The 72089-nt window shown below is 43.9% G+C and overlaps 1 protein-coding gene across 2 annotated transcripts; it reads right to left on the bottom strand.

Moving 5' to 3' along the window:
* Nucleotides 1-19585: 19585 nt before the first annotated feature.
* Nucleotides 19586-62683, bottom strand: LOC122944262 (ubiquitin-conjugating enzyme E2 D2). Of its 2 annotated transcripts, XM_044302502.1 has the most exons (8): nt 62331-62683; nt 38758-38821; nt 36965-36996; nt 32882-32959; nt 24551-24656; nt 24141-24234; nt 23054-23103; nt 19586-20497 (listed from the first exon to the last, which is right to left on the bottom strand). In XM_044302502.1, the coding sequence occupies exons 1-7, from the start codon at nt 62352-62354 to the stop codon at nt 23055-23057; spliced, it is 447 nt and encodes a 148-aa protein (XP_044158437.1). In that variant the 5' UTR covers nt 62355-62683; the 3' UTR covers nt 19586-20497; nt 23054. The 2 variants fall into 2 exon arrangements, with proteins under 2 accessions (XP_044158437.1, XP_044158438.1); XM_044302503.1 differs by lacking the exon at nt 23054-23103 and having other exon boundaries at nt 62331-62673.
* Nucleotides 62684-72089: the final 9406 nt, after the last annotated feature.

The following is a 72089-nucleotide window of genomic DNA, read 5'->3' as shown; positions in this document are numbered from 1 at the left end:
GTTATTTTCTCTTAAACATTTTGGATAATGGTTGTCTTTTTTCAGGGTCCTTCCACTCATTATGTATAGGAGTCTTAATGTTGTTGTGGACCGGAAAAAAAAAACATTTCTTTCTGTCCGCCAGTCCCAAAAACATTTGGTCTTGAACGGAAAGGGGTTCTTCCAAATTTATTGTGGCTCTGATTGTTTGAGGGAGATTTTAGAGCAGATTTTTATCTTTAAAATTAGAACCATAACCAAAAAAGAATAGCCCCTTGTGCACAGAAAATTTTTGTGACTGGGACAATATTGTCATCAGGGAGGAGGCCTACCGGAATGGAGGAATCAGTGGTCTTGCGGGTGGAATCGCTATCCGCCTGTAGAGACATGCTGACCGCAGGAGGCGAGCTAATCCACCATAGAGGGATAACCCCGTGAGCTTCAGCGTTCTCCCTCTAAAACCGCACGCCGACATCAACGCTGCGACGCACACACGCACGCACCCTGATGTCACGCTCTGGGGAACATAGGAACACCCCCTACCAGTGCCTCAAGTGGTTCCTTTCCTCAGAACACGGAACGACAAGCCAGGGGTTGCCGGCATACGTCGGACTTACAGGAGGGAGGGAGGAGCGATCCACCTTGCTCCACGACCCCCCTCCTCCTGCAGCGGCCCTCCGGCTGAACCGGGATAACCTACCAAAGGCCCTGCGCTCCATGCTGATCCCACGATCTTGCCTTCAGAGGGACAGTTAACAACTGGAGAAGGTAAGAGGGAGGGGGCCTTTTATTGGCTGATCTCAGTTGTTTCCTGTCCCTGACAAGGCGGGATAACTCTCCAGGTGATGCCGTTGTGGAGGCGTGGGGGGGGGGGGGGTAAAGTGATTTTTAGCCCAAAATGACTAAAATTCATTCCTAGGTGTAGCCTTTAAATGTGAGTAAAAGCTGCCTGACCACAAAAATACACAAAAAACATTAAACCAGTTAAGGGCATCATTTCATACAATCCTGGATGTTTACTCTGCAACATAACAAATCTAAGGCATAGGTACACCCGTGTTGCCATGCTCATGTCAGACCGCTAGGCACCCAATAGAGTGGGGACATAAGCCTCTTTTATTGTTATAGTCAGCCAGTACTGTATATAAAAGATCATTTGATATCAGTGACAGGACAAGCAAACATACAGCTCTTTGTAATAGTAGAATATGTATGTTCACTTTGCAGATTTGTTGAAAATATTGGGTGCTTTCCCATTAATCTAAATGTTATCTGCAAAAATAAATATGCAAATACTGCAGAAAAACAACCCTGACACATATGAACAAACATGTAAAATTACTACCACGAGGGGCTTGTACAACAGTAAGTAAACCAAAAGGGCAATAGCCACATCACATGACAGGCCTAGACACAATTTTTGGCAAAAATATTATTTTAACATTTTATACAGAATTCTTTTTCTAAAGTCATAGAGCAAAACTGCCTGAATACCCAGCCCATGCTGCATTTTGTCAAAAACACAAAAAGGTGTCCAAAGTAAATTTCATAATTCAAAAATGTAAAAAACAGGGGTGAAACAGCTTGACTGTGGTTTTTGTAAAATCACCACCTCTAGATGTAAGGTGAAGGTGTAAGTATAAATTTTAAACACAGGAGGTTGTTTTCTTTTCTTTTTGGTACTAGCATTTGCATTAATTAGCTTTTTTTTTTTTTTTGTCTGCCTAAACAAAAAATAAAAAAAAGCTTTTTGACATCTCTAAATGCGAAATAATTTAATGTGGTTCAAAAATTTACGGGGTAAGGGAGGGATTCGCATTAGCGTTAGAAACTCTGTTATAGTGCTCCATTATCACTGAATATAACGGAACCCTTTCAGAGGCGTATCGCTAATCAGCTTTTGTACTTTCATAGTATCTGTAAGTGATCAAAACTGATCACAGTCAGATCTATAATAGTATTAGTGTTACCTTAGTTCGCCCTCCACCCAAAACGCGGTGTTTGCCCGATCAGGCTTGATCGGTCGCCCACACGTGCGTTCACCCACGCCCGCCCCGCCGCAGTGACAAAAAATATTTATTTTTTGATCACTGCACAATCACTTTACAAGCGCTGCGGCGATAAAAAAAAAATCTGTTTTGATATTTTTTTATCAACCGCAGCGGCCTCCAGTACTTCGCTAGTCTCCCATTTGTAAGACAGGCTTGCTTTTTTTCTTGGGTAGTCTCTGGGAATACCCCTAAATTTAGTAGCTTCCCCCCAACGGCTCGTTACCACCCGTCTTGCATGGGGGGAGAGGGCTGCCTTGTGTAACCAAGAACTGCTCGCAGTGAAATGGAGAGACAAGCGTGACGTTTACATGCTCTCCTCCATTCACGCAGACACGACAATCCAAATTGAGAGAGCAACAAGTGTCATTGAAAAGCCCCTCTCAGTCCACGACTATAACCTTCACATGGGAGGGGTGGACTTCAATGACCAGATGTTGGGTCCATATTTAGTTTCCAGACACTGGTATAAGAAGGTGTCTGTACATTTGATTCAATTGGCTGCATATAATAGTTTTGTTCTCTACAGTAAGGCTGGGAGAACAGGATCCTTCCTCAAATTTCAGGAAGAGATCTGTATCCAGGAGGTTCCGTGGCCCCATCCACCAGTGTAATTAGCCGTTTACACGAGCGACATTTCCCCAATGTCATTGCTGGTACCTCAACCCAACCGTCACCCCGAAAAAGATGTTGTGTCTGTAGCAGGAGTGGAATAAGGCGTGACACCCGCTATTTCTGTCCTGACTGCCCTGACCACCCTGCCCTATGCTTAGGGGAGTGTTTCCGGAAGTACCACACACAGGTACACCTAGCATAGGGATCACATCTCACAGGACAGGCACACAGGGCTATTAGGGCCCTTTCACTCACAGCTGCTGCAAACCTCTCCTTTCACCTGGGACAAAGTGCATAATGCACTTCGTCACATCTTTGGGCGATTTACGCTTTCCACATTGTCCCATGGGGAAGGAGAGGTTTGTCCTATAAAAGGTTAAAAAAAAAAAATACGAGTAAGCAAAAAAGTTAACGTTCAGTTCCAAAAGTTAAATAAAGTTTATATGTTCTGTTATTATAAAATTTATTGCGTTGCGGCCTGGTTTTTTCTTTTTTGTTTTGTTTTTTTACCTTCCCGGTGGACTAACCGATCGACTAGCTGCAGCACTGATGTGCATTCTTACAGAAGCATTGCACTGCTGTCAGATTACACAAAAGTCGGTGTATGCGGCGCTGCAAGACGAGATTTCTCCTCTGCAGTAAAAGATACGTTTCCCGAGGCATATGAGCTGAGGAGGCGGCGGTGTTCATATCCTTTGGCAAACACTTTGTAAATAAATAAATAAATAAATAAAAAATCCCGGCAATGATTTATTCATCCACATCGATTGATGTGAATGGAGAAATCGGGTTTGCCAGGGCATACGAACTAAGTGGGTATGGATGTTGGGCAGAGCTCCTATGTCCTGGCAGACGCCTTTCCCCTCCTTTTTTTCTTGGCAGAGATTTTTTCATCCACATTGATCGATGTGAATGAAGAAATCTGTGCCGTTCATTTTTTTCTCTTTCAGCCCAGAGGCTGAACGGAAAAAAAAAATATCTCATTACCTGTATGCTCAATATAAGGAGAATAGCAGAAACTCCTAATGCTGGCCATACATGTAAGGATTGCGGAGACCCTCAAATGCCAGGGCAGTACAAACACCCCACAAATGACCCCATTTTGGAAAGAAGACACCCCAAGGTATTCGCTGAGGGGCATATTGAGTCCATGAAAGATTGAAATTTTTGTCCCAAGTAAGCGGAAAGTGAGACTTTGTGAGAGGGAAGGACTTATGCCCAAAAAAAAAAAAAAAAAAAATTCGATGAACTCGCCAGGGCCCTCATTGAATACCTTGGGGTGTCTTATTTCCAAAATGGGGTCACATGTGGGGTATTTACACTGCCCTGTCTTTTTAGGGGCCCTAAAGGGTGAGAAGAAGAAGTCTGGGATCCAAATGTCTAAAAATGCCCTCCTAAAAGGAATTTGGGCACCTTTGCGCATCTGGGCTGCAAAAAAGTGTCACACATGTGGTATCGCCGTACTCAGGAGAAGTTGGGGGAATGTGTTTTGGGGTGTCATTTTACATATATCCATGCTGGCTGAGAGAAATATCTTGGTCAAATGCCACCTTTGTATAAAAAAAAAAAAAAAAAGGGAAAAGTTGTCTTTTGCTGAGATATTTCTCTCACCCAGCATGGGTATATGTAAATTGACACACCAAAACACATTCCCCAACTTCTCATGAGTATGGCGATACCACATGTGTGACACTTTTTTGCCACCTAGGTGGGCAAAGGGGCCCACATTCCAAAGAGCACCTTTCGGATTTCACAGGCCATTTTCTACACATTTTGATTGCAAACTACTTTGCACTACTTTGCACGCATTTGAACCCCTAAAATGCCAGGGCAGTATAACTACCCCACAAGTGACCCCATTTTGGAAAGACGACACCCCAAGGTATTCCGTGAGGGGCATGGCGAGTTCCTAGAATTTTTTCTTTTTTGTCACAAGTTAGCGGAAAATGATGATTTTTTTTATTTTTTTATTACAAAGTCTCATATTCCACTAACTAGTGACAAAATAAAAACTTCCATGAACTCACTATGCCCATCATGAAATACCTTGGGGTGTCTTCTTTCCAAAATGGGGTCACTTGTGGGGTAGTTATACTGCCCTGGCATTTTAGGGGCCCAAATGCGTGCGAAGTAGTTTGCAATCAAAATGTGTAAAAAAATGGCCTGTGAAATCCGAAAGGTGCTCTTTGGAATGTGGGCCCCTTTGCCCACCTACGCTGCAAAAAAGTGTCACACATGTGGCATCGCCATACTCAGGAGAAGTTGGGGAATGTGTTTTGGGGTGTCTTTTTACATATACCCATGCTGGGTGAGATAAATATCTTGGTCAAATGCCAACTTTGTACTAAAAAAAAAACTGGGAAAAGTTGTCTTTTGCCGAGATATATCTCTCACCCAGCATGGGTATATGTAAAAAGACACCCCAAAACACATTGCCCTACTTCTTCTGAGTACGGCGATACCAGATGTGTGACACTTTTTTGCAGCCTAGGTGGGCAAAGGGGCCCACATTCCAAAGAGCACCTTTTGGATTTCACAGGTCTTTTTTCTTACACATTTTGATTGCAAACTACTTTGCACGCATTTGGGCCCCTAAAATGCCAGGGCAGTATAACTACCCCACAAGTGACCCCATTTTGGAAAGAAGACACCCCAAGGTATTTTATGATGGGCATAGTGAGTGCATGGAAGTTTTTATTTTTTGTCACAAGTTAGTGGATAATGAGACTTTGTAATAAAAAAAAAAAAAGAAAATCATTTTCCGCTAACTTGTGACAAAAAATAAAAAATTCTATGAAGTCACTATGCCCATCAGCAAATACCTTAGGGTGTCTACTTTTAGAAATGGGGCCATTTGTGGGGTTTTTCTACTGTCTGGGCATTGTAGAACCTCAGGAAACATGACAGGTGCTCAGAAAGTCAGAGCTGCTTCAAAAAGCGGAAATTCACATTTTTGTACCACAGATTGTAAATGCACTAACTTTTACCCAAACCATTTTTTTTTACCCAAACATTTATTTTTTTATCAAAGACATGTAGAACAATAAATTTAGCGAAAAGTGTATATATGGATGTCGTTTTGTTAAAAAAAATTTACAACTGAAAGTGAAAAATGTAATTTTTTGGCAAAATTTTCGTTAAATTTCGATTAATAACAAAACAAAGTAAAAATGTCAGCAGCAATGAAATACCACCAAATGAAAGCTCTATTAGTGAGAAGAAAAGGAGGTAAAATTCATTTGGGTGGTAAGTTGCATGACCGAGCAATAAACGGTGAAAGTAGTGTAGTGCAGAAGTGTAAAAAGTGGCCTGGTCATGAAGGGGGTTTCAGCTAGGGGGGGCTAAAGTGGTTAAAGTGTTCCATTTTGCTTTCCATCCTAAAATTCCATTATAACAGAAGACTATAACGGAATTTCTAACACTAATGCGAACTTGCCCTTATTCTGTTGAAAAAAAGTCATGGGTGTAGGGACTCCAATTGCCAGTCCGGATGTAGCTTAGGGCTCATGCACTCAGCCGTTCGGTGCATTGAGGATTGCAATTTGCGGTGCTCAATTCACAGGCAACAGTATGGATTCCGCAGATGGATTCAGATCCATTCAACTTGAATGGGTTCATGATCCGTCCACACCTCAAAAAAATAAAAACATATGACAATGGTTCCGCATCGGTGATGCGGGGTGCACACGGTCGATGCCTGTGTATTGTGGACTCGCTGTTTGTGGGCCGCAATACGGGAACGGCAGTGTGCATGAGGCCTTAGGCTGGTGTCCCACAGCTTTTTGTCACAGTTTTGAGCCATAGCCAGATGGGTAAATGAGAAACAAAGGGCAAACTTCTACCTAATTAACTTCCTGCTTTGGCTTTAAATAAATAAATTAATAAAAACTGCCACAAAAAATGCAGTGTGTGAAATAAGCCTAAAGCTGGATTCATACTGCAATTTAGGCTACTTTCACACTAGCGTTCGGGTGTCCGCTTGTAAGCTCCGTTTGAAGGGGCTCACAAGCGGCCCGAACGCATCCGTCCAGCACTAATGCATTCTGAGTGGACGCGGATCCGCTCAGAATGCATCAGTCTGGCAGCGTTCAGCCTCCGCTCCGCTCAGCAGGCGGACACTTGAACGCTGCTTGCAGCGTTTGGGTGTCCGCCTGGCCAAGCGTATCCGTCCAGACTTACAATGTAAGTCAATGGGGACGGATCTGTTTGAAGATGACACACTATGGCTCAATCTTCAAACTGATCAGTCCCCCATTGACTTTCAAAGTCTGGACGGATCCGTTCAGGCTACTTTCACACTTAGAATTTTTTTTACAATATAATGCAGACGGATCCGTTCTGAACGGAGCCACCGTCTGCATTATATGAGCGGATCCGTCTGAGACGGATCCGCTCTGAACGCTAGCGTGAAAGTAGCCTTAGCCCTCTGCTCGGCTTTCTATCAGGGTATACATTTTAATACGTTGTAACAATTTGTTTAGCCTGTATACCCAAAACATATTCCAACATATACTTTAAAGGGAACCTGTCACGTTATCACCCCATGAACAAACCTAGCCCTTATTATAATTACTAATTTCAATATTATAGGCCACCCACTTTTTTTCACATTAGTAATATAGTACCTTTGCATTCCTCGTCATTTATTTTGCCACCAATTAAAAATGAACGAATGACGTTACAAATCACACCCCATTTATCATCATATTATCTACAGGTCTTTTTTATTGTGGCTCTGATGTCTCGTTTCAGTTATTTTCCTTCCAGAAGCTTCAAGTTGTTTAGTCACACTTCCACTGGTTTACTGGACGTGAGGATAGATCGCACCAGTATATCCCTGACGCATGCACAGTTTACACTAGTCAGACAGCGAAGCATGCACAGGATTTTGAGCGTCTGAACAAATGAATACTAAAAGTGGCTACAGTGCTGAATAGGAAAACCTCTGGACTCAAATCAGCTCCTTAGCACGCGGTTTCTTTACGTGTATATATGAGGCTAACCAGTTGTCACACCACTAAGTGAATAAATCTAAGTTGTTGTTTTTTTTTTTACTGTTAATAATTGTATATAATGAGTTCTATTATAATCAAATACCCACATGACATGTTTCCTTTAAAAAGTTCTTTCACTTTAGTGGGTTCAAACAGAGTCAAAAAGATTCATCTGTTGGCCTCCAGCTTTTTTGTTTTCATCCAGGAGAGTACATAGACTTTTTTCCAGAAAAACATAACATAGGTCAAAAAAAGTCCAAATGTGAATTATTTGGACTCTATTTAACCCAATAAAATGAAAGTACACATTCAGTATATGTATGACTACTGTGTTCAGGAATTCACACGTATACCCTCAACAGAAAGCCCAGTGAAGGTTTAATCTGCACTGTGAACCCAGACTGAGGACTCATGCACACAAACAGGCCCTGTGCCCTTCGCCTGTGGACACAGACCCATCCGTTTGAATGGGGTCCACGATCGGCAACGCAAAAAAATAGCACATGCAGTATTTTTGGTGGTGCAGAGGCACAGACAGAAAACCCACAGAAGCACTCAGTGTTTCTGATCTGTGCCTCTGCTCCGCACAGCAACTTCCAGATTGTGGACCCTTTTAAGTGAATGGGTCCAGATTTGTGATACATGTGCAGACTACCAGTTAGGGATCGACCGATTATCGGATTTACCGATATTATCGGCCGATATTCAGGATTTTGAACGCTATCGGTATCGGCATTTATTTTGCCGATATTCCGATAGCGTATGGGGAACACAGATCGCGCTCCGTGTTCCCTCAGCAGCAGCACAGGGGAGAAGGAGCAGTGTCTCCTCCCCCTGTGCTGCTGCCGCCAATGAAAGGACAGGAAACAAGAGAAGGGGAGGAGCTATGGCCACTGCGCCACCAATGAAGCTTAATCTCTCATTTATTCATATACAGGAGGCGGGAGCTGGCTGCAGAATCACATAGCCGGCTCCCGACCTCTATGAGCTGTAGCTGCGATCTGCGGTAGTTAACTCCTCAGGTGCCGCGGATCGCAGCTACTGCTCATAGAGGTCGGGAGCCGGCTATGTGATCCTGCAGCCAGCTCCCGCCTCCTGTATATGAATAAATTAGAGATTAAGCGTCATTGGTGGCGCCTCCCCCCCAAGCCCCCTCAGTATTAAGCATTGGTGGCGCAGCGCACCTCCCCCCAAGCCCCTCCAGAATTAGGCAATGGAGGCGCAGTGCGCCCCCCCTCCCCCCCAGTATTAAGCAGTGGTGGCGCATACAGGATCCCCTCTCCCCTGCTCCTCCGATTGGAGCCCCAGCAGTGTAATGCTGGGGCTCCGATCGGTTACCATGGCAGCCAGGACACTATTGAAGCCCTGGCCTCCATGGTAAGCTCCATGCTGCTGTGTGCACAAAGCACACAGCAGCAGGGACAGTGTGAGCTCCTATTCACCCTGATAGATCTCTATCAGGGTGAATAGGACAAGGGTTCTAGTCCCTAAGGGGGCTAAGTTAGTTAAAAAAAAATAAAAAAATTACAAAAATAATACCAAAATATAAATGAAAAAGAAAGATTTACAACAAAAAAAAAACACATAAACATTAATTTTCAGCAGATTTGTGGGAATTTTTTATTTTTTTTTAAAAATGAAAATTCCCAGAATATCGGTATAAATTATCGGCCTGAAAGTTCACAAATTATCGGTATTGGTATCGGCCCTAAAAAAGCAATATCGGTCGATCCCTACTACTAGTACCCGTATATTGCGGACTGCAAAATGGGCACAAACCTGCTACAGCCGTGATAAGGCATGGGGCCTTATAGTGACAGAATAAGTCAGCACCATTTTTCCTTTGAAGCTCTGTTGACATGCTTTATACTAAGTTTCCCCATTGACCCAGCTCCTAAAAGAAAACTATAAACTTAAAGGATAACTGTCACACTTAGACCCTAATTTCAATCTTCATATATGTAGTTACTAATAACATGATATTCCAGAATCAGTTACTATTAGACTGACTTACCCCATATTTAATAAGATTCAGCCCTTAGCAACCAGTCTGCATAAAACTGCAATCTCACTATTCAGTTAAGATGGCCACCACTGCCCTCACCCTGAGGCTAATCCCGCCTGCCCTCACTAGCCAGTAACAATAGCCCCCCAAAAGTGTCAGGAACCAGAGCCCTCCACCCTAAAGGGTTAATCTCCTGCAGCACAAAGGGGTCCTCTTACCACATGTTGCTTTCATTTATACACTGAGCAGACGGCAGATCTCCCTTCCCTGGTCTGCGCTGCTTCAACTCTGCATTGTCCCAGTCTGCTGAGTGAGGGCGTGTCTGCCAAGCCCAGGCACTGTTAACAGCTGCTGGGGAGGACCTGGCTTTAATCATTTACACACAGTCCCTGGCTGTCAGTAATGTGACCTTGCAAGCTGCGTGCTTCTGCGTCCTCTGTCCTTCAACACATAGAAGGACCAATTGAAAAAATACTGTATTCTCTGTATACAGTGATTGATCACCAACAGGGATTGGATGCAATTGAAAGACAACTGACTAAAGATGACTCCTTACATAAGACTCAGATTGATTTTATATTGCAGGCTATTAAATATATTTTACAACACAATTATTTTTATTTTGAGGGAGACTACGATCTACAACAACGCGGCACCGCCATGGGTACCAGGTTCGCCCCCAGTTATGCCAATCTGTTTTTAGCAGATTGGGAGATGAACATGATTGATCACAAACTGGGGGGCGACCTGGTCCTATGGCGGCGCTATATTGATGATGTGCTTTTCATCTGGAGGAAAGATAGGACCTCATTGGAAGAATTCCGGAAATGTATAAATAATCATGATAAAGGTTTGATTTTCACCTCAAAAATCGAGGATAGAACAGAATATTTAGATCTATTAATAGAAGCAATAGATAGAAGATATTCATGCAGTACCTTCCAAAAACCTACAGCCACCAACAACTTTATTCCCTTCTCAAGTTGTCACCTTCCAAGGTGGTTAATTAATGTCCCTATGGGACAGTTGAGGCGTATCAGACGTAACTGCACGGAAGATGCGAAATTTGAGGAAGAAGCGAAAAAGATGCAGGGTTATTTTGAGGAGAAACAATATCCCACAGGAATAATCAATGAGGCCCTAAGTACTGTAAGACGATTGGATCGACAAGAATTTTTTAAAGAAAAACCATTGCAACAGATGGAGGATACACTTTTAAACATAAGATTAGTTCTCCCATTTAATAACAACTATAAGAGAATCCAAAAAATGATAAGGTCACATTGGTCATACTTGCTAAGTGACAAAACTATAGGCCATCTTCTGCCACATACACCAAAAATTACTTTCACTAGAGCCCCTAACTTAGGTTTGAAAGTAGCTCCATCAGTGCCAGAAAAAATTCAAAAAAATCCCACCCTAGGTTCCTTCATGAAAATGAAGGGATTTTATAGGAGTGGAAAGTGTATAGGGTGTAAGATTAGTATTACACCGCGGAAGACCTTGGAAGTTTATTCAACTCAGAACCAATATAGATGGACTATTGATGATTGTATTTCCTGCAATACATCAGGGGTAATATATTTGATCCAATGCCCCTGCAATCGTCAATATATAGGCCGGCCAAAACGCCCCCTGAAAATAAATATTAGGGAACACATCTCCAATGTTAAGAAAGGGTATGAGAAACACTCATTGTCAAAACACTATAAAGAGAAACATAATAGTAACCCAGATAATCTAAAGTTTTTTGGCCTTGAGAAAATAGAAAAACATTGGAGAGGAGGCGATTTTATTTATAAAATATCCAGAGCCGAGTCCAGACAGATCTATGAGTTTGGATCTCTTATACCGTATGGATTGAACTCGGATATGGAGCTGTTCGGATTTATCCAATAGGTGACGGCCCCATCCCCGATGTCGAGTCCCAAGCTTGGCCGTTTATCGGCGCTGGGACTCGCCCTCTGGTTTGGGACCCTCACCCAATCCGACCTTCTCCATATCAACACTAATTCTACCATAATTATGTGAAAGTATGATAACTACCGATTATGATGATGATCTAGGACCTCAAACTATCATATGAATTTAACTGTTTTATCCATTTTATTCATATTTTATTCATTTATGATATAAATTTATTGAATTAATAGTTTTTAACCATGAATATAGATGTATCGCAATTGACTGAACATAATTTGACAAAAAACGCAGCAACTGAAAAAAACCGCAAGAAAAACGCAACTGAATCGCAATATGGCGATAATCATATATTGTTATTCCTGGTCTGGATTACACAACCAGGACTTGCCGTTGACCAAGGAATTGCTTAAAAAGGAGGAGGTTTAGTAGTGTCTGCCATTACCACTGAGGAAGGGACCGGAACAGTCCCAAAACGCGTCTGGACGATACTGTCATAACCTCCAAGAGAAAGACTTTTTGCATGGCCATGCGTTAAGAGACATTCTTGAAAAATTACTTCGCTGGGATAATCATACTGCTGTACAAACGTCGGAGCGGATATAGACACTGGATAGAAGTCTCACTCGAAACACCGCGAGACCAGACGTGATTGCCTCACAAGCAGTACTAACGAGAGTGTGGACGTCAGCACATCTCGTATAGCGGACTGCCGGCATTTTCAAACAGTAAGTGCATAGATGTTAGCGCACGTGTACAGCAGAAGGACACCATCATAGGAGGTAAGACTCCTTTTCCAGGAAGATTTGGCTTTCAAAGTACAAACAGTTATTGAACTGCCATCATTGAACGTAATACAGCCATTAGGCTGAGACATCGTAACGGCTGATCTGGCCACCACTTGTTGCGTTTACCCAACACTACAGGAGAAACTTTTGTATCTTTTGTATCAATTGTTCGGTGCACAGGGTCATCATCATCAGGTGTCCCATCACTTTATTCACTTGGTTCACTTATTTTGCAATCATTGGTATATTGTATACTTATAATTTTACTTTAGCACGCTTGAAACATTGATTCTTATTGTCATTTGTATTATACCACACACTGAGGATTTATTTATTGTATTTATATTTAATTCAACCCACTGTATAGTATCACGTTTACTTTATTCAGGTCACCGCTATAATACCATTGACACATGCCCTTCTACCAGGTTGGAATGCGATACTATTCTATGGTGTGAATTTGGTCGACCAATTATTTTATTTTATATATTTTATTGATTGTGTTATTGATACTGTATATTAATCTAATAAATCTGAGTATTTTGCCATAGAGGGAGTGCTCGCTCCTTCACTTTTTCACATAGAAGGACCATGCATAGCAACCTGATTTTAAGCACAGGTAAAAGTAGGCAGTACAGGGAACAAAACTGTAAAATTAAGGGGTAATTGAATACACAGTGAAAAGTTAAAATAGGGCCACCAAGGAGATATTAAATCACCACAATCCAATACAAAAAAAAAAAGACAGTTATACTTTAATTTGGCATTTAAGTGGGTCGTCAACCTTCACCAATTCGTTCTCCAGAAAGCAGCCACATCTTAAAATCCAGAAACAATAAAAAAAAAAAAAAAAAAACTGCAGAAAACCCTCACCAAAACAAACTGCTAAACTACTGTAAGTACAGCACCATTCTCCGCTAGAACAGAGGTCAGCAACCTGCGGCACTTCAGCTGTTGTCAAACTACAATTCCCAGCATATTCCATTCATTTCTATTAGAGCTCTGAAAAGGGCAGAGCAAGCATACATGCTGGGAGTTGTAGTTTCACAAAAGTTCCAGAGGTTGCCTGCTCTACAAGCATTGAGAACAGCTCTGCCCATTGGATAGTGAATGGAGCCACTTTGTTGGATTTAATTTAAAAATAAATAAAAATCTCCTGAAATTGGAGGTACAATAAAAATGCTCCATGCACTTCTGCTGGTGTCCTATTATGGGAACCACTAGTCATATGTTTAAAAGGGGTTGTCCACTTTATTTTACAGTGATGAACTATGCTTAGGATAGGTGATCAATATCATAGCAGCGGGGTGCCGACTACTGACACCACTGCAGATCAGCAGGGCTCATACTAGTGCTGCCGTCCCAAACTGCAGTGGAGAGCAGGTGCAATTACAACTCAGTCATCACATTCAGTTCAAAAGGGACAGCTCCCTCCCACTCATTTGAATAAGAAGCTGCCCAGTGGCAGTGAATGGGGCAGCAAGTTGTAATGGCGAGAAGGTAAACCGCAAAGAGAAGGCAGCGCTCACATGAGCAGTGTGGTCTCTTCTAACAGCTGATTGACCAGAGTGCCGACAGTTGGACCCCCACCAATCTGAAATTATTGGTCATCAATATAGTAAAAGCAGACAAACCCCTTTAAGGCCTGATGACTAAATTGTAGAAACATTTGTGCTTTAATATGCATGTCTGCATAAAGCATATATAAAAGTCAAAAGGGGGAGGGGTCAGAATTTAAAATAGGTATTTCCATTTCATAGTTTTGATGTAGAGTAATAAAATATCATTTCCATGTAATGCAGCAGGTTTTTCTCTGCCAGTAGAAACAAGACAAATTAAAGGCTATGACATCAGAAAGTGACCTATTGTTTAAAGGGAACCTGTCATGGGGATATTTGATTATAATCTAACTAATTATATACAATCATTAACTACTAAAAAGTACCTTAGATGTATACACTTACTGGTGTGACAGATGGTTACCTCATAATATACACACAAAGATGCCGCATGCTAATGAGCTGATTTGAGTCCAGCATATATTTAATTCAGAGCTATAGCCACTCCCCTGCTGGTGGTTCATATGGAAAATAACTGTCAATCAGCAGCAGGTAGGCGGGGAGAGTCAGGAGCTCATGAATATTCACAACTCATCAGCTGGAGCTTTTCAACACAAGATGTTGGCAGATTGACTGGGTCAATTAAAGAAAGTGACCCAGCATTTTGCTAAGAGTATCAGTCCCTTATTTATGTTGCCCATAGTTAGGACACCATAAAACTGGCGACAGGTTCCCTTTAAATCCAGTTATGTTAAAGTGGTGCTGCAGTTTTTTTGTTTTTTTTTTTTCAAACTGATGCTCTATCCTCTGGATAAATCAGCACCTGCTCTGCAGGGGTCCGACACCCGGGACCCCTGCCGATCAGCAGTTTGAGAGGGCAGCGGTGCTGGCAGCAGCATCACAGCATTCTCGCAGTTTACCGCAGGCCAAGGGACATCACGACTAGTTTCAATGGCCTGGGTGGGGCTAAGCTCCATTCAAGAGTGAACAGACCTTAGCCCCGCCCAGGCCATTGATACTAGTCATGACATCAGTGAGCCTGCGGTAAACAGCAAGAAGGCCGCAGCTCTACTGCCTTCTCAAATAGATGATCGGCAGGGGTCCCAGGTGCGAGACCCCCACCGATTAGAAGCTGATGATTTATCCTTTGTATTTAGGTTAAAAAAATAAATAAAAATATGCACAATCCATTTAAATATTCTTTTAAAGAGAATTTGGTGATGTTGCATCTATATCTTTAAAGGGATTCTGTCACCAGGTTTCACCCCCTCCAGATAAAAATATGGTTATGTTCAGGGAGCTTTAACCATTCCTAATGTGGTCTTATAAATGTAATCTGTAGGCTCATTTTGCTAAAAAATACGCTATTACTAACCTGTCAGTCATAAAAATAAGGTGCCCAAGGGGATGTAAATGGCTCCAAGCTGTCGCCCTCACCTGCTGCCGTTCGTGCCCAGCGCCGCCTCATAATCTTCTGTGACGCCTCCAGCTCTCCCTCTGTAACATGCTGTGAAAGCCTCCTGCTCGCTCGCTCTCTCGCCATCTCTGTAACATCCTGTGAAAGCCTCCTGCTCTCCCTCCCTCCTCCTCCTGCTGCAACATTGCAATGTTACAGAGGGAGGAGGGAGAGCGAGCAGGAGGCTTTCACAGCATGTTACAGAGAGAGCAGGAGGGGTCACAGAAGATTATGAGGCGGCGCAGAGCACGAACGGCAGCAGGTGAGGGCGGCAGCTTGGAGCCATTTACATCCCCTTGGGAACCTTATTTTTATGACTGACAGGTTAGTAATAGCGTATTTTTAGCAAAATGAGCCTACAGATTACATTTATAAGACCACATTAGGAATGGTTAAAGCTCCCTGAACATAACCATATTTTTATCTGGAGGGGGTGAAACCTGGTGACAGAATCCCTTTAAAAACAAAAACCTAGTTTTCACTAGTCATGACACCTTAGGGCTCGTTCAAACAAGTGTGTCTTGTGCAGAAAATCAGTGTGACCGACTCCATGTTATGGGCACTGCATGGCCATATATGGCTTTATAATGCTGTGCATCTCTGCGTTACCTGTCTCTACTGCATGAGAATGATTGTGTAGCAGTAAGGTCATGCAGGGATTTTACATTATAATGCCGTGCTCTCCTGAAAAACATGCAGTGTCCATAACGGAATCATGCTCACACACAGCACGATTCCAGCACAAGACATGCTCATCTGAATGAGACCCAATAGGCTCAACTTCCTGGTCTGAACAGATCACTTCATCGCCGTTACCTGCCAATCGTAGGCAGGGTTAGAAAGAGTGATAACACCTCTGGATAGAGAACAATGGATCCACCATATGTGATGGTCAAAGCTCATCACTGTTCTGGTCATGCCTAGAAAACTCTCCCATAGAAGTTTTTGAGATCCTGTCCATTGTGTCTATGGCCCATAGGGCTGATATAAAGCACATCTCTGAACACTTAAGAAATGCTCAGGCAACATACAGTATTGTTCAGGAAACAAAAATCTAAAATCAGTAAATAAAAATAATTTTAAAATGTCACCATTTGGTATTAACCAGCAGAAAAACATCTCCATGACTTTTAAAGGCAACCCGTCACCTCCAACATCCATCAGCATTGTTTGTAACAATCATTTTCTTCCTGCAGGCAGATGAAGCAAAAGCTGTAAAAAACCATTTAATCCCCTTCCCGATGCGCTTCTCTAGTCAGGCTTGAAGCCACGGAGGCAGCGGCCTCCTTGCTTCAAGTCACAGTAACCGCACCCCCTTCCCTGTGATTGACAGCACTTATGCACAACAGATCAGCTGGCTTTGACAAACTGTCGGCTGTCAGGAACAGCGAGAGGGAAGGGGGTGTTGTTACCGTGACTTGAAGGAAGGAGGCCATTACCTCCATGACTTCAAGCCTGACTAGAGATGCGCGCCGGCAGGGGATTAAAGATAGTTTTTGCAGCTTTTGCTTCATCTGCCTGCAGGAAGAAAATGATAGTTACAAACACGCTGCTGGCTACTCTAAGGTACTGCTGCCGGCTTGTGATGTTTGTTGGAGGTGACAGGTTCCCTTTAAGGACAGAACTGCAGCTACAACTTCTATTTAAGGGGAATCTGTCACCATGATCTTTGACTTGGGGCTCATGCAGACGACCATATGTATTTTGTGGTCTGCAAAAAATACGGCCGACATTAGTGTGCATTCTTTACTTTGCAGAACGGAACAGCTGGCACCTAATAGATCAGTACTATCCTTGTCCATAGTGCAGACAATAGGACCTTTTTTTTTGCAGAAAGGAAATACACACGACATATGGAAACAAAATTACAAACATATGGAAAAGGAACGCACAGAGTAACTTCTTTTTTTTTGCAGACCCATTAAAGTGAATGGTTCTGCGTATGGTCCCAAAAACAAAAAGTGACCCTGAAAGAAAATACGTTCGTGTGCATGAGCAGTAATGCATGGATAATACTGCAGGTAAGGAGTCCAGATCACTTAAATTTTTTGACTGTCTCCAGATTCCCCGCTGTCAATACCCACAGTTCCACTTAAAATATATTCTCAGTACTGAAGTGTATGCGCACAGCAGTTTGGACTGCAAATTTCAGCAAAGCTTCAAGCTCCGACAGTGGGGGAATGGTACTAACATCAAATTGGGGTTTTCACAGCATTTCCTATACATTAAAACTGACCTGTTACTTTCACTCATAAAAGACAAGAAACAGGCAATTCTGAAAATGAAGCCACGCTTACAAGTGCTGCTGCGTCTTCAAAGGGCTGACAGGGCATCAGGAGTTGCTCCCCTGCCTACGAGATACGTCACCAGTAGTGTTTAGCGAAGCGAGCTTTGTTCAAACCGTCAGAATACTGTACAGAGATTCGCCTCTGTACAGTATTAGAATGTATGGGCTCCGATGAGCCGGTTATTCAAGAACTTGTGCGTGACTGTTAGTTGATTTTTAAATTGGAAAACCACTTTAAAAAAAAAAAACTTTAAACCAAACTCTGCTTCGGTTTAGTTTCAAGTTTTAAAGTGGTTTTCCCCAAAAAGCACAATTACTTCAGTTTATCAAAGCCCATGCATTCTAATACTGTACGGAGACCAATCTCCGTACAGTATTATTCTAAAGTTTTGAACAAAGCATCCGAAGCTCGCTTCGCTCAACACTAGTCACCAGTATCGAAACACCGCACTATTCAAGACTGTTCACACAGGCAAAAAAAAAAAAAAAAAAAACACACCACTGGCAGATCCTCTTTAAAGCAGGTATCCTCACAACCTGTGGCCCTCCAGCTGTTGTAAAACTACAACTCTCAATGCCATGCTGTAGGCTATTCAGGCATGCTGGGATATGTAGTTTTGAATCAGCTGGAGGGCCGCAGTTTTGAGTATGCCTGCTTTAAAGGGAGTCTGTGAATGTTAGTGTGAAAATAATCAAAGTGCCATATGGGTTAGGTGCCTGAATTAAAAACCATTGTGAGAATCTTATACTGTAACCAGAAATTTTTTAAGTATGTTTTTGATTCAAGGCACCTACCTTACACGGTGTTATATGTGGAGCAGAAGGACTCCATTTAAATTAAATGCTGTGACACAGAAGACTGTCCTTTTACACCCAGTGATGGAGGTTGCAATATAATTGTAGCCTAAAAAGATGACGTAAGCAGAAGTACAGAAGAAACAGCCATAATGGGCAATTTTTTTTTTTTTTTTTACAACCATCAAGGATTCTTAATTTGAAACGGAAGAGAGGAAACAGGTGACAAAGCACTGAATGCACTCAAGTCAGTAGCAGCCATTTAAACAAATACAGACAGACTGTCTGGTAGGATTTTCTCTGTGAAAACCTTAAGGGCACAAAAAAAAATATATAAAATGAAAAGGGGATGGCCAACGATTGTGCAGGCACTAAAATGTACCAGTTTTCTGCTCAAACCGACTGCTTTCTGTCCTGTCAAAATTGCCTGAAAGCCCTGGCAGCATAGACAAAGCTATGGATGACATTTGTAACAAAGAGTGAAATACTAAATGGCACAGACAGCTTTTTTTTTTATTGTGAAATGAAAAAACTACAGTACTGCTTTTATTCATTCATGATAAGTCACCTAGAGATTAAACTTGAAGTTTGCACTAAAATACGCATCTTGTAAACAGCAGAGCAAAAAAAAAAAAAAAAAAAATCTTTTCAATCTAATTAACATCTCACATAAAAGGAGAAAAAATAAAAATCACTTTTAAACAAGCTTCACGACGAGACCCATATTGCCTACAGACAGACAGGCAGGATTTGGTCGTGTAGAATACGCCCACGTGGACCTCACACTACACGGGGACCGATGGCTATCTGAAGCTCAGTGTTCCACAAGTTAGGAAAACTTTATTAGCCCATAATATAGTTCAGTCTGCTAAGCCAGGTTACTTTAAACCGGCACCCCCTCCCCCCACGACCAGTCCGATACAAAACGCCGGAATTTGTGCCAAGGATGGGCAATAATTGACTCATTTGGCATACAAGTGCATAAACAGCTTTAAAAGGAACATAAGTGAGGAGAAGAGAAAAAAAAAAGTTTATGCTCTTTACACTATTTGACGTCAAACAGAACAAAATCCAAACTTTATATACACACACAGATCTTTTGAATTTACATAGAAAATAAGGTTGAACACAATGATTAATTCAGGCAGCTAACACATTGGTTTATGCAACTTTATTGAAGAAAAAAAAATGGAGCTATTAGTTGATCAGTCATCCATCGACTCTTGAATCATTTTATTCAGTGCTATATTAACAGTGTTTTGGAAGAGAGATGAACTAATAGCTCAGCCTCCACAAAATAATAAAATAAAAACATCAATGAAAAAAAAAATTACAAAACTTTTGATCCTTTCTGTTATTTAATGGGGGGGTTCACCTTCGAATTTCAATCTGTCATGTTTATTGACATGCATAAAATACATAACTTCTGTGGCTATATAAATTTCAACACCAATTCTCCACCCAAAACATCAGTTATGAGCATAAAGTAAATGGAAAAAGAAAAAAAAAAAAAAAAGTCTTTAACGTCTGGAGGTTGTGACCAAAATATCCATAGTAACTCCACATTGCTGAACTCTACAATAAGACAAGAGGATTTAAATTTTACCTTTTTTTAATTTAATTTTGCCTGACACTTTCCCCTCCCTACCCCAAAGAAAAGGCTCTAATCTTCACCACTTCAGTAAGAAATGAGGGATGGGTTTATCTCATAACCAAGTTACAGTGAAGACGGCGGCCATGTTTTAACACATGCTCAGTTTGTTAAGATTAAGGATCTTGGGTAATTGAATTCTGGCAACTACTTGACAGTCTAGAGCAGTTTCTGTCCAATGCTGAGCTAAAGTCTTCCCATATGAGCATGTGCATGAAGGGAGGCAGCACAAAATAAAAGAAAAAAAATTAGGAGGGGGTAAGTAGATGAGGTCTGAAAGGGAGGGGAAAACAGTAATTTAAAGTTTATTTTATTCCAGCTATAATGCAGGTGTATTTAGACTTGAAGGTAGCATCACATGGCATACTTCTGAGTCCATTCCCGGGCTATTCTGTTGTACCTAAAACGATACAGAAAAGGGTTATAAAATGCAGTAAAATATCACATTCTGCTCTGATTTTGATGGTGAGCAGTAAACATTTATTAAAGGGAATTCTTAAAATCCATGCTGGTAAATTATACCCAACTGGGCAAGTAGTTTCATTATGCAAAAATACATAATTTTAACCATGGAATATTCAAAACACCAAAGAACCCGTTATATCATGCTCGACACTAGCACCGCTGCGCACACGCATACAGTACATCGCAAGACATGTTGACAAAGTATATTAGGGTGTCCCAACGCCCATAAACTGACATGCATAAAATGCATAGGGCTTCTGCTCACTAAGCCTGTGTAGAAATACAAGCGAGAATTAGGAGGTGGGTAAAGCACGTACAGTCCACTATGGACAACCTCTTAGTTCACAGGAGGTTATCTCGTCTGATTTTAATGCCAGCTACTTTTACCATCCATCTTGCAGTCAGTTTGTATAGGGAGTGAAAGCTCTACCTACATAATCCCCAATATTTGCATGTAAGAGTAGGTTGGCACAGTTCTAAGATTTTTACAGCAGTGAACATGGCATTTATCAGCTCCTCAAACCTTCTGTAATAACTCTTCAAAATGCTGATACTACAGTAAATATTTTAGATTCAAATTTTGTAATTTATAATCACTGCTACAAAGTTGAATGAAGGTGCTCCTGTGTACCAAGTTGTATTTTGTACATGGCAAGATGTATGTTCCGAAAAAGTTTTGTTTTGGTAGCATAGCAGCTGTCTGTACTGCACAGTATAATATACATATTGCAACCAGACAGTTTTTCAACTTTATGACCAAGCAATTTTTTTTTCCCCAAGCGCGTTACTTTTTTTTTTTTTTTTAACATTTCCATTCTGTGTGGGAAAAGCTGAAGTTTTATGCACCAAAATATGAATAGTTAGGACTCATGCACACGAACGTATTTTCTTTCAGTGTTTGGTTCTGCATACAGGAACATTCATTTCAATGGGTCCGCAAAAAAAAAAAAAAAAAAGGTACTCCGTGTGCACACCAAAGTCATCTGTATTTTTTGCAGACAGCAACATAAAATACGATCGTGTGCATGAGGCCTTAGTCTGGGAGATTTGTCAAGACTGTTGTTCCCATATGCCAGTCTCAATAAATTAGGTGCATCTTACGCCCACACAAAGAAAATGTGTGCGCCAGAAACTCAAATCTACACCAGCTAAAGCTTGGCATGGACTTGGGCTTAAGAGCCATGCAGCGTAGACCTATCCACAGGATAGGTCATCACTCTGCTCAGCGAGGATCCAACACCCGGCAACCACCAATCAGCAGTTGGAGAAGGCTGCACGCCATGCGAACGCTACTTCCTCTTCATTACACTGCCAGTCGTCTCTATGTACTTGCTCCATTCACTTGTGCAGCGTAATAAAGAGGAAGCAGCGCTTGGTGGGAGTATCGGACTGCCACAGATCAGATATTGATGACCTATCCCGAGGATAGGTCACCTCCACATATCGCCTGCACAACCCCTTTAAGTGAAGTGTGGTACCAGCAGGAATTTAAATATATAAAAATTAAAACAAATTATACAGACATTTCCACAAACGACCCGACAAGGCAACTGCAATCAGTCTGCCTGCTTCATGAAAGATTTACTGGGTGCACTTGGCAAGATGTGTAACCACTATATTTTATAGGTTACTTTAAAATTTCAATGTAAATGTAGTACCAAGTATATGCATGAACTACCATATATCGAACTTTTTAGGAGGAGTTTCCAAATACCTTTCAGCTCGGACCACACTTTTACCCATTAAAATAATGCATTTAAAAATATATTTTTTTTTTATAAAACTACACTGACGAACGATATCATGAAGGTTGTGGTGTGTATAAAATGCTGAATAGCACTTAGACACCTGCCACATTGTCCATGTACAGAAAACACACAGGAATGGCAGGTTACTATTTTTTTTTATTTTGTAATTTAGGTTTTATCTGAACAAGTCAGTGTGAAAATGGCCATGGCCACCAGAGCTACAAAATGTCTAAAATGCCTGGTGTCACTGTGTGCACTACTTCTGGGATTGTATTTCATACTATTGTTAGGCAAGATTCCTTGCAACAAAATGGGCCCAATCACTGTAGACCAAGACCCCTAAAACTTCCTGGCTGTGCACCGGCATCAGTGGGGTGGGGGGGTGGGGGGGGGGGGGGGGTTTGAGAAGACATGGATGTATACACTTTTCCATCAAGATAGCTGTGAGGATAAGCTGTTAAGTTTTATGCTGTATGTATGGTATTTGGAGGCGAGGTGGCAAAGTAATTGCAATGGTGTTTAACTTTTATGGGGCATAATTGTCAGTTTTATTAGGTTGATAAAATAAGGAGATACAAAATTTATATAGCAATTTTGTGTTATTACTTTTGCACTTGTGTTATTACTATTACTTTTGCACAAAATGGTATTCATCACAATCACCTCTAAATTAGTCTTTAGCAGAAATCCATGCAGCACCCAAAGCTAGTCATTTCATAGACCCATATGTAAAGCACTCTTACCCTACAACATAGCGTATTTCTCTGTCCATTCTCTTGCTAGCCTATTGTACCTAATAAATTAAAGATACAACTTTTTGGAAGCAGCCACTAAAGGCCCCTTTCACACAAGCGAACTGAATCCTGACCCATTCATTTCAATGCGTACGAGCATCGCTTTTTCATGCATCAGGTTTGCGTTCAGCAAAAACCCCACAAAACTAATGGAGCTTGTGCGAAAAACAGGTGGTGTCTGAATGCAATGCATTTTCCACTGCTGGTTAGGTAGAAGTTGTGTTATGCTTCACGCGTGTGGGAGGAAAAAGAAGTAAAATCTGATTGCATCCACCAAAAAACAAAAAAAAAAAAAAAACATTTTAAAAACATTGAATGCAATCGCAGACCAATCACCAAACAGACTAAACCATCAGTTTTTCCCTGAAGAGACCCAGACTCATTCCATATCACTCGTGTTAAATAAGGCGAAAGCCTGTATTAGACAGGCAGATCAGCGTTCCCTACCAGCAATCGCTTGCAAGCGGAGAAGGCCGTTATTACATGCAGCACGAGGAGCGATAGATATGCCATCGCACACTGTCTAGTGGCGGATTGCTATTAGACAGCAAGATCTACAGCTGGCAAGGGCTGATTTTTAAGCATGCTCAGAACTGCTCATTCATTGGGCAATTGGAGTCAGTATTACACTACAAGAAGTCGCTAACGAGCGTTTATGCGAACGCTTGTTAGTGATTATTGGCTGATGTAATACAGCCTTAAGAAACAAGCTGCTTCAAATGCACGGATGCATCCTAGAACCAAAGAGCTCAAGAAAGACTTACCAAATAAAACTTAACAGCGAACCCGTCACCATGAAAATGCCAATCTACTATGGAAATTTCATGGAGGTGGCCCTGTTCAGTGACTGCAAGCCTCATATTCCTGTACACACCATGATGGCAGTCACAGTAGTACCAACGAAAAGTTATACAGAACCTTCCCATGAAACTATCATTCTGCTCTGCCTCGCTGGCACAGTGACAGGTTTGCTTAAATAGCTGAAGGCAGAAATGACAGCATTACTGGAGCTACTGAGCATGGAAAGCATACTTACTTTTCCCTATCTGTTTTGTAGATCCGTGCAATCTCTGGCACTAGAGGGTCATCTGGGTTGGGGTCACATAACAGTGAACAAATTGACAAAAGAACTGAAAAGTGAAAAACAGTCAATAAATTAGTGAAAGCAACTAAAGCCGACCAGTATGAATCAGCAACATCTAAAGCATAGTCTTTATTTGGGAAATGTGGTGAAAAGTTATCAAAAAGCTTATGAATACCATTGAAGGCTATATGCTGCCAAAACATCATTATGGGCGGGGTTCAACCTCTAGGAAAAAAATTAAATTTTTCTAAATATTGAGAGAATTTTTAACTGCAGCCTGTAATGTTTAATGCTCTGGCGCTACCAGCTTGTATGTAACATTAATATCTGTAAGGTTATAGCTTAATAAAGGATAGACTCACCCTTAGAAATAGTTAAAGCTGGGGACCACTGTGATCTGAGAATGTCAAGACAAATGCTGCCATTGCTGTTAATATTTGGATGGTAGATTCTCGTTGTAAACGCAACCTATAAAAAAAAAAAAAAGCAAGGATAACATACAGCACAACATTTAAGCCTTAAATTCATTTTACTTTAACAAGCATTCTGTTAAAGGGATTGTGCAGAGATTTATACTGATGACCTATAGTCGGGATAGGTCATTATCTGATCAGCGAAGGTCCTACACCTGGCCGCTCCGCCAATCAGCTATTTGAAGAGGAAGCGGCGCTCCAATTGAGCACTGCCAATGCTCCAGATGGCGACCAAAATGGTAGAATTGCGAAATGGTGGCAATTTTGTAGTCTTATCGCCATTAGCGCCTAGACCCTCCTCTGCTCTGCCTCTAAGAAAATAAATAAAAAAGACTGGCACACTCCGGCATCGGGAGACAGCCCCACCTACACAAGTCGCCATTGGCTGCCGGGTCTAAAGCGCAAATCACAATCTGCCGGTCTGGTAGGTGAGGAGAGCTCCTCCCACTGATTCAGCAGAGCTGCATGTGCCAGTGTACACTGCTGACATGGGGAGCTCCTGGGTCCTGCGTCTCCGCTCAGGGCTATGTTACCGCTGGGAATAGGCAGCACTGTATTTTCGGGGGTCCCATAGCAGTCAATGAAGGAGGAAAGGGGGGGGGGGCTTTTCCTTTGGCATCTCTTGTTTTGGAGATGCCAGAACCCGCCTCTGTAGGACGTTTATGGCATCTTCTAGTTTTATGTTCAAGGTTGGAGTACCCCTTTACAATCCTGGGTGCCTGCATCATAACTGCCATGGGGTGCCATACGGGCAGTGGGGCGGAGGAGACGTTCCGCCAGGAGTGTTCACGGACCTGGTTACCATCCCTACAGGTCACAGCCATAACCACCCTCTGCCGTATCGGATAGTCTGGTCACAGCCATAGCCGAATCTGGCTAGTCTGACAGGTCATGGAAAGGTGTACAACCCCTTTAACTGCGTGGGCTGTAGCTTAGAAAACCCCATGCTCCTAAGCATCCCAGCTATATTATATGTATTTTAAAATTAGTCAGGTTATGAGCCAATGGCTCCTTGATTTTTTATTTTTATTTATTTATTTTTTTTTTTAAGTCTGGAACACTGACTGCTTTCTGTATTACACTGCTCGTTTTCTAAGAATGAAAAGTACTCATTCCATGCACTTGAATGGAGCGAGTGCATGTAATTACACTACGCCGCTGCTCCGCAGGAGACGGGTAGTGTAATCACCAGGAAGCGGAGCTCGCATAGAGCACTACCCCCTCAAACAGCCAGTAGGTCCTCAAAATAAACCGCTGCACAACCCATTTAAGATCTGTTCCTGCGTAGTCAATCCAGCTACATGATCTCAAGCACTTTCATGTCTCAGCTTCAGTAGCATTAACCTTGGAGTTTATAAGTACATTGACCGTTTATATGCAGACGTTTATCACTAAAAGTCAGTTCCATTCCTCAGAACAGGGACATTTTGGCAAGCAGATAAATGAAACCACAGAAAAAGTTGCTGCTGTGTGAATATACCCTATTAGCCTATCGATTAACTAATACATAGCATCCACTTGTACTGCAGTATAGCAAATACACCAAGTTTATAGAAAGGAAGTGTCTTCAATATAAACATAATAAAAATACATTTATAATTTTCCTTCTACATAATGATAGAGATATACATCTATATCTCTATATATTTTTCAAACTGTTCAGATTTTTTTTTAACCACTGCCTATTTTGGGTCCAATTATCAGGCATTTATTCATCCTGGCATTCAAAGAGAAACCACAATTCTTTTCCGTCAATGTAGCTGACTGAGGGCTTGTTCGTGTGTTGTATTTTTCAATGGAACAACTTTAAGGTGAATAACACTTAAAATATCCTGGTGGCAGTAGACACAGTAGACACCCTGATTCACCCAGTGATTGCCAATGACTTATGCATCAGCCTGAAATCAGGTAAGACGCCCTGTGTGCCACTAATGATTTGTGCCCCCAGTTCCCCCTGACCCTCTGTGCTAGCATTGATGGCAGCAGCAACAGGCAAAATCTGTGCTGGCACCGATCGGCTGTTTAACCCCATAGATGCCACTGTCAGCAGCTGCCTGCGGCATCCATGGGGTTGAGAGGGAGGGAGCTCCCTCTTGCATCGTGCCGCGGCTGCTGCAATGGCAGCAGTCCAGTGGTTGTCATGGCAACCTGATGCCTTACAAAAGGTGCCCGGACTGCCATGCATTTAAAAAAGGTGTCCGAGCTGCCATGTATCTAAGGCCGATAAGACCCTGAGGGTCTGATCAGCCTTAGTGTAAGTGTAGCAGTGCATTGCAATAGATGACTATTGCAATACACTGTATAGTGATCAGACCCTCTGGATCTTTAAGATCCAGATGGGTCTATTACAAAATAAAAAAAATACTGGAGTCCATTGCCTCCCATTGCCCTACTTCACATTACAGGGATCATGCTGTAGATGGGGGTCAGTAAAGTAAAAGCATTAGTGGGAAAGCAGCACAGGTACAATATACTGATTTAATGTAATGCAGGGCTCGTCTCTGATTAGCTGTATGTGAGGATACACACTCTTAGGTAGTGGAGGAGGTTGTCTGCATTCTGATTGGCCCTGCATGTGTGCTAGTGCAAGTGAGTAGAGCAAGGGCTTATGGGAAGTGAGGGAAACGCAGGATGGCCTCAAGAAAGGGCAAACATCACCACAGGAAGTGCAGCAGAAGGCATTTTAGGAAGAAGCTGAAATACAGGCACAGTAATATGGTTGCTAAGGGCTTAATACAGACATCAGAAAGGTAAAATTAGCTGAAAAATGCAGCTTCATGAATATCTTCCCTTTAGCATAACATGTTAGGAATTTAATTTTTGGTAGTGAAATGGCAGCTACACCAACAGTGGATTATACGGTATGTAATTATACTGCCACCTAGTGGACAACTTTAGGTTCAGTGGTTAGAAAGCTACAGAGCAAGTTGCAGTCTCCACTTGTCACTCGTTTCTCTAAACCTCACATTTCACTGTAACCCTGTCATCAGGGGCAGCTTTTTTTCAGGTCACACTATGGGAATTAATGCCAAGACACCTGATCACATTTCTACAATACAACCCTTCTGTACAGCAGCGTATGCCGGTCAGCGGGAGATGGATGGACAGAATGCACGGCCTTAGAGCCGAGTGTTACAGCCCCACTCCTGACACTCATTTTAGGGTAGTGGGGTACTCACTGCACCCATAGGACCACCAAGATGAAAGTATGTCACATGGTTGGAACCAGCACCCAAACACTACATACATTTGTGTCAAGTGTTTTTGCACACTTGGGGAAGGCGTTTGGTACAACTTCAGATTGCTGCATTTTCATAAATACATTCTTAAAAACTACAGAAACTAAAATGCTGCATACAAAAGGCACTGTTAGGGTGGTCTCACTTACAATTTTTAGGAAACCACTGAATTTTAGAGGCCCATTTTTTCACCCTCAAAAACGTGCAGGCCAGATTTTTGCCACAAGTTAGGCTACTTTCACACTTGCGTTCGGAGCTGATCCGTCTGGTATTTGTACAGACGGATCCGCTCCTATAATGCAAACGATGGTATCCGTTCAGACGGAACCGTTTGCATTATATTTTACAAAAAAAAAGTCTAAGTACAATTTGTATTCAGACGGATCCGTCCATACTTTACATTGAAAGTCAATGGGGAGCGGATCAGTTTGAAAAATGCACCATATTGTGTCACCTTCGAATGGATCCGCCCCCATTGACTTCCATTGTAACTCTGGACGGATCCGTTTGCCTCTGCACGGCCAGACGGACACCCGAGTCTGCCTGCTGAGCGGAGGACAGACGGTGCAAGACTGATGCATTCTGAGCGGATCCGCATCCACTCAGAATGCATTAGGGCTGGACGGATCCGTTCGGGGCCGCTTGTGAGAGCCTTCAAACTGAACTCACAAGCGGAGCCCCGAACGCTAGTGTGAAAGTAGCCTTAAAGGGGTATTCCCATCAGGGACATTGATAGGCCAATGTCAGAGAGAAGGAACAGGGAGCAGCCACCCTCGATTCACCCCTATGGGAGTCCTGAACACAGCTGAGAGATGAGAAATGGAGAACACAGTGCCCTCCTTCACTTTCAGGACGCTGTCCTCTAGATAGGACTGGGTCCCACTCCACAGTATGCTCTAGGTAAGGTTTTTGTTTCTAAGTTCTAACTCAGACTTCATTTTATTTCACCAACTATCAGAAATAGCCAATAATTTAGTAATAATTTTCTGTAGATGGGCTTTTTCTTACAATCATGTAAGTAATCAGGCTGCGTAGAACATTACAATAAATAGCTTAATAATGGAAAACACTGCTATACACCGATTTTTTTTTCTTCAGGAATTTCAGAAAAAGTTTGAAAAGCTATATATGTCCTGGTAATGCTGGTAAGGCCACTTTCACACTGGCGTTTTGGTTTCCGTTTATTAGATCCTTTCAGGGCTCTCACAAACTGTCCAAAAACTGATCAGTTTTGCCCTAATGCATTCTGAATGGAAAAGGATCTGCTCAGAATGCATCAGTTTGCCTCCAATCAGTCTCCATTCCGCTTCGGAGGCGGACACCAAAACGCTGCCTGCAGCATTCCGGTGTCCGCTTGACAAAACTGAGCCAAACGTTTTCTATGACACAATCTGGCACAATAGAAAACGGACCTGCCCCCCATTGATTTTTAAAGGTGTTCAAGACTGATCCGCCATGGCTTTGTTCAAGATAATACAAACTGATCCGTTCTGCGGATCAGTCTGTGCAGATCCATGACGGAGCCGCACCAAACGCGAGTGTGAAAGTAGCCTAATCAAGTGCAAGTCTAAATGGAAATAAAAGAAAGATGCAGAAAAGCTGTAGCATTCACTCCTCGTCATCAAATGGCTGTCTGAGAATTAATACTGCACAGGGTATACCAGGGTACTGTAGTTCAGCTTCCATTCAAGTCAATGGGCACTGAGTTGCAGTACACTGGTGCAAGAAACTACACAGTGGACGGAGCCTTCCATCATTAGATGAGCAGTAAGAGCATTTAGGCATATGGGTTATGTTCCCAAATACCTCTGCATCCTTCTCACTGCAGCGCCATAAAACCATCACCCAAATAAGCGGTAACGAGTCACCTCACATCTATGCCGTACGGCCCAAACAGTATACCTCATCAGACAACTGCTTCAGGTGTTTCGGGTGTGGCAGCAGCATAAGCACCAGTGTGGGGAGAACCGGAAAGACTGGGTAGCTTCAGATAGTAAATGGATGACACATGCAACTGAATAACACGCGGTCATGGCATTAACCTACATCAGGAAAAGGTGGAGCTGTATTTGGCTCACTTATCACTTCTGTGGCCCAGTGATAGTATGTAGAAATCCTGCACAAGAGCATTTGATTGGGATCATTTTAATAACCTGTAAACACAGATAATGAGGACTGTACTGGGCCAAGATGACAAGCCGCCTACCTGGCTTGTGCACATTCAGGTTTTCTGTTGCAGTACTGAAGCTAAAGCTAGGTGTAGAATCACAAAAACTGAAGGAAAATCTGGAAAGAGAAAACAACCGGCACTCTTACAATGGGAGTAATGAGGGAACTAAAATAAGGTTAACACTATTTAATAACATTTTTAGCATACGATTCGATAAAATTGCATAGATACATAAATCAAAATAAAAGGATGTACAGGATAGGATTATAAGTCCAAGTAACTTAACTCTTGTCCTCCTGAGGTGGCTTTCGGTATGGTTCTTAATCATACAATGATTAAAAACCGCATGGGTAAAACGCATGGATGATGGTAAAAGCGCATGAGATTATATTATAGCGCATAGAGTGGTATTAAGGTATAACGATAGTCTCTCTGTAGTGTTCCGACATATGATGCAGTGTATCAGATTGTTACTCAGTTTCGAGCTGGCTCTTGTTGTTGTGGCGTGCCACGTGCAAGTGCTCTGTGCGCCAAGTAGTTTGTCGGTTACGATATTTTTTTTTATTATTTTACGAATTTTCGGAAGTTTGAATTTCGCGATAGAGTTAATCCGGACGTTGTATCCGTCCGCAGTTGTTGTGCTATATACTCCAAATATCATGATGATCTTTACAGAGGACATTTAAATGTGAAAGTCCTTATTGAATTTTTCATATAAAAATCGCATGGCCATGCTCCAAGGACTTCTGTGAGCTGTTTCTCAGCTTTTCCAGACGTGTTTCGAAGTAATCAATACTTCCTCAGTGGGTTCACTCACAATGGTAAATCTCCTGTTTTTATACCCAATATCCCCAGGTAAAAATGTAAAATCGAAACTCTGGAGTGGATTTTTCAATCCCATGTCTCCATATTGCATTTTTCATGCATTTAAATGTCACTTCAAAAAGGACGAATGTGATTTTTATGCGTTTTTTTTCGTCTGCAGTTTTCCCTAACTGCATAGTATGTCTTACTGATTATTTTGTATTAATAAGTTCGGAACATGAAATGTACCTAAAAACTCATAACAGCGTAAAATAGAGTTAAAATCACTGATACAATCACAAAACATCACATATCTTTATATGTATACGTGTATCTTTATAGAGATGTGAGGTCTATATCAAGATACACATATAAAGATGTGATGTTTTGTGATTGCATTTAGTGATTTTAACTCTATTTTACTCTATACGTTATGAGTTTTTTTAGGTACATTTCATGTTCCGAACTTAATACAAAATAATCAGCAAGACATTATGCAGTAAGGGAAATCAGCAAACAAAAAATATGCGTTTTACCCATGCGCTTTTTCTCAACTTTGTATGATTGAATAAGCCATACCATACCAAAAGCCACCTAAGGAGGACAAGAGTTAAGAGTTACTTGGATTTATAATTCTATCCAGTACATCCTTATTTTATTTTGATATTTTATGTATCTATGCAATTCAATTTTATTGAATCGTATGCTATAAATGTTTTTTAAATTAAATTAAATAGTGTTAACCTTATTCTAGTCCCCTCATTACTCCCATTGTAAGAGTGCCGGTCGTTTTGTTTCCATTTATCAGTTTTTGAATAGGGTGATTCAAATCAGACCAGAGCACCTGACTACAATTAGTGAGCCGTCTGAATTTTCTTACATCAGAAGGAAAATCTGCCTGTGTGCGGAGGGGGCTTTTTACAGGTTTCTTTTTAAAAACAACAGTAAATGTGTTTCATCTGTAAGAACTGCCCAGCCAATTATCCCAGCGCTATAACATGCGGAAACAGGCAGGATAGGAAATGACCATACTGTCTATAAGGTTAAAGAGAGGTGCGGTTACTTCCATTGGCAGCCAGAGGCCTAATGAAGATGTACTGGTCAGACCTAGTAGGTTATGATGACAGGCACACTACACTGTTATAAAGAATTACAGAAGTGGATTATACTAGATCATGCTGCCTATTAGTCACACCATGAAGAAGAAAAAATGAAAATTAAAGGGGTTGTCCCACTTACAATCCCAGAAATGAAAAGCAGTGCTGTATAGGGGTACTTTCACACAAGCGTTATTCTTTTCCGCCATTGAGTTCCGTCCTAGGGGCTCTATACCGGAAGAGAACTGATCAGATTTATCTTAATGCATTCTAAATGGAGAGCAATCCGTTCAGTCTTTTTGACCTTTCATGAAGGAGATAATAGCGCAGCATGCTGCAGTTTTAGCCCATTCTAAAATTGCGGAACACTTGCAGATATCCCAGATCCGACATTTTTCCCCACATTGAAATGCATTAATGCCCCAAGTGTTTCGGCAAAACGGATCTAGTATTGCGGTCTGCGCATGCTCAGGTGGCAAAAAATTTGAAACAAACAACTGTTGGTTCCATTTTTCTGGATGATACTGGAGACAGATTTGGCATTTAAATGCATTTGTCATATGGATCAGGATCCTGATCAGTCTGACAAATGCCAGTTTGCATACGTTCCAGCGACGGAACCTTCTGCCGGAATCCTTTGCCGCAAGTGAGAAAGTAGCCTTACCCAGCACCACCTACTGCACTGTGGACAGAGCAGCTGATCAGTGGGGTGCCAGGAGTCAGACCCTCGAATACGCTACTGATCGCTCATCAAAATCAAATCCCAGAGAACCTCTAACACTGGAAAAAACTATTATTCTGAAATGGGTAAAAGCCACAACATGATCCAAAAACTAAAAAGGTAGGACCACCAATTTTTCAGGTACAAAAGTAAAATAAAGAGGAAAAAAAGGCAAGCACAACCACTTACTTTGGGAGGTTTGAAGGGGTAGTCTGTTGGAAAATGGATCGTCAAGAAAAAAACACCGCCTTGATATGGACTGTCATTCTGTCAGAAAAGTAAAAATGCTAAGTTAAAAAAATAAATGGATGTATATTTGAAATATTCTGTGAAAAGTCATTTCAATTTAGAGTTGTAGAACAAACCAACAGCATAGTGTCAAGAAAGTTGCAGGTACTTAATATGCTCCTGTGCATTACAGACCAGATGCAGCAATTCTTTATATCAACTATTAAAGGGGTTGTCCAGGTTCAGAGCTGAACCCGGACATACCCTTATTTTCATCCCGGCAGCCCCCCTGAGCCTAGCATCGGAGCATCTCATGCTCCGATGCGCTCCAGTGCCCTGCGCTAGAGCACAGGCTCTTGTGTTTTCAATAACACTGCCGGGCGGCAACTTCCGCCCAGCAGTGTGTTCGGTGACGTCACCGGCTCTGAGGGGCGGGCTTTAGCTCTGCCCTAGCCGTTTTACTGGCTAGGGCAGAGCCAAATCCCGCCCATCAGTGCCGGTGAAGTCACCGGGGTTCCTGTCAGCCCCATAGAGAGCCCCGGTACGTCACCGGAACTCAGAAAAATGCCTTTGCCCTGTGTAATTTAGCGCTGGGCAAAGGAGAGCATCGGAGCATGAACTGCTCCGATGCTCATGTGAGGGGGGCTGCCTGGGTGAAAATGGAGGGCTGTCCAGGTTCAGCTCTGAACCTGGACAACCTCTTTAAGTGTCAGGAAATGTGTTGCTCCAACCCTGCATCAGTCACACCACTTTCTTATGACAGAAATGATACTAGTCTGCTGTGATAAACTACTTGCCTTACACCATGGATGTCAAACTCATGGCCCTCCAGATGTTGCAAAACTACAACTCCCATCATTCCCTGATAGCTGTAGTATGCCCAGGCATGATGGGAGTTGTAGTTTTGCAACAGCTGGAGGGCCACGAATTTGACATCCCTGCCTTACACCTTCAGCAGCCAGTGACTTCTTGACGTGGCTGCAGTGGTGACATCCAGCTGCAGCCAGAGGGCAGACAGGGCCCCTACAAACAGCTGATTGGCAAGGAGGCCAGGAGTCAGATCCCGTCACCAATATCAGCTTTATGTGGTGCAATACAAGTTTCTTAGGCTTGATTTAGAAACCATTTGAGATCGCACTGGGAGGACCTCCCAACATACTGTATATGGTACTGCCCCTATAGAACAGTTTGGCAAACACAGGGCAGGAATATGTTACTGCATGTGTCTATATACCTGGGGGGAGATTTATCATGAGTCAATATTAGTTTGGCTTGAGTCTGTTGGTGCACAACTTTCCCAAACATTGTATGTTTGCTGAAACTGATGCATCTTTAAACCTGGACTCCGGTTTTCCACACCACCTCATTACTGGAGCGGGTTTCCAATTTTTATTTTTTATTAATTGGGCGTGCAAGGCTTGATGAAATTCCAACAAACCCTCCCCCGGCACATATGGTAGATTGGTGGGGAATTGACTTTCAAAAACTGCTAGGAAGGGGTACCTCAGTCCACCTTTCATGGGACGGATGGACTGGCAAGGGATCTGCTACAGCCATACTTAACTACCCAGAAGAAAATGGTTTCTCACAATTCAAAGTGATTTAATTAAACCCCAGAATAAAGAGCTCCAGGTCCTTCACACTGTTCACTTGAATCATTTCTTTTATCACAGAAAACCTCCAAGCTAAGGCTACATTCACATTAGCGTTCAGGGCTCCGCTTGTGAGTTCCGTTTGAAGGCTCTCACAAGCGGCCCCGAACTGATCCGTACTGCCCCAATGCATTCTGAAAGGATGCGGATCCGCTCAGAATGCATCAGTCTGGCACAGTTTGGCCTCCGCTCCGCTGGCAGACACCTGAACACTGCTTGCAGCGTTCGGGTGTCCGCCTGGCCGTGTGGAGGCAAACATATCCGTCCAGACTTACAATGTAAGTCAATGGGGACGGATCCGTTTGAAGTTGACAAAATATGGCTCAATTTTCAAACGGATCCATCCCCCATTGACTTTCAATGTAAAGTCTGGACGGATCCGTCCAAGCTACTTTCCCACTTAGAATTTTTTTAAAAATATAATGCAGACGGATCCGTTCTGAACGGATCCCATCGCCTGCATTATATGAGCGGATCCGTCTGTGCAGACCGCAGACGGATCCGCTCTGAACGCAAGTGTGAAAGTAGCCTAAGTTGTACTTGATGCTTAGGGTGAAGCCCCATGAATGTTAAGTAAATGTATAAGGCCTAGTTCACACTTCAGTGATCGTGGGCTAAAACTGGGGCAGGCAGTTTTCCCTTATACCTCATTGTGGAGGCTCCACTCCTGGTTTTGGGTCACAATCACTGAAGTGTGAACGAGCCCTAAAAATCTATATTCAGTCCTACACAGGAGTTGCCATATTGAGAACAGAACAATTAGGACATCATTTATCAAAACCGTTTTAAGGAGTAATCCGGTAATCTGACATCAACTATTAGATTGGAGTGTCCTACCACTGGGAACCACGAAAGGAACACAACAGCATGTGAATCATGCGCACTCCTGCTCCATTCAGGTCTTTAGGGCCTAGTGCTGTACTCAACTATCTTCAGCAGCGCTAGACCCGACTCTCCCTTCATAATGGGGGCGCTGCTGGGTATGCGGGCCACGTTCCCCTGACCAGTGGCGGTCCCACTGGTAGGACCCCCTCTGATCTAACAGTTGGGGATAAGTTCCAATTACCTGACCCCATCTTTAAGGCTGCACCACACTACGGGAAGTATACAGCACACAAGGTGCTTTGCTCATTAGCTGGCTTCTTTTGCCTCTCGCTTCTTTTCAGACGCAGCTTTCTGTGCTTTTGGGTTTTTTGTTTAGGCGTTTCCATGACACCTTCACTGCAGGTAAAAATGCCATAAAGAGAATGCCAGTGGTAAGGCACACTGGCCCAGATTTACTAATATGTGCACCAAAAAAAAAAAAAAAAAGCTAAAAAAAATTGGTGCAATTTGGCTCATCTGGAGTTCCTACACTTTTTGGCAACAAGTTTTCAAATGGGTGGAGCATAGCAGGAAGCGGGCAGGGCTTCATGGGAAGGCGTAGCTCTAAGGTGTCTAAGCTCAAACAGTGTCCATTATCCTCCAGCCTGGGCCCCTGCAATAAATTTGGTGCAGGTCTACATAGCCTAAGTTTACACCATCTTCCCAATTAGTAAACCTGGGCCACTGTGTGCAAAAAAAAAAAAATAAATAAATAAAAATGCCAGATTTATTTTTCCGCACAGGTTAGGCTACTTTCACACTCGCGGCCAAGGATTCCGGCAGGCAGTTATCCGTCAAAACATACGCAAACTAATGGCATTTGTCAGACGGATCATGATCTTAATCCGTCTGACAAATGCATTGAAATCACGGATCAGTCTTTCCGGTGTCATCCGGAAAAATGGATCTGGCATTTCTCACATTTTTTGCAGTCTGCGCATGCTCCAGATCAATTTTGCCAGGGTCGGATCCAGCATTTAGGCATGTCAATGGCAAAAAAAAAAAAAAAAAAAGTGTTCCGAATTTTGGACCAAGCTAAAACTACAGCATGCTGCAGTATTCTGTCCTGAAAAGTCAAAGACTGAACTGAAAACATCCCGAACGGAATGCTCTCCATTCAGAATGCATTAGGATAAAACTGATCAGCTCTTTGTCAGTATTGAGCCCCTAGGACGGAACTCTATGCTGGAAAAGAAAAATGCTAGTGTGAAAGTACCCTTAATACGTCGGAACCAGATGCATATGTGTAAGCGCTCAGCAAATCACAGCTTTTCATTCATGGCTTAACATTCACAATCCATTCAGCTGCACTTAAGTTACTATGGCAACAAGACCAGTTTTGCTGTGTTGATAAATGAGGCCCATAGGGGTCACGTACTGTTCTGTTAACATGACAATTTACCCAAGTTTACATGCGTTAATAACTGGGAAATATTCATTTCTTTGGCGCAAGAACAGATACACAAGTGACAGTTTCACATCCAAACAATTGGACAAATACTGCAACATCTAATGGTTTTTTACTTACAGGGCCCATAATTGTGGCTTGCCAATGAAACACTGGAAGAGAAAAAAAAAAAAAAAAAAAAGAGGATTTCATCACAATACCCAATGCTGCATTTATTACATATCAGAGAATCACCAAGTTGAACTCAATAAAATCAAATATTAAATAGTCTCCATACTTTATCACCTAGCTATAATATCCCGTCTACATTCAGTGCACTGCCTGTGCCGTTCATAGTGCACCCTGCCTCAGGAAAAAAGTCTAAGGCATATTGGTACACCTTAGACTTTCCAGGGCACAGGTGCCCACAGAGTGCCACCTCTCGCACCTGAGCTATAGGTTTGACGCAACTGCCAAAGGACATTCTGCTGACACTCTCTGGACAAAGTAATGGATTTCATTTTCCCTTCCAAAATCATGCTGTTCAGATGTTGGAAGAAAGCTTTCAATGCTACGACTTGGAGGTTTGGTCTCTCACCAAAAAAACAACATTAGAGTAGATTGTGAAGACAGAACCAAGGAGACATCCCCAAACCTCATTTCAGCTAATTTAATAGTCAGTGAAGAAAATGTGTCACCTCTGACCACTAAGCTGCATTCAAGGGGGCGTATTCACACGTGCTGCTAGCGAGCAGTACAGTGGGGTAAAAAAGGGAAAAAACTAAAAACTGTCCATATGATTTTTTACAGGGAATGGCGCACTGTGACTAAAGCAAGATAAAACCTGTAAATTACCATAACTTATTCCCAGGGCTCCCATTTGTGCTAGGGACAATGGCCTATATCTGGTGGACATGCCCAGCATTCTTGTATCGTCCAATTGTTCTCCTAGATTCTCTGCAGGCTGTCAGCTCAGTGGGTGTGTCCTTTCTGCTCCAGCTCTCTCCCCATCACAGCTCAGTGGGTGTGTCCTTTCTGCTCCAGCTCTCTCCCCATCACAGCTCAGTGGGTGAGTCCTTTCTGCTCCAGCTCTCTCCCCATCACAGCTCAGTGGGTGAGTCCTTTCTGCTCCAGCTCTCTCCCCATCACAGCTCAGTGGGTGTGTCCTATGTGCTTTAGCTCTTTCCCCTGGAACTGACAGTCTAACAAGACACGGCTGGTGGTAGAGTAATGTAAACTGAGCATGTGCGACCACCTCAGTGAGGTGGACAAGAAATAAGGAAAAACAAGCAGCAGGTGGCGCTATACAGATGCATTTTAATGAGTAGCTCAATGGCTAACTATTTGATTACATGCAACTGCAGAAGTATTCAGATCCAAGGACTGGTTTGAAATCTGTAGAATGTTTTGTGGGACAACCCCTTAAAGACTGGCTCACTGAACTAAGCCATATAACATGGAGTCTAGCGGCAGAAGACCAGATAGAACTGTGCCTGGATTACATATATGCATTCCTCATTCTCTGGATTAGTTGCGCTTAGAAGAGGCATTGGCCAAAGCTGCGAAGCTCGGAAACTTGCCCAAGGGATCCCACTGCGCCTTTTTTTGCCCATTTCCTCTACTTCCTTTGATTTTCTTTTTCTTGTCTCCTTTTAGCATCATTCATATGGTCCTAGGAAGACCTATACACTGTTATATCCATCACGTTATTGCGATACTACAACTGTCCTCTTACTTCGCTGTAGGCTTTAAACACGTCTCATTTTGCATGCCTCATCTTAGTTTTGTATTGTAAGTTAGCCCAAATTAATAGAACATGGAATTCTCAATTCAAACACATCCATCTATCATGGAACTAGTATGACAGGTTTCAGTATTTGCAACCGGAAAGTACCATCGTAGCAAGAATATTAATTGTAATAAATAAGCCTTACTGTCATCTCCAACTGGGCCTGCAGAACATTGTGCTGGAGGATCACGGGCCAAATCATTCAGTTCCTGTAAAGATAAAACAAATAGGTATGATGCAAGCCCTGGCTAAATTTAATTGCCACTACAATTAACACCAAAAATTGGCACTTTGCTTCATTTCACAAAAGCTGGAGAACCACAGGTTGCAAAACCAGTGCACTAGCTGAACCCAAGGACATTGGGGGGGGGGGGGGGGTCATTTATTAAAGGGGTTATCCCATATTAGACAATGGGGGCATATCGCAAGGATATGCCCCCATTGTCTGATAGGTGCGGGTCCCACCTCTGGGACCCGCACCTACGAGAACGGAGCCGGGGAGAGTTGTGGCTGGAGGACCCCGGGTTTCCCAGGGTCCGACCACCACCAGGCACAGCTCCCCACCTCTCCCATTGAAGAGAATGGGAGCGCCCCACGCATGCGCGGCCAACGCTCCCATTCATTGCTATGGGGCCGACGGAAATAGCCGAGCCAGCGCTCGGCTATTTTCGGCGGCTCCATAGAAATGAACGGAGGGCGGCTGCGCATGCGCAGTGCGCCCTCCTCCACTTTCTCTGCTCCGTTCTCCTTGTAGGTGCGGGTCCCAGCGGTGGGACCCGCACCTATCAGACAATGGGGGCATATCCTTGCGATATGCCCCCATTGTCTAAGATGGGATAACCCCTTTAAGCTGAAATACACCTATATCAGGTGTATTTCAGGCGCAGATTGCTGTGCAACAGCTAGGTAAAAGAAAGTGGGCGTGGCATGGGCAAGGCGGGGGAAGAGGACAGGTCAGCAGGCCCTTCTCAGTTACCATTTTCTATAAGACTTTCAGGCGTAGAAAAAAAAAAGTTTAAATGTAAGACGGCAAAGCGGCCTTAGGGCTCTTTCACACTTGCGTTCTTTTCTTCCAGCATAGAGTTCCGTCGTCGGGGCTCTATGCCGGAGGAATCCTGATCAGGATTATCCTAATGCATTCTGAATGGAGAGAAAACCATTCAGGATGTCTTCAGTTCCGGAACGGAACGTTTTTTGGCCGGAGAAAATACAGCAGCATGCTGCGCTTTTTGCTCCGGCCAAAAATCCTGAACACTTGCCGCAAGGCCGGATCCGGAATGAATGCCCATTGGAAGGCATTGATCCATATTCCGGCCTTAAGCTAAACGTCGTTTCAGCGCATTGCCGGATCCGACGTTTAGCTTTTTCTGAATGGTTACCATGGCTGCCGGGACGCTAAAGTCCTGGCAGCCATGGTAAAGTGTAGTGGGGAGCAGCATACTTACCGTCTGTGCGGCTCCCGGGGCGCTCCAGTGTGACGTCAGGGCACCCCAAGCGCATGGAGTCTGACGTCATACTGGAGCTCCCCGGGAGGCGCGGACGGTAAGTATACTGCTCCCCCACTCCCCACTACTACTATGGCAACCAGGGCTTTAATAGCGTCCTGGATGCCATAGCAACACTGAACGCATTTTGAAGACTGATCCGTCTTCAAATGCTTTGAGTTCACTTGCGTTTTTCCGGATCCGGCGTGTAATTCCGGCAAGTGGAGTACACGCCGGATCCGGACAACGCAAGTGTGAAAGAGGCCTTACATTTAGAAGTGGTGGAGGACCTGCCTAAGGTATGGAGAGGCCGGCGCTACATAATTTTGGTGGAACCCCCGCCTGTCCAGGAGTTTATTAAAATAGGGATCTAAAAAACACCAGTCTTAAACAATGGGGCACAGTTATTAACTACAGACCAACATCATGAATAGCAAAGAAAACACAGAGCAGACGTTAAGCAATAATGACGCAGGATGGACAAATTTAGTCAGCAAAAAAATGGTGCAATTTACCCCAAACTTACCAAATGTCACACCAGGGATTACTACTGACAGTGAAACTGGTGTTAGCGGTGCCCTACATTACACTAAAATGACTAGGCAATCCACTTTCCTGGTAATGAAACTGGATTTTGCATCCGAAAGACCGTATACAGAATATGCCATGTGTGAATATTTCATTATGGGAGGGAAGAAACATGCCCACCCTTACACTCTAAGGCTACTTTCACACTTGCGGCAGTGTGATCCGGCGGGCAGTTCCGTCGTCGGAACTGGCCGCCGGATCCGCCGATCTGCTGCTGCCTGAAAGCATTTGTGAGACGGATACGGATGCGGATCCGTCTCACAAATGCATTGCAAGGACGGATCCGTCTCTCCGCTTGTCATGCGGACCGACGGATCCGTCTTGTACATTTTTCGCATTTTTACCGATCTGCGCATGCGCATGCCGGAACGACGGATCCGGCATTCTGGATGCCGGATCCGGCGCTAATACATTCCTATGGGAAAAAATGACGGATCCGGCGTTCAGGCATGTCTTCAGTTTTTTTCGCCGGAGAAAAAACCGTAGCATGCTACGGTTTTCTTTTGCCTGATCAGTCAAAACGACTGAACTGAAGACATCCTGATGCAAACTGAACGGATTACTCTCCATTCAGAATGCATGGGGATATGCCTGATCAGTTCTTTTCCGGTATAGAGCCCCTAGGACAGAACTCTATGCCGGAGAAGAAAAACGCTAGTGTGAAAGTACCCTAATCTTAAGGGTACACAAACAGTTCTCTAGCAAGACTGTTACAAATTCAGAACTGCATTTCTGGGTCCGCATCCATTCTGTAATTTTGCGGAACTGGTGAAGATCCATTCTTTTCAATGGAGGGGGGTTGCAAAAGTTGCGGACAGCACACCGTCCAGTCCGCATCTGTAGTTCCGTTCCCATTCCCATCTGCAATAGCAGACAATAGGCATTTCTATCACAGGGTTGGCCGTGTGCGTTACAGCCGGTAGGTAATGACCTGGGAATTTCCTAACAAAAACCTTTTGGATTTACCTGGATTTGTTCACCGATTAGTAATAACGATTTCTGATATAACAAAGTCACAATTATGTACAAAAGACTGCTCCAAAGATGAGAGCAGAAGTGTTGGTTTCAAACTCAAAAGGTACTTTGACCATTAAATGAAGGCACACAAAGCCTGGTTACTGATAGATATGTCCTTCTCAAGAAAGAACCTTTTTTGAAGCAAGCAATGCAAACAACTCTCAGAAGAATGTTGTTGTACATGTGTTACAAGTAGCATGCAGCTGGAAAAAAAAGTACAAAAACACTGCTATAGTCCTGGGTGTACCTCAATCCATGGTTCGTCAAATTAGGGAACATGTACTAATACTGTCTAAAATGTACAGTGGAAGGTGTCTTTCAGACTGCCAACAACAAGCTCGTCTGTTCTAGAAAATGAACACCGATGAGTTTTGAAACAGACCACAGACTGAGCCCTGTGTGGCCAGTTTCGCCCCCACAAAACTATTCATTAGCCTAAATGAGTCTTGTAAGAAACAAATATAGAACATGAGCGATTTTCCACAAGGACGACCAGTCCGATAAAATACACCCCATGAACGATCCAGAGTTCTGTTCATGTTCTAAATCAGATAATTTTTATTTGTTTTTTCCGAAAATCACAAAAAAGCAAAAGGAAGATAGTCTGTACAGCATACATGCAACAGTTGATGACAAAAACACCATTGCATTACACGATCGGACAAATAGTTACTTACATGAGTATCCCAAGTAACATCAACCATGGTACAAGTACATAAAATCATGTAGTCTAGTGACAAAGTATACCTGGTACAGAACCACATTTCCCATCCAATAATTGCTAAACAGGAAACCAACCCTCCCTACCCAACTAAAGCCCAGTACTTTCAGGCCGATAGCCGATTTATACCGATATTCAATGAATTTACATTGTTTAAATTACATTTAAATTCCTACACAAATCTGCTGAAAATGAATGTTTATTGTTAACATGTAGTTTTTTTTGTAAAGCTTTCATTTATAATTTTTTTTTATTTATTTTTTTACTATTAGCCCCCTTAGGGACTAGAACCCTTGTCCTATTCACCCTGATAGAACAGGGTGAATAGGACCTCACACTCTCCCTGCTGCCCTGTTCTTTGTGCACACAGCAGCAGGGAGCCGACTATGGCAGCCAGGGCTTCAGTAGCGTCCTGGATTACACTGCTGGGGCTCCGATCGGAACTGCCACTGCACCACCAATGAAATTACTTGGGTTGGGGGGGGGGGGGGGGGAACCCTGTGGCCACTGCCACCAATGATTAATACTGGGGATGGAGGGGGGCACACTGTGCCACCAATTTAGATAACTCATATACAGGAGGTGGGGGCTGGCTGCAGAATCACATAGCCGGCTCCCGACCTCCATGACAAGTGGCTGCGATCTGCGGTAATTAACCCCCTCAGGTGCCACACCTGAGGGGTTAACTGCCGCGGATCGTAGCCACTTGTCATAGAGGTCGGAAGCCGGCTATGATTCCGCAGCCAGCTCCCGCCTACTGTATATGAATTAATGAGTTATCTTCATTGGTGGTGCAGTGGCCACAGCACCTCCCCTCTTGTCCTCCCTCCGCTCACTGGCGGCAGCAGCACAGGGGGAGGGAGACATTGCTTCCTTCTCCCCACTGCTGCTGAGGGAACAGAGCGCAGCGAGCAGCGCAATCCTCGTTCCTGATAAGTTATCAGTATAGCGGCAAAATGATGTCAATACCGTTCAAAATCCTGAATATCAGCCGATATCGGTAAAAGATAATCGGTCGATTCCTAGTACTTACAAGGTGCAGTGGATGAAAAAAAAAAAAAAAACTTGGTGCAATTTACACCAGAATTCAGCCACAGTAGTACATTTACGCTATTATCCATAAGTTGTGGGAATGCAGGACTTTTATGGCTACTCTGCGTCCTGTGAAGATATCTCCCAGAGCAACAATCCTGAAGGGGGGGTGGAAACTGACGCAAACGTAACAGAAGAATCTACAAACTGTAAAAACCTATGATCACATGGGCTTTATTTCAACATTACAAAAACCATAGTATCCACTGTTTTTCTACAATTGTGAATAAACTTTTTTTTAACCATCTGACCACTGCCGCACTACTTTATACAGCAGTCTTTAACCGGCGAGTTACATTACGGTCTGCCAGCACCGTGAAGACCCAGACAGCAGCTAGCGGTCTCCGGGTATATGACCTTTGTGATAAGCTGTTAGCATCATTTTGTAAGGGTCATGTTTGTTTAAGACTTAAGGCTTACAATCTTACAATAAATTTTTAAATATAATTTCCAAAACAAACTTTAAGGACCAATTCAGTTTTGAAAGGCTTGCATAATAGAAGTCACCCATAAATGACCCTATTTTAGAAACTACAGCCTTCAAATTATTCTAAACAGATTTTAGAAACTTTAGGTGTAGTGAAATTTAAAAGTGTCATTTTTTGTGTAGATCTTCCATTTTTCCTGTAACCGCAAAACAAACCTCAATATTAACTAAGGTACATTCACACAACCACAGTGCCGCTGCACTAAATGATGCAGAGTTCACACGGCCGGTACCCATGTTTTGCAAACCTGTGGTTTGTGGTCTGCAACACAAGCATGGTGGCACCATGGTCGTGTCAATGTGGCCTTATCCCGATTCTGCATCACATGGATGAGATTTTTAAGATATTTATAGCTGGAACTGTATAAAATTATATATATATATATATATATATATATATATATATATATATATATATATATATATATATATATATATATTTTCCCCAGCCGTCTCCATGGCAGCACACACTGAGTACTAACAAAGTAAACTGGGGGGCGCGTGCAACAACAGCACCTAGGGACCTTGCGTCCAAAGGCCATGTCGTCATTGGCAAATACATCCACCCTATAATGCTTGGTGAAGGTGTAAGCCCTCTTCCAAGTGGCCATTCTGCAAATTTGTTCTAAAGACAGAGGCTCTCTCGGCCCAGGAAATTGACACGGATCTTACTGAATGGGCTCTGAGGGACGGAGGAGTCTCTTTACTGGAGGCTCTATAGGCCTCAGAAATGGCACACCTAATCCAACAGGATAGAGCTTTTTGCCACTTCACCCTTATTTGGGCCGGAAAACTGAATAAATAAATCATCTATCCTCCAATCTCTGGTGACATCTAGAAGCACTTCTAACATCTAAACTATGAAATTTTGTTTCCTGCTCATTTTTGGGGTTGGCACAAAACGAGGGAATGTCTCCTGACCTGTGGAACGTAGGAACCACCGTAGAGAGAAAACTGGAATCCAATTTGAATATGAGCTTGTCTTCAAATACTCTAAGGAAGGGCTCTTGGATAGATAAAGCCCGAAGCTCAAACTCTTCTCGCAGAGGATGTTGCCGCTAAGAAAATGGTCTTAAGAGTTACCCATTTAATACTAAGAACAGTATTCAGGTTCCATGGAGCAACCATATTTTTAATTCTGGGTTTCAATCAGCCGCTTTTAAAAACCTAGAAACCCAGGAGACCTCAAAAACTAATGTTATATAGGGGACCTAATGTGGAAACTTGTACCTTAATGGGTATTTCGGTGAGAGACCCATACCCAAACCGTCCTGTAGAAATTCCAGGATGAGGGGATATTGGTGTTAGATTGGTTAAACCTAACCACACCAGGATGCAAATGTTTTCCAAACCTCAAGATATGCCTTAGAGGTATTGGATTTTCTACTGAGCAACCCTCTTTGATAGACCTAGACCTAAGAGGATGGATTGCTCAGTAACCAGGCTGACAGCTTAAGACTGGGGTTCAGATGAGAGATTAGACCCTGCATTAGAAGATCTTTCCTCGGGGAGAACAGGATTGGATCTTCCTGGCTGAGGGATTTTAAGAGACCGAACCAAAAGGGGACGACCAGGATTAGGACAACTTTCCGATTGGAATTTCTGTAGAACCTTTGGGATTGGGGGTAGGCATAAACCAGTCCCGAAATCCAGTCCTGAGTGAAGGCATCTACTGCCACACAGGGAACTCTTGGATTGAGTGAGAAGTAATGCAGTACTTTGTGGTTTCTTCTTGAGGCGAACAGATCTAGACTCAGATTGCCCTATTGATTTTGGATCCTCTGAAAGGCCAATTGCCTGGATCCAGTCTGCCGACTGAGAAAGTCTGCCTGAAGATTGAGAGAACCCTTCAAGTGTACCGCAGCTAGAGATCTTGGGTTCCTCTCTGCCCATAGAAAAATCTTTTTTGAGAGATTCTGAAGGTGACCATGCCTTGTACCTCCCTGATGTTGGATAAAGGCTACAGCTGTAGAATTGTCCGAGTGGACTAGTTCATGACTGTTCTTGGATTGTCTCCGAGTTGTTTAGGCCTTCCCATATAGCCCAAAGTTACTTGTAGATGGACGACATTCTCCTCTGAGCTACTGACCAAGTCCGCTGAAAGGAACCGGTGGCGGTAAGGGCACCCCAGCCCCAGGAACTGGCGTCCGTTGTCAACTATAGCATTTCCTCCTGGCCCCAAAAGACTCCAGATTCTGGTCTCTGATCCACCACTGTAAGGAGGCCTTTACCGCTTTGGTTACAGACATCCTCTGGTCTAGGGTTAACAGATCTGTTCCGTTTCCTGAGAATGAGGTCCAGATATGGAATAATTTATATTACCTTTTGGCTTAGGGAGGCCACTACTTCTGCTATAATCTTGGAGAAGATGCGAGGAGCAGAAGATATTCTGAAAGGGAGACAGTTGAATTGAAAGTAATAAATATTCTTATAGCTTAACTGCAAACCTCATTTTCTGGATAGGGGATGGATTGGAACATGAAAACATGCACCCTTGAGATCTATTGTGGCCATCATAGCCCCCTTTTTGATGAGCTTCACGGCAGATCTGACAGTCATCATTTCGAACTTGCGATAGGTTATGTGTCTGTTTAGTGGCTTCAGATTATAATGGTCTGGAATTTGCCGTTCGATTTCCATACTAGGAACAATGGGAATTCGTGGCCCCTTTTTTACAATACTGATTATAAGCGGGTCTGCGATTACTTGCTCCCAGGAATTTATGAAGGAACAGTCTCTCTCTCTCTCTCTCCCCCCCCCCCCCCCCCCAAAACAAATGGTGTCATTGCTTGGAAGAGGAAGGATCTCCCTTATTGAGGCTAAAAAGAAAATTCCTTCCTTTATCAACCTTGGCATAGCTCCACCTTCCCGAATTTCCTCTATCTGATCTGGTATCCTGCCGTTTACAAACAAACTGTCTTCTATTTTTGGATCTGTCTTCAGGAAAACCTTTTTTTGTGGTCTGTAGTATTTTCTAAGATCTTATCCAGATCGGGGCCGAACACATACTGCCCATGGAACAGTAAGGATATCAATTTTTTTTAGATTTCATATCACCGGACCAGGCCTTTAACCACAGGGCTCTTCTGACGATGTTAGAGTACTGCAGTACAGGCAGAAAGTTTTATAGACTCAGCGGAGGTGTCTGCAAGGAAAATTTGTGGCCTTTTTAAGCAAGGGGAGGCTGCCCAAGATTTGCTCTCTTGGGGTCTTGTTAATTAAGTTGAGCTCTAATTGCTCCAGCCACACCGATAAGGTACGAGCTACACATGTTGCCGCCACTCCAGGTTTTAAAAGAGCAGCCGTAGCTGCCCACTTTTTTTTTTAAGGAGGCTTTCCGCCTTTCTGTCCATAGGGGCAGTTAGCTGCGCAGCATCCTCAAAAGGAAAGGCCATGCACTTCGTGACTTTAGCCACTGGGGCATCGACTCTGGGAATGGACTCCCAGTCTGTGCAATCTGTCTCAAAGGGGTACCGCTCTTTTTATACCACAGGGAATAAAAGAGTCTTTCAGGTTTATCCCATTCCACTCTTCTGATCTTCTGTATGTTATCTGGAACTGGGAATACAGATCTCTGCCTCTCCCCCAAACATTTCCTCCTGAACAGATCTTTTATATTCGTTATCTTCATCTGATTCTTGAGATCTTTCCAAGATCTCAGGAACCGATAGTTCAGGATTCACAGAATCTGAATCACTTCCCCCATACATAAGATCTCTAGAAAAACCCAGTCTATGGGGAGAGGAGGGTACCGGGCTGCCAGGGCAGATTGAACTTCCACTAACTATGGGCTTAATATCCTCCAGCAGACTAGATGATTCGGACTTGACAGACGCAGTACACACTCCTTGCATAAAAGGTTTAAGCCCAGAGGAAGGTAGACGTTTAGAACAGAGACCACACTTCCTGGGTTTAACCTTGGCAGAAGAGGAAGACTCCTTTTCTCCCTGCAACATACAAGGGAGAGAAGGGTCAACGACTACAGGGCAAGTATAACATAAGGAGGGTACCTGACAGGCTACTCACAGAACCCAGGGTAGTGGGGGCTCAGATCGAGAGCCAGTGGACGTAGGGGTACTCATGTTTCCAGTTCCCCGCCACGGAAACGCCAGAGACTGCAAGCAGAATGAGAACGGTGGGTGCCATGTTGCAACCGGCATTGCCCTCTAAACGTTAGGCATGCGCCAGACGCGCAACGTCATGTTGCCAAGCCACGTCCCTCAGCGTCTGACGTCACCACCCGGCAGCTGGAGGGACACATGCCCTAGCATCGCTCCAGCCGCCTTTCAACTCTGCATAAAGCCCCCCTGGACCGCCGCAGAAGGGAGCTTTGCCAGGGCCATCGTACAAAAAAGAGGAGGTCCGGGCGCAGACCATACAGGAGGAGGGAAGACCCGGACTGCCAGAACAGACCTCCGGTCTGCAGAGCAAGATGATCCAGGTAATGAAGAAAAGGCTAGGAACCCAAAGAGCTACTAGCACCTCTCTGGACTTCCTTGACAGGCCTTTGCCGTTTACCACAGGCCCAGTGACATGACTAGTATTGATACTGTTCACTTGAATGGATCTTAGCTCCGCCCAGGCCATTGGATACTAGTCGTGACGTCACTGAGCCTGTGGTAAAACAGTGAGAGGGCCGTGGCACTACTGCCAACACCGCTGCCTTCTCAAACAGCTGATCAGCAGGGGTCCTGGGTGTTGGACCCCCACCGATTAGATTATGATGATCTATCCAGAGGATAGATCAGTTTTAAAAAAAACTGCATAACCCCTTTAACTGAGGCGAATGGAGACTATGGACCCCATAGACTATGACCAAGAAGTTTTCCATTTAGTACTCCCACCCTTTTCAAAGCCATAACTTATTTCCATTCACATAGCTCATCAGGGATTATGACCTTTTACTTTCATTCTCAGTACAATTTCAACAATACCCCACACGTATAGTTTTTTAGGGGGTCTTAATACTGAAAAAAAAAAAAAAAGTAGGAAAAAAAATATAAATTTGCATCACCATAATTTTACCACCATAACACTTATTTGTGCACAGAGCTGTGAGCTTTTTTTTTTTATTTTCAATTTGTACTTTTCATCGATGCCATTTTAGGGTGTGTATTACTTTTTGATCACTTAGTATTTACCGTACTAGTTTGTTGGAGTTGAAGCAACCCAAAAAAAAAAAAAAAACGGTGAATAGGTCCTTTTGACATTTTCACGTTTCCCGTATGAGATGTTAATAGTATGGGCATTTTTGCATGTGGCGATACCCAAGAGGTTTTTTTTTTTGTTAGTCATTTTAATTTTGGTGGGAAGGGAGGAGATTTGAATGTAATTTTTTTTTATATTAAAATAAAAAATAAAACACCATAGACAACTATAACAAGCAATCATTAGATTGCTTTTCTCAGACTACATTTGCATTGGAGTTTATGAGAATTGGGGCTCAAGCGTACAAATGAGTGCCACGGATGCAGACCCATTTACTTGAACGGTTGCGCAATCCAGGAGATATGGAGCAGAAAGACATGGAGCACCTCTGTGGCATTTCATTCCATGCCTCTGCACATCAAAAAATTAAACTTTTTTTTACTGCGGACAGATCATGGACCCATTCAAGTCGAATGGGTCTGCATCCTCCAGCACAAGCCACACATGGAGGGTGCCTGTGCATTAGCGACTGCAATTTGCAGCCCCCAAAGTACAGCAAATTTGTGTGCATGAGCCATTATACATGTTCCTATGAAGCCCTGGGGCTGCCACACACAAACATTTCACTACCAAACCCCCCCCCCCCCCCCCCCCCCCCCCATCAGGGGGAGCCATAACACAGTGCATGCTTTGGGTTTTTGCGCCTCCAGAGGCCAGGGTCACATTTTGACCACAGCATTTTTAAAGGTATAAGTCTGCGAGCATACCACCGATGTATATACTTTAAGGCGGTCATGATTAGGTTAACAGGGAGAAGTGCTGTCAAACTTTGTGGCTATATCAGTGTCCTGATCAGTCCTTTGCTGCTTTGTCGGCAGACATGTAGAGGTGATCAACCGAACTTTCCCACAAATGTTTTCACAATCTACCTGTGCAAAAGGGCCCCTAGAAAGAACCCTCTCTCAGGTTCTTGTCCTAGAAACTTTTAGTTCTTGGGATGTAGTGGAACTTCTGGATCAGTAGTAACCATGTACCAAGTCATTCTTCCAAGTTTAACACTTCTAAGTTTTCAAAAAATTTCTCGATTTGGAGATAAGCAGTCATTGCTAAAACAATGTCCAGGTGTCGCAGATATTTTGGGCTAATCTGAAAATCCACAGCATGCTGTAATTTGTGTTTATTTTAGTTGAGGGTTTTATAAACCCTCATATCTATCGTAATATATGGAAGTGTCTGATTTGGGGTGCTGGTTCTGAAATGTAAGTCCACAACATCTAGAGCTAGCCTAAAACAAAAACCATCTACACACAATTTCTTTGTTGTGTCTTAGTGGGAAAAAAAATAACATGCTCTAGGTATAGCATTTTTTTCTCCATAGGAAGTTAAACATCTATCCAAATGCTTGTACAAGAACAAATTAAAAACTGCATGCAAACGCAGTACTTTACAACTGGGCGAGAGACACTGGCACCCTGAAGCCACAATTCCTGTAAATGTACTACATCTGGTATTGTAGGAGTTTAGAGATATGGTTTGTGTGTATTTTTGATCTGGAAGAAACATTTATCAGCCCTTGCCTACAGCTAGGCACACAGCCCTAAGTGCAGGTACACCACCATCTAAACACAAGAGGAGGCCTGGCTTTATTTGGATGGATTTATTTCAATTTCAGAATGCTCTTTGTATCATGAGGACATGTTAACATCTTTGGCAAACTCTAGATACACACATTAGCCTCAACCATAGCCAGCCTCACATACCACAGACATTACTACACAGGCTTCAGACTTCCAGGGATGACAAATGTAATGTGTATGTAGGAGCTACTGCATGAGGCCCTTGTGCAGCCTCCTCCCGCCATGTAGTTGGGCTTTCAGAGCAGTCACTGCACAATGGGCTTCCACCAGCAGCACCTTCATGTTTATATTGGCGTTTTAGGCTACAAAATAGACATTCAGATTGAAAAAGCTATTGGAGCGCTAACAAGATATTCCTTCCCTTCACCATCAATGGTTTACATATTAGACAATTCACCATTTAGGCCTATAGTAGATGTAAGGCTACTTTCACACTGGAGTTTTAGCTTTCTGTTTGTGAGGTCCGTCATAGGCTCTCACAAGCGGTCCAAAACAGATCAGTTTTGCCCCAATTCATTCTGAATGGAAAAGAAACCACTCAGAATGCATCAGTTTGCCTCTGTTCCGTCTCCATTCCGCTTTGGAGGTGGACACCAAATTGCTGCTTGTCTGTCTGACGAAACTGAGCCAAACGGATCCGTTCTGACACACATTGTAAGTCAATGGGGACGGATCCGTTTTCTATGACAATAGAAAACTGATCCGTCCTCCATTAACTTTCAATGGAGCGCAAGACGGATCCATCTTGGCCAATTTAAAGATAATACAAACTGATCCATTCTGAATGGATGCAGACGGTTGTTTTATCTGAACGGATCCGTCTGTGCAGACCCATGGCAGATCCGCACCAAACGAGAGTGTGAAAGTAGCCTTAAGCAGACAGTTTAAGGGTAAATGCACACGTTCAGGATTCATGTGCGGACAGTCCGCAGGTAAATCAGTGCAGTCAATCCGCATCAATTGGTGTGGATTTAGGTGAATGGATCCTGATCGCGCGCATTTAGCCTTAGATCTCACAGTGTAGTAACTTTCATACCCATCATTGGAAAGGAAAAAAAAAAAAAAAAGTGCCCCTGTGCCTAGTTATTACTGTTCTACACCTCTGGTGTTCCAATTCCCACAAAATGTCCACCTAGTACGTGGTCGCACATGACGAGCAGTTGTGAGCCACTCTTCCAGGACACGAGACTGATGTTATGGCCTCTAACAGGCTTTACGCACACAACCATATTTTTCATCTGCATGCTACCTGGATTTGCTGCAGATACACTGACCCATTAATTTCTATAAGGCCATGCTCACTTGTCCTACTCTTGTCTGTACAGCAGAGAATAGCCCTTTCTAGCAGGATGAGAAAGTATGGAAGGAATGTGCATTTTATTAATCTGTTTGGGGACTGAAATACAGACACCACAATCTGCATGAAGCCCAAATTAATATTTGAGGGACCAGTCGTAATCATCAAGGATAAAGTTATTGAACCTATATGTTGGCTAGATGGTAGGTTTCAGTTTGTCTGAAGGGCTGTTCCTTGGGGAGATTCTCTCTCCCCCTCCCACTTTATTAAAACAAAAGCTATGTCTGGCTAAGTCAGGGGAGGCAATGGTCAGCCAACAGCTATGGCTGGCTTTTAATCCCTTCTCGACATTTTCTTGCATCTTGACGTAATAGAACGTTATGGTTAACTCCGGTCACCGTGCTGCATCGCTTAAGATGGCTGCACTAATCAGCTGGCAGCCATCTTCGCTGAGGACGACAAGGAGGTTTTTCCACCCCCCTGCAGCCCCGATTGGCCAGTTAGTAAAGACCGCTGGGGGGGGGGGGGGGGGGGGGGGGGGGCGCTTGGCTCCTCCCATGTCACCTAGGTCAGGGAGGACACACCAGACACGTGTCCCTTTCCGAACGCTGCGAATGGCAGTGCTATACAACTCGTAGGCAATCTGTGGTGCTGCTGGTGGCTGGGACGAAGGTGATTGGGGTTCATTACATCAGCCCATGTCACCTCCGAGGTCAGGGAGGGGAGATCAGACACTGATGTCCTGTCCTAGCACAGTGATTGGCTGTAACAACGCTCTAGCCAATGGCAGCGCTATGCAGCTGAAAGAACAGTTTGTTCCTCTGCAGGCAGCCATTCTAGCTTGGTGACCACTTGCAGAGAGGACTTATTCCCCACTGTGCTGCTGGTTGTCGGCTGGGACTTGTGGTACCACCACAAATCAGAGCTTTTCACTTTTCAGAAGAACGACATCTGGAACAGCTGTAGTGATCTTTGGCTCATCTGCAGCAGTTTCAGACCCCCATATTCCCTGTCCCTCCAAAAAGCTGGCTGCATACATTGTACAGATGGCACTGTACAATGCATACATTTTACATAGAGCTGCAGGTCACACAGGAACTTTCCTTCAGTTCCAGGAGGTGGTCATCAAGGCCCTAACTTTCCAAAGTCAGGAAGGGGAGGGCCCGAGTACTTCAGGAGGTCATGGTTCCTGTGTAGTACCTGGACAACATGGTCCGACAAACAGCGAAGAGGGGAAATTTTGGTATCGCGACAACCCTAGGCAAGGCGTGTTTTTTTGTTCTTTAATTATACCGTAATTATATGTATTTTAAATTTGGCGACTAAATTTTTCAGGTTAGGAGCCAATGGCTTTGATATTTTTTTTCGTCTGGACACCTGTATACTGGGGTGCATTTTCTCCTTTAACCCCCTGTTAAATTGAACAATTGGGGTCTGATTGTAATTTTTTATGTTTACAAATATGTGCTTTGAAGTGCTTTCTCAAGTATTTCTGCCTTCTGTGAAACACCCGTTTGCTAAAAAGTACCCTTTTCACCACTTCCAGTCACTTCTTGAGGGTTTTCATTTCTGGGGACCTCAGGAATTTATTTAATGCAACATAGCACCTAAAATCCATGTCTGTCAATTCAGGTCAGCTAAATCCTCTAGAGTGCTGCCATGCGCCCATACATTATTTTTTAAGTACATATGGGGTTGTTGGCATATTCAGGGGAAAATGGGGAACAAAATATGGGGTGCATTTTGTCCTGTTACCCCTTGTGAAAGTGAAAAATGTGTGTTTCCTAATTCGGTGAAACACCCAATGGGTCAAAGTGCTCACTACACACCTTGAAATATTCCTTCAGGGGTGTAGTTTCCAGAATAGGGTCACTTTTTGGGGATTTCCACTCCAGGGGTACCTCAGGTTGTGTTTAATTGCAAGATGGCACCTGTGAATTATTCCGGTGAAATCTGCCTTCCAAAAGCCATTTGGTGCTGCTTTCCTTCTAACCCCTGTGGTACGCCCATATAGCAGTATACAAGCACATATGGGATATTGCTGTAATCAGGAGAAAATAGGCAGTTAGGGGGTACATTTTCTCCAGTTCCCCCTTATGAAAGTGAAAAATTTGGGCCTAAAGAATAGTTCTGGAAAAAGTTTGTAATTTTCACAGTCAATTCAACGAATTAAATAAAATGTCAAAATTAAATGTCATTTTCAAAATGATCCAAACGAAGAGGAATGTAAAGTAATTACTATTTTTGAAGGTATTACTATTATAAAAGAGAAATTTAAATTTGGGAATTTATAAATTTGATATTTATAAATAAAAAATTGACCTTTTTTTACTCATTTTTACCACTGTCAGGAAGTACAATCTGTGACGAGAAAACCATCTCAGAATGACCTGAATAAATAAGTTTTTAAATTATTACCACATAAAGTGACATGTCAGATTTGCAAAAAATGACCTGGCCCTTAAAGGGAACCGGTCACCGGGATTTTGTGTATAGAGCTGAGGACATAGGTTGCTAGATGGCCGCTAGCACATCCGCAATACCCAGTCCCCATAGCTCGGTGTGCTTTTATTGCTTTAAAAAACCGATTTGATACATATGCAAATTAACCTGAGATGAGTCCTGTACGTGAGATTAGTCAGGGACAGGACTCATCTCAGGTTAATTTGCATATGTATCAAATTGATTTTTTCCACAATAAAAGCACACAGAGCTATGGGGACTGGATATTGTGGATGTGCTAGCGGCCATCTAGCAGCCCATGTCCTCAGCTCTATACACAAAATCCTGGTGACAGGTTCCCTTTAAAGAGGACCTTTCACCAGAATAAAACTTCTAAAGTAACTATACAGACATGTAGTGCGGAGCCCAGGGACCCCCCTGCACTTACTGTTATACCTGGGCGCCGCTCCATTCTCCCGTTATTGCCTCCGGTATCTTCACAGTTAGGCTCCACCCAGGGGAACCTGCCGGCGTCTCATTCTCCCATGCTGCAGCGCTGGTCAATCACAGCGCTCAGCTCATAGCCCGAGAGGCTTTTTTCTCTCTCAGGCTATGAGCGCTGTGATTGGCCAGCACTGCAGCATGGGAGAATGAGCCGACGGCAGGTCCCCCTGGTTGGAGCCTAACTGTGAAGATACCGGAGGCAATAACGGGAGAACAGAGCAGCGCCCAGGTATAACAGTAAGTGCAGGGGGGTCCCTGACATGCCTGTATAGTTACTTTAGAAGTTTTATTCTGGTGAAAGGTCCTCTTTAAGGTGAAAACTGGCGCGGGGTAGAAGGGGTTAAAGCAATTACAGGACTCCATGTTTATTTTACCTTTACCACAAGAAGGGCTTGTTCAATGTACAAGACAACCAGGCCGATACTGTACACTGGAGCACTAGGAGACTATATCAGGACTGGATAACCCTCTTAGTTCCTTGCCGTTATGGTTGTGGGCACAATTTGGATATTCTTCCTTTACGCCGGTTTGAACAATATGCAGCCAGGGTGCATATTAAAAGGGAAACTAAAAGCTTGGACTGAAAGCGTCAGGGAGCCAAAATGCCTAAGGGCTGTTTCACACTTGCGTTAATTCCGGTTTTGAGATCCGGCAGGGGATCTGAAAACCGTAATTAAACAGATATGTTCATTTCCACATCAGGATGCGTCCATTATAGTACGCAGTTGTGGGAAATCAATACAGAACAAACTGGATCAGTCACTAAATACAAAAAAAATAAAAAATCCGTCACTATTGACTTACATTGTTTTTCGTGACAAATCCAGTCTGTTTAGCTTCTATCACCAAACAAAACCACAGCTTGCAGCGTCCGGTCACAAAACGGAAAGCTGCCGGAACAGATCTCTTTCCATTCAGAATGCATTAGAACTAAAAGAAACTAAAGGGAACAGTTTTTTATTCCAGTTTTGAGATTCTCTGCAGGACATCAATACCGGAAAACAACAACGCAAGTCTGAAACAGGCCCAACACAGGGCTCAAAGTGAGAACTGAATGTGGCACTAGAAAAGAATCCACTGCCATGGAAACCCTTCGTCACAATGATGTAGGGGCTTCCAGCTGTGATCTGTACCCTTCCAGCATCCCCTGCTTAAAAGGATTGCTGGGAGGGTACAGATCAAGCCATCTCAGCTTTCCCAAGCACCACGGCAATAAGTGTGAAAAAATAAAATCTGTAAAAATAACCAAGTGGGGAAAAAAAAAAAAAAGAATAAACCACCCTTCAAAAAGTATTACAGCAAAAATACCCTCATAACCTGCCTGTATCAAGAGCATCCTCCCACTAACATGGATGCAAGTTACATAAATGTATGGCACCCTAGCAATGTGTCCATATCCCGCAAAATATGGTCCATCCCCACAAATATAAAACTCAGACACCCCAGGGGGGGGGGGGGAAGAAAAATGCGTCTTATGGGGCGAATACTAATGAGCGCTTCCATTATGGAATGCTCATTAGTACCGGAGGACCGAGAAGTGGTGAAGGCTCTGTACTCACCACTTCCTGGTCCTCGGCAGGGAGTACTGTGACCTCATGCTGTGTGCGCCAGTTCACAGCACAACCAATGGCAGGATCAAGAGGATTGCGCTGGAGGAGAGGAGCGGCGGCGTCCGGAGCAGAAGAGGCAAGTGGTTTATTTTGTCGTCTGAGGCAATAGGGGGTTTGCTGAATAATGGCTGGGGGCTGCTATGAAGCATAGAGGTTTCATCTGAGGTCATTCACATTGAGGTCTGAGCTGAGGTCTTATTAACATTAGGGATCTGATTGGGGCTGTGAGCTGAGGTGTAATTAAGTTTCTCTTATTGTCCTCCTCTAAAACCTTATGGGTGAAAAATAGGGTACTAGTTTTTGGATGAAACCAAATTAAAGCCTCACCATTGCCAAAAAAGTAAAAATTATATAGGCCTCGATGAGTGGGCTGAAACGTTGCCTGGGAATAAATTAGTCATCACGTTTCACTTTGATTTGGAGTGCTGGACCGGTCTACTTCTGGACCTAGAGCTACTGCCAAGCAACTCATCAGCACTCCATTCAATATGTCTAACGGCCCCTTTACACTGCCGAACTTTAGGCAGATCATAGTTACCAAGAGTTCACAGGAACACTCGTTAACGATTATCTGCCAATGTAAAGGTGCCAATTACCCAATGAAGCGCTTGTTCGAGTAAGATGATTCAATGATTCTGTATGGAGGCAAACCATGGCAATCGTGATTGCTCCTCCCCATACTGTGGAGGAGATCGCTGCATTCAGCAGGCTCCTTCAATAACGAGCAGATGATTACCAGGAAGGACAATCACTTTGTGAATTGAGCAGTGTATGCCATGTTAGAAATCCCCTTTAAATCCATTGTAGAGATCAGATGAATTTAAAACTCTTGGGTGGAGGACTTGCTTCCCCCTTCCTGTGGGTGGGCAGGAACATACATGAGTCAAGCAGCCGCACCTCCAAGGATGCACTGAAATGACCTTTACCACACCATTCTTCACATATAGCCTGAGATACATACGGTATGCAATGTCCACACAATATGCTTCTCCACTATCTAGAGCAGGGATCAGAAGAAGTCCAACTGCTGTGAAACTACAACTCCCAGCATGTGCATGTACTTTGCAGCATTGGAGTGAAATGAGAATACTGGGAGTGCCAGAGACTGCTGATCCCTGATCTAGAGATATATAGCTATACATTTAGAAGTTTGCATGGATGAATGGTGTCTGGGCCATTTCACTATTAGATCCCCACGCCAGGCTTTCAATCTAGGATTCCATTATATTTTGACATTAAGATTAGAATAACAGTATGCAGAATCCCAAAAGACCCAATTACAAGTCTATGGGGTCAGTCAGGAGGTCTTATGATGTCATAAAGAAACGCCATAGAGCATAAGTGAGGAGAACTTACACTGTTTGGAGGGGGCTATAAGGGGACAGATGGGACAAGTCTTGCATGTTGGGCTATGTTTGCTTTAGGTGCTGAACCTAGTAGGATACACATTTCTAAAAATCCTAATGTGAACGGATATTTATAAAGCCCATTACTAAAATACAGTATGTTCGCTCTACTAAAAAAAAAGAATCTTAGGAGAAAAGTCTGACACTACTCAGGATTCTAAAATCTACACCCAAGACTACACACCGACTGTCCTGTGTCTTTATCCATGAAAGTGAGCCTGACATCTAAAACCAAATATGGATGTGAAAAAAAAAAAAAACGACGACAGATACCACCACACAGGCAGGATAAGGCCACAGCACCAGCAGGACAAATCTCAGGTGCACTTTGCTTTTTTTTTTCCTGTGCAGAAGTTGACCTGTCGTGCGGATTTTGAAATCTGCCGTATGCCAATTATTTGTGCGATTTTACAACGCAATGGGTGAGACCGGGGTAAATCCAAAAAAAATAAATAAACATGCCGATTTTGATGCACAAACGCACAGAAATACGCACGAAAATCCATGTAGGATTTATGTTTTGTATCCGCACTCGTGTGCGCGAACCCTGAGGTTTCAGATGTTCCAAGACACTGCAGAACCTATAGTTGTACACGCTCGGTGAGATACTACAATAACCTTACAGCCAAGGTTAGACCACGAGGACCATCAAGCAGGTATATGGACATCTTGCTGGACTCTTTCCATGCTTAGGAGTCATCTCTGTGGTACCCTGTTCAGAAAGACTAAATACCCATGGAGTAATGCTACCCAAAAACAAGGAAAAAAAATAAGCTGGTCAAAAGGACAATTTGGACCATTTCAGCCATCATCTCATGACAGCTGACAGATCACTGCCATCTACAGTCGCCTGAATTCAATCCGTTGACCACTTTGCATGAAGCCACTTATTTCCCAGTTTAGTCTGGCATATTGATGGGCGAATTGGACGAATGACTTGACAACTGGTTGTCTGACTGTGGAGCGGGGAGATCTGCAGTCACATCATCCCTATACAGATTCATTTTTTTCTGGCAGCAGATCCCTAAGCAAATGACTCACCTAAAAGATGAGCATTTTCTCACCCATCAGGTGACTGCACATTTACATGGGGCAATTACCTGATCACTGCCCCAATACATGGCCAGAGTAATGCCGATGTGTGACTGAACTGCACAAGCCTGTGGTTCTACAACGCAGCTGCAATACGTGCCAGTCTGCAGTCAGTCCATCTTCCGAGCCTTGGCCACGAAGTGTGGCCTCACCGTACAGCTGACCGCTGTTGCCAACCGTTATGGCCAGCAGAAGAGCAAAGGCTTCTCTCATACCATTTCCTCTTGGTTCACTGAAACATTGGGCCACCCATTTAGTAACATGTCAGCATGGCAAAGCACTCATTTCTAACAAAGATAGATGAGACCCCCCACTTGCTGTAACCTCAAAATGCCCTTACAAGGCTGGTCAGACACAGCTTTGTGATGCAGTCTGTTTGATCCAGAAGATGACTGGAATGAGAAGGACAGACTTAAAGCCTTGGATCCCGACACAAGCTGACTGCATCATAGCAGGATATGATCGCTGATCTACTGTACTCACGTGAGTACAGTACAATAGACCCACAATCAGATAGGAACGGCCAGAAAACACTAATGCAGTCAGTTGGGGTGAGGGGAGATGCTGCTGACATATGGCCAGAGTTTCCCCGGCTGCCCACGGTCTTGTGAATTTATCTTTTCCCCATGCTACTTTTCAGGCGTGGAAACTTTTGAATGCCACGGCAACAATATTTTGTCACAATTAAAGTTCTTACAAAGCCCTTGCCACTTTCCAGATGGGAGGGGGAGGAGTGTGCAGGTCAGGTACTGTTACCTTCATGTACACAGGTGTCCTGGTGTAAATGAAGCCAGAAACCTAGGGCGGCTCGGAGCGGTCGTAGATTTCTGTTTAGGTGCACAGACTGATGGAAGATGCACCCAATTTGTGCACTTGGTCACAAATGAGGCATTTCTTCTGGTAACAGAGGGAATATCAGATCAATCTTCTCCTTTCTGCTGGATCCAACTCCCGCTTTGGGCTAATAGCCTGCTGTGTGTAATGAGATACCACCCAAACATATCTTCCAAGGTGGTCACCTTCAGCCTGCAAATAAGAAAGATAAAAGAGCTACAGCAAATCGGGCGATTTCCCAAAAAGACTAATGGATGCAAGCCACATACAATTTTGGTGAATCCAAAAGCCGTGATGCCTAAAGTTGTCCAGAAAATAAAGGGAATCTGCCACCCACTTTTCCCAGTACCAGTAATGCCCAGCAGAATGTGTACCCACCACTGCCAACATAGCTGTGCATCACCAGGGTGCGAAGTCACTGCCTAGAGAAGAACTTATCGATATGGAAATCCAACACAAAGTGTCCGGCTGGGTGGGCTTTCCTTTTTTTGAGGTGCCCAAGCCCTCCGCTTCCAGACGATTTCTAATGTCACCATCTCGCACACCACACAACATACGCTGAAGCATGTTGGCAGTTATGGTTACATGTACTGATGGGCACTGCTGGTACTATAAATTGGGAAAAGCAGGTGGCAGGACCCCCTTAATCCTCATTCGTTCCCACTCCCCTGTAGAGGAGCCCAAGTTCTGGATTCCAGCGCTGTGATAGGAACAGCACAGCCTGCACTACTACTACTACTCATCAGGGAGAGGTAATCACGAATCATTCGGATCTGTCACAAGGCATCAGTTTCATTCTAAATGGAAGCCACCACAAAATGTGAACAAAGTCCAACCAAAAGAGAAGACCTGTGAACGCCACAAGAGCGCCACACTCCGCACTTGAGGCCTTGTTCACATTTGTTATGTCCGGTTGATGTCCATGGAAATGTTTGAAGGATCAGTGTTTGCCCTCAGTATGTCATCCATATTCCACGGACACTACTCAGCTGAAAGTCCATTTCAAAAGAACCTCCTGTCAGTGAAAACCAGACCAGCTGCCATCCGTGTTGTGTCCGATCTTCACGGATGCATAGACTGTAATGGTCGCGTTTGGTCCACATCACAGACAAAAACTTGCGCACATCTCCGATTTCTCTCACTGACCCATGGACAGCAGAAACCAAATTAAATACCGACGTGAACATCTCCATTAAATGGGCATGTGTGCAGAGAACGCAGACAGCAAAACACAGGAATGTGAACGAGGCCTAAGGGTGTCCTTCACGTTTGATCATAGCGGCAGATGCCAGTTTACCGCCGATCCTGCCTGTTGTATGGCGACGGTCTACATCCACGGTTGTGAACGCACGTTCCCTATAACGGACCTGTGTAAAGAAGCTGCCGATCGGCGGATGGACGAGCATTGTTTATGTGGACACCAAGATCATAGTTTCTAGGCAATAGAACAGGGAGCTGCCGCCCAGAAACAAAATCTGTGGCAGTGATCGCACATCCTCCGGTGAGGCGCAGGCAATTATCGGGAAGGGCCTGTTCCCCTCCTGATTGCCAGCTCACCTGTAATTGAGGAATTACTGGAGCCTACCATAGACTGAGGCCGGGTCAGGGGGCGATCTGATCTTTACGGAACACTGGCCAGAAAGCCAGGCACTAGGACCGGCTAGGCTCCCTGCCTACCCTCCATTTTACCATAAGGCAGGCATCCCTCCATAACACTCAGTGGGTCTATAAGGAAGTGAACTCTGAAGTACACACGGAACACAAAGGAGGAAGTATGGCGTTTGTATACGCGGCTTCAGCAAAGTGAGCTCTGTCATCGGTGTGAACGCGGGCCTGCTCCTGGCGGGGATGACGCGGTTCTGCGGCCTGCACGTGTGGCCGGCATTATGCGGCGGGGTGACGGCCGTGTAGACCCGGGGATGGCGGCTGTGTGAGGGCAGTGCCAGTGTTACCCAGCGCGCTGTGTGCGGCAACAACACAGAGGCAGCGCCGCCATCTTATACTGCGGGCTGAGCCATGGGAGGGAGCAGCAGGGCTGTGGACGGACGCGGCTCCGCTCCACGAGGGGCACTCCTTCACACACAGCGGTATTACACACACAACCCACCGCGGGGTAACGGCGTGGGGGATGGGAGCCCCCCGAGTCCACGGGAGGGGACTGTGCGCACGCACCGCACAGACCCCGCGCCGCCCCACGACACCCCCTCTCACCTGCGGCCGTCTAGTGTGACGAGAACAGCAGGGTGACCCGGCGGGTGTTGCGCAGGGCGGACATCACAGGAGGCCCGAGCCGTCGCCTCCCTGAGTAGCAGCACATATGTACGTACACGGGATAGCTACACAGTCGCCAGCCCCTCACCTTGTGGATCCGCTTCAGCGCCATGATGCTCTCGCTGCTGCCGGTGCCGGGCGGGTATTCGGGCGAGCTGGGCGGAGGAGGAGAGAGCCGAGGAAGAGGCGGAGAAAGAGGAGGTGGTGGTGGTGCCCCCCCTACAATATCCGGGACACGCTACAACCCGGAGCCGCCCACACACGTCTAAGGGGGCGAATGAAGGCGGGTGTCTGATATCAATTATCTAACCCACCGGGTGTCTCTATGTTTTTTTTCTATTCGCCCCTCCCCCCGCAATAGGGCTCTGTCCTCAGCTAGTCGCTACCACCTTCGGGCTGGCCCGGCCACGCACACCTCTACGTCACAGGCTGAGCTGCGGCTATGTAGCGCGCTCTCTTCCTTTACACGCAAGGCACGCCCATGTGGCGTCACGTGGTTGCGAAACGCAAGGCGCCAGCTTGGGGGCGGGTCCAGCAGACGTGCTGGTGGCCGCTGCGAGTGGGGTTGACAGCTGTGGGAAGAACAAAACATGGCAATGTGTGAAGAGTGATGTCACGCTGACGGTGGACGAGCGGAAGCGGCGCTTCTCACACCCTTGCTTTTTTTTTCTACTCTGCTTTTAATGGCGGAGTCTAGTGTTATGCAACGAGGTGCGGCGGTGCGTCACCGGCTGAATGACGTGGCGGGAGGAAAAGGGTGGTCTCTGAGTAAACCAGAGTGACCGTAGCCGCTGGCAGGGCTTAGGCTCTTGATGTACGGCTGCCATTATACCACATTATCCACCGCGGGTTGAGGGTAGGAGGGGCGTTTGTGGAACATGAGGCGCGCGCCCGATGCGTCACAGAAACGTCCAGAAGAGCGCGAGTTAGTTGCTAGGCGCGGGCACAGAGTGGGCGTGCCCGACGATTGTGACGTCAGAGCGGCACATTGTAACCGCCGTCTAAGGCATGGCGCCTTGCGTTGAAGTGGCGGGAGTCCTCCACAAGTTTTATCTCTGTGAGGTGTGTGACAATGAGCGTGCTCACCTGTCTGCCTCGTCAGAACGGTTTAGTCGCACTGCACGCGTTTTAATTCGAGGCTAAAGTCATTTTTCGTGAATTAAAGGGCAAAACAGAAATAGTAGGAATTATACTGAGAGGTAGGGTGACAATATCTCTCCTTTATGTGGAGGGAAAACACAATGACACTGGAAGAAAGGGACGGGGAGCAACACATCTCGTAAACCGTGTGGTAATACGGTTTTGGAAATGAAAATCTGCCCAGAACTGTAATAAACTACAGATTAGTGAATGTAAAAACTGATAATACAATAACCATGTGTACAGTAAGGGCTCGTTCACACAGCGCAATCTGCCATAGACATTTTGGCGGAGGCCACATGGTGTGTGCCTCCAATTGTTTTCAACAGGAGGAAGCTCTGAAGTACACGGGCTGACTGTTTAAAGAAGGCATCCTCAAACTGCGGCCCTCCAGCCGTAAAACTACAACTCCCACAATGCCCTGCTGTAGGCAGTTCGGTCATGCTGGGAGTTGTAGTTTTGCAACAGCTGGAGGGCTACAGTTTGAGGATGCCTGGTTTAAAGCCTTCTTGTCATGCTGTGCGGACAGCAACCACACAAAGCCATAGTGGGTGTCCTCATGCACTTTAGCCCCATTCAGTTGAACTAACCCGTAAGAAAGGGTAAACCAGGCGTTGCTGAGGTACTGTCCGGCCCCCATTCACTATAATAGGACCAGCGGAGAGCCTGCGCCAACCCAGTAAATATGCCGAGGAGCGGCCTGACAAATAACGCTTTATGCCGCAGTTTTCATCCGACCGCCGGTTAGCAGCCGATACTCCACCGGCTGGTATTCCCTGGTCTGCTAGGCTTTTCCCAGACTGATCTGTTTACCACAAATATGAAACAGGCCTAGGCGGTATCCAATGTAAACAACCGCAGTGGATTTTCATAAAATCCCATTAGGCTATGTTCATATCGACATTCCTTATTTCCAGGACCCTCTCGTGTCCCTCTGGACACACAGGTATGTCCACAGCTGATTACAGGCCTCGACCTGTGAATGGCTAAGCTGACGTTTCCTGTGTGTCAGGAAGGACCAGGAAGTAGGGACCTGTTTAACATCAGGAGTGGATTGGGGATAGTGAGGTAAGTAGCCCTTGTTTCATCCTCCAGTCATTGGGGGACACAGAAGAACATGGATATAGCAACTGGCTCTAGGAGGCGGCATTAAGTAAAAAAAGAAAAGCGTTAGCTCTTACCAGCTAGACCCCTCCTGCAGACACTGAGCTGGTCAGGACTTTTGAAACTATTTTCGTCTTACAGAACGTTGTGCTTGTAAGGATACAAAACAGATGAGTCTTCTAGGACTACTAATCTTCTGTGAAGTCGAGGAGACGGTCCTATCAGTGAGGATAGCCTTCCCATTATGACTGCATACAGAGATAGCTGTCAATCACTGGTAGGACCGTCTTCTTGACTTCAAAACCAGAATGAGCTGGAATGTAAATGAATAAATTACAAGTAAAAGCAGTCTGCTCAGCTCCTCCTGCTCTATAACATGTGCCTGCAGCTCCAACATCATGTTCAACATGACAGGTTCCCTTTAAACCAGACAACATGCCTTCTAGGACTAGCTCTGCTGAATGTAACGATATCTTTCACTTAGCAATCCAGTGCTTCATTTTGTTCAAAAAGGGAGTTCAAGTTTATTCTTCACAGATCTCCAGTACTAGAGGAGTCGATTTCTCTTAGAGGAAGCAAAAGACTTAAGCTACTTTCACATTCGCATTTTGGGCGGATCCGTCGTGGAGCTGCAAAAACTGATCCGTTACAATAATACAACAGCATGCATCTGTCATGAACGGATCAGTTTGTATTATCTGTAACATAGCCAAGACGGATCCGTCATGAACACCATTGAAAGTCAATGGGAGCCGGATCCGCTTTCTATTGTGTGAGAGACAACGGATCTGTCCCCATTGACTTACATTGTGTGCCAGGATGGATCCGTTTGGCTCAGTTTCGTCAAGCGGACAGCGTTTTGGTGTTCGCCTCCAGAGTGTAATGAAGACTGAACTGATGCGTTCTGAGCGGATCCTTTTCCATTCAGAATGCATTAGGGCAAAACTGATCAGTTTTGGACCGCTTGTGAGAGCCCATGACGGATCACACAAACGGAAAGCCAAAACGCGAGTGTGAAAGTAGCCTTAGGCTACTTTCACACTAGCGTTTTAGTTTTCCGGTATTAAGATCCGTCATAAGGGCTCAATACCGGTAAAACAAACGCTTCAGTTTTGTCCCCATTCATTGTCAATGGGGACTGAACAGAACGGAATGCTCCAAAATGCATTCCGTTCCGTTTAGTTGCGTTCCCAGACCGGAGAGCAAACTCTAACATGTATTTTTCTTTTTGTCCTGGAAAAACTGATCAGGACGGATCCGGTCATGACCCCCATTGCGAATCAATGGGGACGGATCCGTTTTCTCTGCCACAATAGAAAACTGATCCGTTCCCCATTGACCTTCAATGGAGTTCATGACTGATCCGTCTTGGCTATGTTAAAGATAATACAACCGGATCCATTCATAACGGATGCAGACGGTTGTAGTATCAGTAACCCTGGATCCAGCAAAAATACTTGTGTGAAAGTATCCTTAAAGGGGTAACTCATGTTTTCATTAAAAACTAAATTTTAGCATGTTACTGCTGCAGCAGCATTATGCATAAAGCAATCTTTAGTTTCCTCACATACAACTGTTTTTCTTGAGTTTTCCCTTAGTTACGACTGTTTAAACATTTACAATATGAGGATCTTCTCAAGATGGCTCCTCTGCCAGTTCTCTGAGGCCAAAACAGCTTTCCCTCACTTCCCATACACACTTGCTGTAGCCAGCAGCTCTCTGACAGCCAATCAGATTGGATTACTGAGAGACACGCCTCCTAACGCTAAAGCCTAATGCATACATGCAGTGTGGAGGACCGCCCCTCTGTCTTCTGTTTACATTAAGTTGGGAGACAGACAAGACTTAGTAACGATCTTTTTACCCCTTCTACCCCAGGCCAGCTTTTTGCAAATCTGACGTGTGTCACTTTATGTGGTAATAGCTTTGGAACACTTTTATTTATCCAAGCCATTCTGAGATTGTTTTCTTGTGACATATTGTACTTCATGATAGTCATAAATTTGAGTCAATATATATAAAGAAGTTTGGGCTTGGGATTGGTGTTCTGTAGATTGTATTATTTTCCCTTATAACATGGTTATAAGGGAAAATAATAGCATTTTGAATACAGAATGCATAGTAAAATAGCGCTGGAGGGGTTAAAAATAAATAAAAAAGAATTTAACTCACCTTAGTCCACTTGCTTGCGTAGCCGGCATCTCCTTCTGTCTTCATCTTAGCTTTGTGTAGCAACAGGACCTGTGGTGACGTCACTCCGGTCATCACATGATCCATCACTATGGTAAAAGATCATGTGATGGATCATGTGATGACTGTGACGTCACCAAAGGTTTTTGTTGCTACACAGAGCTAAGATAGAGACAAAAGGATATGCCGGGCTTCGCGAGCAAGTGGATTAAGGTAAGTTAAATTATTTTATATTTATTTTTAACCCCTCCAGCGCTAATTTACTATGCATTCTGTATTCAGAATGCTATTATTTTACCTTATAACCATGTTATAAGGGAAAATAATAATGATCGGGTCTCCATCCCGATTGTCTCCTAGCAACCGTGCGTGAAAATCGTGCGGATTCTTTATTTTCATGACTATGAAAATTGTAGATTCACACTGAAGGCATCAAAACTATGAATTAACACATGTGGAATTATATACATAAAAAGTGTGAAACAACTGAAAATATGTCATATTCTAGGTTCTTCAAAGTAGCCACCTTTTGCTTTGATTACTGCTTTGCACACTCTTGGCATTCTCTTGATGAGCTTCAAGAGGTAGTCACCTGAAATGGTCTTCCAACAGTCTTGAAGGAGTTCCCAGAGATGCTTAGCACTTGTTGGCCCTTTTGCCTTCACTCTGTGGTCCAGCTCACCCCAAACCATCTCAATTGGGTTCAGGTCCGGTGACTGGAGGCCAGGTCATCTGGCGCAGCACCCCATCACTCTCCTTCATGGTCAAATAGCCCTTACACAGCCTGGAGGTGTGTTTGAGGTCATTGTCCTGTTGAAAAATAAATGATGGTCCAACTAAACACAAACCGGATGGAATAGCATGCCGCTGCAAGATGCTGTGGTAGCCATGCTGGTTCAGTATGCCTTCAATTTTGAATAAATCCCCAACAGTGTCACCAGCAAAGCACCATCACACCTCCTCCATCATGCTTCACAGTGGGAACCAGGCATGTAGAGTCCATCCGTTCACCTTTTTTGCGTCGCACAAAGACACGGTGGTTGGAACCAAAGATCTCAAATTTGGACTCATGAGACCAAAGCACAGATTTCCACTGGTCTAATGTCCATTCCTTGTGTTCTTTAGCCCAAACAAGTCTCTTCTGCTTGTTGCCTGTCCTTAGCAGTGGTTTCCTAGCAGATATCCTACCATGAAGGCCTGATTCACACAGTCTCCTCTAAACAGTTGTTCTAGAGATGTGTCTGCTGCTAGAACTCTGTGTGGCATTGACCTGGTCTCTAATCTGAGCTGCTGTTAACCTGCGATTTTTGAGGCTGGTGACTCGGATGAACTTATCCTCCGCAGCAGAGGTGACACTTTCAAAGTTGCACTCCTCTCAATGATCTAGGGTACCACATACCTGCACACAACTTCGGCCATAATCTTCTTTACTTCTTTGCGTACGGTTTTGCCCATCCTGAAAACAAGTCACATATCAATACATACTCATACATGCCCACCTTGGGTATTTGAAGGTAGTCTGCAAACGTTGAAACAGATACAAAAAGCAAGACGTGTTTCTTGGGTACCTTAACCACCTTGCCCACGTTGTTCTGGGCACAAATCATTTATCCTTGAGTATGTCTGACTGTTACAGTGCTGAACCCTGGGGCGTACCATATGCTACGTACTAAATCACACATAGGAGTTTTTGTCTGGCGCATCACTCCATGGGTTGCCTGTGCCATCGTGGAGTAGAGGGGCCTGGGAAGGCAAAGTTTCCCTTCTTATTTGTAGTCCCCTCTTTTCCATCCACCATCCCTTTCCTCCTTCCCCATCTTGTTCTGTAAGGTCTTAAGAACTTTCGGGAGACAGGAGGAGTTATTTCAGGGACCTGAACTGTGGCCACTTAAGACAGGGGTCTGCTTAGGTAATTTGGCAGCCAGTTTTGCCGCCTGATCTGCTGTGGCTTTCCCCTTTGCCTCCTCTGCATCTTTTACAGTGGCCTTTCGTTGCTATCATCACCCCTCATGTTAGTGACAAGAGGGCTTCCATCAGAAACCTCACTGCTTCCCCATTTTCGATGGGTTTACCTGAAGCGATCAAGGAGTCTCTGGCTTTCCATATGGGCAGTCATGGGCTATCCCAAATGCACACCTGGAATCAGTGTACATTTTGGCTGTTTTTCCATCTGCAAGCCATCTTCACAGTCTTTTAGCTCCACTTCTTGAGCAGACATGTGTGGTAGTTCACGTTTAATTACCACTGCCCAACCTGTGTAGTACCTGCCATGCTGGCCATACCTCGATCCATCCACAAAGAGCACATGATCTAGATTACCTAATGGCTGATTTAACAAATCCCACTACCTCTTGTGACATCCGCAAACAGTCAGGAGCCTCTTCCTTCGACTCTGGAAGAAAAGTGTAAAGTGCGGTGCCCTAACCCTTCCCTCCCCCTTGGCCCAGAGGCAACAGGGTGGCTGGGTCCAAAGTATTACACCTTTGGAGAGCAACATTGTCAGGCAACAAAATGGAACACTGCATTCTAAAATAACAGGCAACAAAACAATTATTTGGATTGTACGTTCATGAGGATAGATGTAATATCACCATCACTTTGTGGTTCAGAACTATCTCATAGCTAGTACAACTACTACAGCTCTGATGCAGGAAGGGGCACCTCTGGCCACGGGATCAAGTCTGACTGAATAATATGCTACGGGGCGTTATTGCTGGCCATGCAGTTGGGTGAGGACAGCTGAGTCATGGCCACTCACTTCATAACAATACAATCTAAATGTAATAATCTGATAGGCTCAGTGTGGGAAGCACAAAATTGCAAGTTCTAGGCATAAAAAGCATCTACCACCTCATCTGTGAGGCGGTAGGGACTAAAAGACAAATCAATCACAGTGGAGTGAGTAGGGGTAATGGGAACCTGAGCCGACAAGGTGTGTGTGTGTTGGGCACGATGTGGGTGTTATAAACTGTGGCTTCATTAACGGCATGTAGGTCATGTACCATCCAATGGTGAGTGGTTTGCTTTTCTCAGCTTCTGCGAGTACTGATACAAACATGGACGAGGGAATTTAATCACTAATGGCCAACAAACAAAGTTCCTGGTCGTTGAGGGCACCTGTAAGCTTCACAGTGCCGTCCTCTTGATATGAGATACTAGCATGTACTTTTGTAAGCAAATCTGCAGCCAGGAGGCAACAAGGGGCGTTACCACTGACCAGCAAACAGGCAAGCGCATCTTGGTTAGGGACAAATCTAATATGGATGGTTTCTGTTGAAAAGGGAGCGTACTACTTTCCCATCCACTTCTACCCAAAGACTGGTGTCCTTGAAGAGTAAATCATGGGAGGCCATGTTTGCTGTGCACAACTGTCTTGGCTGCTCCAGTATCAAACAAAAACGGGACTACTTCTTTTATCACCCAGAAAGAGGGATATCATTGGGCCAGACTGAATCTGCTAAAAATGTTTAAAAGTAGAGCCGATACTGGATTTCCTGTTTCCTAATCTTGATCTAACCCCCCCCCCCCTCACCTGTCTTTGTTTTTTCCTTATGACAAAAAAATTGGGTGTCTGTGGGGACGGACAGTGATCCGGGCATGGTCAACATAGAATACAATCCTCCCGTGTGGTGTGGACCAGGAGTACCACACACACCACAACACTCTCTCTTCTGGGATCTGGGTCCCACAGACTCTGCAGGCCCATCTCCCAGGACCATTATAGGGTGGCAGACTTACTTTTTCCTCATTTCAATGAGGCGTTTGACATCAGGACTGAAGCAATGCCAAAGAACACTATCTATGGTTGGCACCACTGAACCATCCAATGCTGCTTGATGTTACTCTGCATTTTGGCTTACAGAAGTATCCAACTTTTCCTATCGTGGAATTAATAGACTGGAAAACAGGACTTCTCATCTTCCATGGGAGTGTCTTATAACTAGGGGATGGGCACAAGGGCTGTCGTCTGTAACATCCACCCCTATCCTCCTCCCTCCGCTCTGAGTCATCTAAGTCCACCCCTTTCAGTCGGACGCTGTAGTCCTCCTTTTGTCCGTCAGTAGTGTGCCAGCTGTCCATAAGAACAGAGCTCTGTTGTGAAGCACAACACTTAACATGTAACACGTAACTCCAAACATTGAAACATACAGATGTGAACACACAAAGGGCCCATAAGAAACTTTTCATTGACTTCAATTTAAAAAAAAATGTACAGCTCAATCAACACTGTTGGCACCAATAAAAAACCAAAAAGATCTTCTAAATAAAATCAAATCCTCAATGCGCATATTATTTAAAAAACAAATATCGTACTCCATACGCATTCACATTTTCATGTACTCATTTTCACAAACAGCTCATAACCACGCCCTTATACATAAAATATGAATTGCATTCACAGCTCTGCTAAAAACCCATCAGTCTTCACACATTTTCGACTCAACTACAACTCAAAGCCACACCCATTCACATTTCACTGAATCATTTATGTCTTCCAACCCACATTGTTTCATCCCAAACTTGCAGCACAGACAAACACAGCACACATCTTAAAACAGATAGCCACACCACACCCAGAATTGCTGATGTTCTCTGTTGTGCTGTTTTTTTCCCATGTCTTCTGGTCTTCACTCTGTGATTAATCAACTCTTATAAGAAGACAATATACCTGTTATAATCATACAGTCATTTTGTTAAAAGCTGGATTCCCACATTACACTGCTTTGGAAAGAAGAAAGTAAATCATTGAACAATTCTTCGTCTTGTATAATATATTACACATCACTTACTCTGCATGATTCCCTCCCCCCTTTTTTCTTCGCCCGCTCCTCTTATCTCAGGAATGTTTCTGTTAAGGTGGGGGAAGTGAGTCTCTGTAGCTCACACTGGATACAACACTTATCCCTTAACTGACCATCTTTTACTGCTGTAATCTCTAATGCTAGTTCTAGGATCTTCCCTATTTAAACACACACATATCATTAGGATAAAAAAAAACTTAACCAGTTCATTTCAGAACATTTCACATAAGCGCCTTTCAGATTGCAGACACTGGGGCACTTTCTTTCTTGCTAGTGCCCTCAATTAACATCCTGACACTGCTCTGTTTTCTCACTCATTATCATCCATAGTCTATATGACTCCCTTCGGACACCTGTACAAAGATGAGAAAACAGACACTGCCCTATGCCCCCCCCCCCCTCCCCTCTCTTCTCCAGTCTTGTAACAAAGAGGGGGGTGGGAGACACTTGAACAAGGAAAAGTTAACTCATTACAATCCTAGAGATACAAAATATAGAATAAAATTCACACATCTTTAACACGTATATCAGTCATTGAAATTCCAGCTCAATCTGGACTTTGAAGTCAAGGAGGAGGTCCTATCAGTGAGTGACAGCTATCTGTGTATGTA

This window comes from Bufo gargarizans, chromosome 1 (genome assembly GCF_014858855.1).
Source record: "Bufo gargarizans isolate SCDJY-AF-19 chromosome 1, ASM1485885v1, whole genome shotgun sequence".
Lineage (NCBI taxonomy): Eukaryota > Metazoa > Chordata > Amphibia > Anura > Bufonidae > Bufo > Bufo gargarizans.
The sequence above is the reverse complement of the archived record's forward strand: the minus strand, read 5'-3'. Positions and strand labels throughout refer to the sequence as shown.

Excerpts from the sequence above, each read along its gene's own strand:
- LOC122944262 (XM_044302502.1), bottom strand. The coding sequence starts at position 62,354 with ATGGCGCTGAAGCGGATCCACAAG. Across the intron at positions 24,657-32,881 it reads ACCCCTTCAAACCTCCCAAA|GTTGCGTTTACAACGAGAAT; the intron begins GTAAGTGGTTGT and ends TTTTTTTTATAG. Across the intron at positions 23,104-24,140 it reads TACAAAACAGATAGGGAAAA|GTACAATAGGCTAGCAAGAG; the intron begins GTAAGTATGCTT and ends TTAATTTATTAG.